This window comes from Lontra canadensis, unplaced genomic scaffold (genome assembly GCF_010015895.1).
Source record: "Lontra canadensis isolate GAN:19392208 unplaced genomic scaffold, GSC_riverotter_1.0 scaffold87, whole genome shotgun sequence".
In the NCBI taxonomy this organism is placed as follows: Eukaryota; Metazoa; Chordata; class Mammalia; order Carnivora; family Mustelidae; genus Lontra; species Lontra canadensis.
Window position 1 is genome coordinate 6,752,982 of NW_022631081.1, and position 72,089 is coordinate 6,825,070.

A 72,089-nucleotide genomic window follows, 5' to 3' on the forward strand; every position below is an offset into this window, starting at 1 on the left:
GGAGAAGGGAGAGGGCCCTCTGTCAGACAGAACCCCAATCTGCTCTCAATGTGACATCACACCTCTCTGGGAACCTCCATGAAGGGACAGCCCTTGAAACTCAGGGGCTGCGTCTTACCTAAAAAGGGTAAAACATTGATCCACATGGCTTTCTGTGTCCTGAGAGGGAGCTGTGACCAGGAAGTCAGGATGACGTGAGTGCCAGGCCACTGCTGGGGCCCATGAGGATCAGTGAGCGACTGAGCACAATCTCCCCGATAGAGGCCAAGGTCCCAATATGTCTGGATTCCTGAGGAGCCAGCAGCCTCTCTCCAGGAGCAGACCCTGGGATGCAGGAAGCCGCCTCAGGGTGTGAAATAATCCCTCAGGTTTGAGTGCAAGAGTGGATTGGTCTCTCCATCTTCTGGGTCTGTCCAGCTTCCCAGCAGTGACCTGGAACCCTCTGGTGGTGCACCAGAACCGGGCTCTTTGATGCCAACATGCTGCAGGGCCTGAGATCTGCAGGTCAAGCCTCCCAGAGGGCTGGGGCACCTGAAGTTTTCTAGACTCACTGACAAACACCTCCACATGCACCCTGGCCAGGCTTTGGCTGATGTTATAAGCCATCAGGATGACCCCATAGCACCAGTATTTCTTCTTGACCTATAGGCCAGGTGGCCTGGGACCACTTCCTTGCCTTGGAACCACACCAAGTGGCCATGGGGCAGGCCAGGGGCATCCCAGAGGTTCTCTGCAGTGGCCTCCTCCTCCTTCACTGGCCCCAGACTAACAGCCACCGAGCGTGACAGCAGACCCATCTCCTCTGTGTTCAGGGTCAAGGTGGCAGCAGGCTCTCTTCCAGAGGGAAGAGCAGAAGCGCCAGAACAAAACGTCATGGGGGCTTGCCTTTGCTCTAGAATCTCTGTGAGAATAGATGGGAAAAGACCCCAGAATTTCAGGAAGAAGTGGACTGTTTTTACTCTTGAGTATTTTTTATTAATTTTTTAATTTTAATCATTTTTTAAATTTATTTTCAGCATAACAGTATTCATTGTTTTTGTACCACACCCAGTGCTCCATGCAATCCGTGCCCTCTCTAATACCCACCACCTGGTTCCCCCAACCTCCCACCCCCCCACCTCTTCAAACCCTTCAGATTGTTTTTCAGATTCCATAGTCTCTCATTGTTCACCTCCCCTTCCAATTTCCCCCAACTCCCTTCTCCTACCTCCCCATGTCCTCCATGCTATTTGTTATGCTCCACAAATAAGTGAAACCATATGATAATTGACTCTCTCTGCTTGACTTATTTCACTCAGCATAATCTCTTCCAGTCCCATCCATGTTGCTACAAAAGTTGGGTATTCATCCTTTCTGATGGAGGCATAATACTCCATAGTGTATATGGACCACATCTTCCTTATCCATTCATCCGTTGAAGGGTATCTTGGTTCTTTCCACAGTTTGGCAACCGTGGCCACTGCTGCTATAAACCTTGGGGTACAGATGGCCCTTCTTTTCACTACATCTATATCTTTGGGGCAAATACCCAGTAGTGCAATGGCAGGGTCATAGGGAAGTTCTATTTTAATTTCTTGAGGAATCTCCACACTGTTCTCCAAAGAGGCTGCACCAACTTACATTCCCACCAACAGTGGAAGAGGGTTCCCCTTTCTCTACATCCCCACCAACACATGTTTCCTGTCTTGCTAATTTTGGCCATTCTAACTGGTGTAAGGTGATATCTCAATGTGGTTTTAATTTGAATCTCCCTGATGGCTAGTGATGATGAACATCTTTTCATGTGTCTGATAGCCATTTGTATGTCTTCATTGGAGAAGTGTCTGTTCATATCTTCTGCCCATTTTTTGATATGATTATCTGTTTTGTGTGTGTTGAGTTTGAGGAGTTCTTTATAAATCCTGGATATCAATCTTTTGTCTGTACTGTCATTTGCAAATATCTTCTCTCATTCCATAGGTTGCCTCTTTGTTTTCTTGACTATTTCCTTTGCTGTGCAGAAGCTTTTGATTTTGATGAAGTCCCAAAAGTTTATTTTCGCTTTTGTTTCCTTTGCCTTTGGAGATATATCTTGAAAGAAGTTGCTGTGGCTGATATCAATGAGATTACTGCCTATGTTCTCCTCTAGGATTCTGATGGATTCCTGTCTCACGTTGAGGTCTTTTATCCATTTTGAGTTTATCTTTGTTTACAGTGTAAGAGAATAATTGAGTTTCATTCTTCTACATATTATTTTTTTAATATATTTTCAGCGTAACAGTATTCATTGTTTTTGCACCACACCCAGTGAGTATTTTAATTTTGTAATTTTCCAATTGCTTATACTTTGGATTTTTCCTTGGAGTACTACTGAAAATAACAAAATAATTGTTGCTCAAAGAATAGAATTCAGCCATCAGATCTACTCAGAAATGAGACCCTAAGTAACATCTAGACATGATGTCTTCAAATCTTCTTCTTACTGAGATGCAGTCCTAAGTCTCACTTAGCATGGATTATCCAAGAACTAGGAAACTGCCACCTTCCAGGGGCATGAGGGACCTGAAGTAGTTTGCCAACCACCCAGCCAATGAAATGTGATGTAGGAAAATACAACTGGATCATTGATGTTTTCCTGTTAGAAATATGTCAGAAAAGAGATGGACCAGAATTGTGAAAAAAAGGTTCATAAAAATTAAGCTTTAAAAAAAAGAATATTTATTTAACAGAGAGAAAGAGAGATCACAAGTAGGCAGAGAGGAAGGCAAAGAGAGAGGGGGAAGCAGGCTCCCTGCCAATCAGAGAGTCCGATGCTGGACTTGATCCCAGGACCCTGAGATCTCACAACCTGAACTGAAGGCAAAAACTTAACCCACTGAGCACCCAGGCTTCCCTTTAAAAAAACTTAAGGTGTTGCTGGGTGGCTCTGTCAGTTAAGCCACTGCCTTTGGCTTAGATCATGATCTTAGGGTCCTGGGATTGAGTCCCTCATTGGGCTCTCTGCCCAGTGGGGCGCCTGCTTCCCCACCTCTCTCTGCCTGCCTCTCTGTCTACTTGTGATCTCTCTCTCTCTCTGTGTCAAATAAATAAACAAGTAAATCTTTAAAAAAGAGTAAGCTTTGCTAAAAAAGTAAACTTTGGGAAGAGAGCCACTCTAAAACTAGACTGCAAAGGACAAAACAGAAGGAAACCATAGGCACATCTCCTGTTTCAATTTTCCGAGCACCATGAACTTTTGACTTCTGGCACATGGAACTGCTCAGTGCTAAATCCACCACCGCCTAATACACACCCTTCTACTATGGACTGAAAAAGAGACAATGTAACACCTGTTAGCTGCCATTACTCATTATCATTCTTCCGAAGCAAGTGCCTGTGTTTTTCCCTCATAAACATATACCCCCTGCTCAAAATCAGGACCATACCTGATTTCTCTCCACTCTAAGTCTCCCAGATGACTGTCCCTAATTCCCCAAATAGAAGTGTCAGTTGTTTTCCAGCACCTACTTCTTGACTGACACCATGATGTACCAATGCAAAGGCCATGTTGGGCTATTTATACATCATCATGTTATGGCAAACATCAGAGGAAACATTAAAATGCCAAAGTGCACTTCACATTAAATTCAGATTCCTGAAATTGATTTGTTTACAGTTAAATCTTTTTGGAAAATTTGGTGCAAAAGAACTAGCTCTGGGTGTCATAAGTAAAATTTATATTTTGACAGAACACCAGAAATCCATCCAAGTCATCCATAATAACCTAGAAGGTACTCTAAATAAGTATACTTGTATTCACTCCACCACCTACAAAAAACAAAAACAGTAAGAAAAACAAAACAAAACAAAACAAAACAAAAAATCCTGGCAAAGTCATAAACTCAAATTAGTTGTTATCCAACATTGGCCAAACTGAGAGATTACTTGATATTAAATAAAAATATAGTTCTTAAAACTATATATTTTTATAACTAATAAAATTTTCTAAAACTGTGCCAGAAAACCACTGGATAAAATGCTATGACTGCATTACCTAAGGAAGCAAAAATATTGATTTGTATTGTTTAAATTTATGCTGTTACTCATTTTTTCCCAATCCTATTTTAAGTCATAAAATATTTTTATTTTTCTTATTTTCTTAAATATTTTATTTAATTACTTGATAGAGGGATAGAGAGCACAAGTAGGCAGAGTGGCAGGCAGAGGGAGAGGAGAAGCAGGCTCTCCACTGAGCAGGGAACCAGATGCAGAGCTCAATCCCAGGACCCTGGTCCTGAGCTACAGGCAGCTGCTTAACCAACAGAGCCAACCAGGCATCTCAGGAGAGACTTTTTGAAACATGGTATTAATAACAAAAGTTTTATATAAAATGTAAATGCAAAATGAAAATTTAAGTCTCCTATGTACCTACCTTTTTTAAATTTTAGTTTGTTAACATGGAGTGCAGTATTAGTTTCTGGTAGAATTCAGTGATTCATCACTTACATACACCACTCAGTGCTGATCACAACAAGTCTTCAATGCGCACCATTGTCTTCCCATCCCCGACCCACTTCCCTCCATCAACCCACAGTTTGCAGAGCTGCCTTAACTCTGCAAGCTCTAAGAGCATAACCCATCACCATGGTGACTTGATGACACACACCCTTCCTTGGGTATCTCTCTGTCAGCCAAGGCTTTGCAGTTTGGTAACAGGTGTGAAGGTCCCCAAGATGGGAAATCTGCACTACTGTTCTATGGGTATGTTCATATTAATATTCTGAATTCTATTCTCACAAGCTGACTGCCTTACTCTTAGGGAAATTCGATTCTGTGTTTTTGTTTTGTTTTGTTTTGTTTTTTAAGATTTTATTTATTCACTTGACAGACAGAGATCACAAGTAGGCAGAGAGAGGCAGGCAGAGAGAGAGAGAGGAGGAAGCAGGCTCCCCGCGGAGCAGAGAGCCCGATGTGGGGCTCGATCCCAGGACATTGGGATCATGACCTGAGCCGAAGGCAGAGGCTTTAACCCACTGAGCCACCCAGGCGCCCCTGTTTTTGTTTTTTTTTCCTGTTCATATACTCCTTCCAATTTGTTGATACTAGTTAATTTGATTTTTCAATGAAGCTGGCTTCCTTAAATATTTTCTAAATTAAGAAAGCTGTATTTTTTAAAAGATTTTATTTATTTATTTGACAGAGAGAGATCACAAGTAGGCAGAGAGGCAGGTAGAGTGAGGTGAGAGGGGGGAAGCAGGGTCGCCATTGAGCAGAGAGCGCAATGTGGGGCTCAATCCCAGGACCCTGGGATCATGACCTGAGCTGAAGGCAGAGGCTTTAATCCACTGAGCCACCCAGGTGCCCAAGAAAACTGTATTACTTCCAAGGGCCAATTTTTTACATAGTCTTACAGTCAACAGACATGGTAAGACAACACACTTCTCTCATTGGATCAGGAGAATATTGGTGCGACACCAGCAACACATTCGAGTGAAAGGAGTAACCAGTCAACTCTTCTCAGTGGGAAATGACAAAATCGGAAAGGGACTGTCAGCAGTCGGAATGCAATCATTTTTAGAAGGAGACACACTGGAAGACCTTGGGGTGTTTTCATGGGTTGATGTGGAGGGTTTCACTGGCTGTCTGCATGATGCCCAAGAGTGGATGGGAATGGGCTTGGCCACCGGGTGGGTGGAATGAACAGTTGGCAGCTGCTCAGTCGACTGTTGGTCTCAAAGATACTGCTGGGGTGGGTTCTCAATGCCGGGCCTATGGAGGGGGAGAGGAGACTGTCCCCTAACCCTACAGTCTCCAGAGGGGATCAAAAGACCTGAGAGGATGTTGGAAAGGAATGAAAGAGTAGGGAGGAGCTCACTCCAGCCAGGGTAGCCATCACTTCTACCTAGATTCCTCAGACCAGTCCACAGATCAAGAGTAGGACATTCAGGGGTACCTGAGTGGCTCAGGGTGTTAAGCCTCTGCCATCAGCTCAGGTCATGATCTCAGGGTCCTGGGATGGGGCCCCACATCAGGTTCTCTGTTTAGCACAGCGCCTGCTTCCACCTCTCTCTCTGCCTGCTTATCTGCCTTCTTGTGATCTCTCTCTGTCAAATAAATAAATAAAATCTTAAAAGAGTAGGACATTCAGCATCATTGATTTCCTTCCTGAAACCAACCATCCCCAGCCCAGATGGCCACTTCCATGTTAATTCTTACCATGAACTGCTCCTCAGGATTGGCCAGCTGAAGGCAAGTGAATTCTCAGCGGGGTCATACTGTGAGAGTTGGGAGTGGAATGGTCTGGAGTGTGAATCAGCTTGGGAGCCAAGCAGAACACCAGTAGCACTGAGGTTCAACCAGCCTTTGGGAAGGTCCTGGATGATGGTGCTGACCTTGTAAAGAGGTGGGGGAAGGTGCCCAAAGCTATTCTTTCCTGGTCCTTCACTAGAGCTCCATTTGGAAGAAACTGCCTCATATGTTCTGTCAGGGCCCCAAACACAGAGGTGAGTGAGGACTGAGTCTGGTCTTGTGGCACAGACACCTCCTGCAGGGCACTCACTCTCCCCTACAGAAACACTGGTACAGGGGGATTGGAGATCGTGAGGGCAGCTCTTCAGGGGTTCAGGACATTCTTTCAGGGGCCCTGGGCTGGTGTCAGGGGCTCGGGGATCTCAATCCACAGGGAAACAATGACATTCCTGTCCCAGATCCATCATTCATCAGCGTGGCAACTCTGGACAGTCCCTTCGGCTCCCTATGTTTCAGCGCCCTCCACTGTCAAATGTGGCCTCCAGCCCATTTCCACTCCCATCTGTGCTGCTGTGTGGAGGACAGGAGAAAGGAACACAGATTCTCTGTTGGCTGTAAAGCATCATTCCCATGTGAAGGATAAAGAGGGGCCTTCCATCCTCCTGTGCAGTGGAGCCATCCCAAATCTCATGTCTGGATTTACCCACAGCCAGCCGTCTAGCTGATACCATAGGCATTCTGTTCTACACCTACAGAGCAACTGGGAAGCATCCGTCCTTTCCTATGTCTGGGGCGCTCCTTGTAGTCAATCACTTGGGACACCATGATGGCACACTAACGTCTAGGCCACAGGGCAGGGAAATGGGGCACAGAGGGCTCTCGGGAACGCTCTCGGGTAGGTGTGCCTGATAAATGAGATGGGAATCCAGGCCATCAGGCATGCGCACTGCACTTTGTAGTGTTTCTGTAACGTCTCTGCTAAATATAAGCAGTTGTCCACAAAACCCGTGTGTGTGGGAGGTGGGCAGGGGGCAGAATTCAGAGCATGGCACACAGCGACATCTTCCTAAGTCTGATCTGGAGGAAGAAATGCCTGCTGGGCAGCTGGTGAGTAGGGGGAGGAGAAGAGTGGACTAGAAGTAAAGAATATCGAATCCCCCTATGGTCTTCTTACTACAGGATGCCAACACTGTTCTCTATTTCTATGCATCTCCCAGGACTTTTTTTTTTTTTTAAGATTTCATTTATTTGACAAAGAGAGATATAGTGAGAGAGGGAACAAAAGCAGTGGGAGTGGGGCAGGGAGAAGCAGGCTTCCTGCAGAGCAGGGCGCCCAATGTGGGGCTGGATCTTAGGGCCCTGGGATTATGATCTGAGCTATAGGCAGATGCTTAATGACTGAGCCATCCAGGTGCCCCTTCCCAGGATTTTGTGAAGAGGAGCAGACAGAAGTGATGGAGCTTCCCAAAACCACATCTGCCCCTTCCACAATGAGACAGAAAAGAGTCCATTTCTGTCTCCAGACCCGGGCGTACCCAATTGGAGACACAGAATCAGGTACTGTGGAAATTTACTCATTATGTTGATTTAAGAATAATTCTTTCATTTGGTAACATTGAAAGAACAACAACAAAAAACACTGAAACAGATATTTCTATTATTTCATATGTATATATTTAAATTTACTGAGTCCATCACCATTAAGTACAGAAGGCGAGATGAATTTCTCTCTGAAAGTAGATCCATGTGTCATAGGAAAAAACTGTCTATGGGCTAAATATATGGTCCTTAGCTATTTTTGGAACATAGGTCAATATAGATCTCCCCATTAAAATGATTCTAGATTTGTAGTAAGAGGGAGACACTGTTTTGAGCAGTTTCAATTAAAATAATATTGTAACAGATAATTAAAGGGGGACTCCATAACCCATCCCTCCACGTTCATCCATTAACCACATCTTACAAGTGTGTACTACACACCTTACAATTAACAAAACAATCTCAAAAATTTATGAAAAGCCCACACTTTACATTAAAATACATTCTTTGTCTTTACCATTCTACAAGTTACACAAATGTGTAATGTCAAGTATTCACATTCCAGTAACGGACAGAAATCTGTGCAACAATGTCCTGATGGCAGTATTCTCAATAGCCATAGACAGACACATTCCAAAAATCCATCACGTGAAGAAAAACCACATTAAATGTGTTACGTACACATAATGGAATGTTATTCAGTCATAAGAAGAAACAAAAATTGTCAATATTCTGTAAAGTGGGTGCACCTTGAAAAACGAATACTCTTTTTGAAAGAAGGCAACACAGAAAGATGTACATTACAAGATCCAATCTTTGAGGAAACTAGAGCAGGGAAATTCACAGAACCAGGAAGTACGATGGACAGAGGAAGGGGAGAGGGGTGGTTACGTCTTTATGGGTACAGAGGTTACATGAGATGGGATGGAAATGTTTTCGATGTAGATGGTAATGTTGTCTACAAAACATTAGGAATGTATAGAGTGTCACTGAGAATATATGTACTAATTAATAAAAGCATAAATACTACATAGATTCCATCACATAAAAACCTAATACTCCAAGGCAATAGAGGAGAGATAGGGTCACAGCAGAGGTGGAGGGAAGACGGCTGAACAGGTCCCATGACCAGGTGAAGCAGTGGCAAGCTGGCTTGGCTTCACAGTGGGCAGGAGGGCTTAGGGGTTTGCATGCTGAAACCCAGTGTGCTTTGAGTGTTTTTCCCAGATTGATGCTGATGAGTTACCACTGATGACATCCCCTCCATTTGAAAGCCAAGGCCCCGTTTCCCTTTTTCCATCCTGCTCCCCTCCTCTGTGTTTCTATGTACACCAAGTACTTTGGCCCAGCAGCAGGTCAGGCCTTGCTTGGTCACTTTTCACATCCATTCACTCTGGCCCCGCATCCACATCAAGCAGTACTCCCTGAGTCATTCCTGACTAGTGCAGCCAATGTCCTGACAGATCCTCTGTGTTCTAGACCCTGTGGAGGGCCAGCCCAATGACCTTCCTAGGGACAGGACAGAGGAAGGCGCCCCAACTAGCCCTGAGGTAACCTCGCCTCTCTTTTTCAGAGACAGAAATGTTCCTTCTTTGATTTCTTCCATCAATGGAGGATAAAAATCTGGCACTTTACCTCCTAGGGGAGGGGGTAAGCAGTCTCCCCTCATGGAGCAATGCTGGGTCAAACCTCTTACAGACAGAGAGTGGACTCAAAATGGGTGATGACATGGGACAGCCTCAGTTACAAATCCGATGGGATCAAACACCTTCTTCAGCAGAAAAAGGTTTCTCCTTGAAAAAGATGTTCTATCTGTTGATCAGAATGGACTTTAGAGATCTGCCATGAAAAACTACAGCATCATTCAAAGTGTCCTCTTTATCTTGGGTGGGGTGGACAAAGACTCAACCATGATACCTCATCCAATTAATTGCCTGAAGTCCTCCCCAGACAAAAGAGCTGGCCCAACAGTGTACAGGATGCTGGGATCCTCACTGTTTCCTTTTCCCCAATCACAGGTAGATGCTGGGAGGAAGGATAACTGTACGTATTTAAGATTATCGGGCTTTGGGAGGAAATCTAGAGTACAAAGAAGTCTGCCCCCAGATTCTGGGTTCCAACAAGGAATGGGGGTTGGGGGATACTGACTGAGACGGTCTAGTAAGGCACGGTGACCACATTGTACAGGGCCTGGAAGAACTAGTACATATGGAAGGGGTGATTTTTGTGCATGTGGGATGAATTCCCTGTGTGTGTGTGTGTGTGTGTGTGTGTGTATGCGTTATGCTTGTGAACACGAATGTGTGCCTTTCTCAGGAGATCTTTCTCAAACTTTCATCACAATCAAAGTGTCACCCTTCCAAAATACTCTCATCACCTTGGCACACTACATACTCATTCCCCTGCTCACCACAGCTGTATCTGGAGGATGTTTCCATTTGCTTTTATGAGTTGGGCATGGTGTGGAGATGAATGATCCAAACCCTTGACCTCCTACATGGAGAGCCAAGATTTGAACCCAGGTTTCAATCTGAAAGTTGCTCTGGCCTACACACCTGTTAGTCCCTCAGTTAGGGGGTCGTGATGTACCATAGGTGTTAGCTAGCAAAGGGGCACCACCATCTGTGCACACAGCCAAAAACCTAGATCCTATGAAGGTCCCCTACAGGACCCAACATGACACAGTGGCCTCCGAGGTCACAGAAGCCAGGGCAAGGATAGAAGCCCATGTTAAAGATTACAGCCTGGTCCCTGGAATCAAGTGCACAGAGAAAAGCCACATCCTTGTGGACAAGCCCATAATGCTGGAAAGGGTGTGGGCCCATGGAGGACAGAACAGGGCAACATCTGTCATAGCTGGGCTCAAGGTGTACACATGACCAAGGGCAGAAAAGCATCACGGAGGGAATTTAGTGTACTTGGTAAGATTTCCACAAGCCTTAGAAAGGTTCAAATTCTCTAAGCACACACTCAGCACCACTGGCAAATAGAAACTTAAGGTCAAGCTTGGTTGGAAGCAACACCCCTGGGGCAAATCTCCTGAAAAGCTGGCTTAGTGAATGTTAGCACACACTTCAAGACTCCTCTGTGTAAGGAATTTCCCACTGGTCAGAACATCTGGGCCGGTTTGGACAGCTGCTGTCTTCATGGGAAACACACACACACACACACACACACACACACACGCATGCATGCATACACACATGGTACAGCCCAAGAAAAGTGGAAGGAATACATCAAACTCATTGACTGGTGGCTTTTTATACAAGCTACAATTTCAGTGTTTTCAAGTGTTGTACATAGGATTTTCTGAAGACAAATGATAAGTGAAGAAAACTACTGGGATCTTTTTCTGAGGCTTGAATTCAGCCTCACAAGGAAGGTTGCTTATCATCCAGTGCAAAATCTTACAAAGACATGATGCATACAGTCACAGCATATGGGGATCCTGGGCCCAGAATGGATTTCCAAAGAAGAGTGTGACAGCAAAGTGGCACTTCAGTCAGGAAAGGTTATGGGACTCGGTCCTCACAAAGAAGCCATGTTAGGGTTCACATGTATTTGACTATTTTGCTTTGATCGGGCTCGCCTTAGCTAGAAAGACAAACAACCTCTTCTCATTTCCTTCCTGCTCCTCCCCCATCCCTACCTCTGTGCACCAAGGAGAAGGCCTGACAGCAGTGCAGTCCGTACCTCCTAACTGCACACACTCACCTCCTGTCCTCATCCATCCAAACTCCCTGCCTACTTCCTGAGCAGCCACACTGGTGTCCTCACAGTGGCTCTGGATCCTCCTAGCTCCGCCCAAGGACCTGATGGAAGATCTACCCAGTTTGACAGCAGAGGAAGAAACTCCAACTCTCCCTCAGGTAAACTCATTTTTTAAAGATTTTATTTATCTGAGAGAGAGGGAAAGAGAGTGCAAGCAGGGAGAGTAGCAGAGGGAGAGGAAGAAGCAGGCTCCCCGTTTGAGCAGGGAGCCAAATGTGGGCCTCCATCCCAGGACCCTAGGATCCTGTCCTAAGCTGAAGGCAGAAGCTTGAGTGTGGAGCCACTCGGTCACCCCGGTAAAGTCATTTTGTGCATCTCAGGGACAACCGGTGTTTGCTTTCTATTTCCATGAACATATGAGCATGTATATGCCAGAGGGTAGAGAAAATTTCCTTGGTGCTGAGAGTTTGCAGTGAGTTTATACCATTAACCCACACTGTATTTAGAGGCACGCTGAGAAAACACCACCACCCATTCATTAGGCAATGGCTAGTCATGAGCGTTTTCCAGGAGATAATTTTGTCTATGGAAACTAGCTCTGTAGTTGCTGTAGAAATTGAACTTGGGAGATCTGACATTCCAAACTAGAGCCTTTTCTGGAGGTGATTTTCTCCTTCTTTGGGTCATAAACTCAATGACTGCATCCCATCTAGCTTGCTTTCATCACCAAAGGCACAGAGATGTGTGCACATGTTGTGCACAGGGTGATGTGATCCTCACAGGGTTTCCCTTTATTCACCTGCAGGAGGCAGCAACTGGAAATGGCCCATGTAATTATTCTCAGATCAGTCACATCTTGGGGACAAATCTAGCTGAAGAACAAGGTAGGGCTTTCTGTCCTCCTTTGGTCTGGAGACCTTCCCTGATTCTGAGTTCCTGCTAGGAATGGAGGCTGGGGTAGACTGAAAAAAATGGTGTCCTGTATTAACCTAGGATACTGTGCTACACAGGTCCTGCAAACAAGTAAGTCATTTAGGTGGTGTGCTTGGTGCGTCTGAGGGTTGGGGCTTGTTTCTGTGTAGGTCAATGAGATGGGACTGAGCATGTGGGTGTGTTGAGTGTGTGTTTCATCAGAAGACATTTCCCAGTTAATGGAGTTCAGTGCATGGGTCAAAGTTTCAAAGCCAAACCTCCTACATCCCCACTGTGCACACCCCCTAGGACACCACATTCTTTGCGCTACACCTGGAGGGCTGCTTAGGATTCCCTTTTCTCAGACAGGGATGGGGAGAAAGGAAGGGACCAACATCTGCCCTAGTTGGGGACATTTTTCAGACATGGTCAAAGCACAAAAGAATCAGGAAGCTAGTTTAGTCTATCAACACATAATCAGCAGCCTTAAAAAAAAATGCTCACATCTTGAATGCACAGAGTGTAGGTTCTTGGCAAATGGCAACTGCCAAGAAAGCTGCAGCATTAGCTTTTGCCTGATCAAACTTCCTAACAATCTGCTACATGGCCAGATTAAATAGTCTCGTGCACTCACCTGAACTCTGCTCTCTAATCAAAGTGGCCGCTTGCTGGGTGGGGTGGGCTCCTGGGACATTGGGTCCCACTGACTCAAAGGACACACCCACATGGCACAGGAAAGGAAGACTGGGAAGAACCCGTACTTTGTGGAAGGGGACTCTTTTGAAATGCAGAGATGTCAGTATATTGAATTCCGGTGTCTTTGGTTTTCCTTATCATAAATGATTCACGAAGAAAAAACAAACAAACAAACAAAAAACAAAAAACCTCTAGGATAGTTGTGCTAGGATTGAATGCAACCTTGTAACACAGTGTTCTTCTGATGAAATACAATCTTCTAGAAGAGATGAGAGATAGGTAGGAACAGCATAGGTTTATCCTGGCAAAGAAATGGTCTTGAAGGGACTCCTGGGTAGTTCAGTGGGTTAAAGCCTCTGGCTTTGGCTCAGGTCATGATCCCAGGGTCCTGGGATTGAGACCCGCATTGGGCTCCCTGCTCGGCGGGGTGGGGGATCTGCCCACACCCCTACCTTTCTGCCTACTTGTGATCTCTGTCTTTCAAATAAATAAATAAAATCTTAAAAAAAAAAAACAAAGAAGAAGAAGTGGTCTTGAGAACGTCCACGACACAGTCGCCAGTTTGACAAACTTGTCTGTCAGTAAAACCTAGTGTGCATATTAGTATTTGTCCTCTTTCAGATTGAAGATGTCACCCTGATTCATCCCCTGTAGCTAAACTTTAGAGTCAATGTTTCTCTTTCCGTTCCTGCTCCTTCCTGACCATTCTTCATGCAGCAGCAGCTTGCTCAGTCCATACCCATTTAATCCAAAGTCTCCATACACTTGAGTGCATGCCCATACCAAGCAAAACTCTCTTACCTATTGTGCTGAGCCCCACCAGTGTCCTGAACGTTTCTGTATATTATCTACCTAGCTTCCCTGGATGGCCTGACGGGTGAAAGTTCCACAGAAAGTACAGATGAAGATGCCCCATTTTTCACCAGCAGGTGTGTTGGCCTTTCTTTGCGTGAGATACAACATTCTTCTGACTCTTTTAATAAAAGTCAGATACAAAAATATCGGCATATAGAATTTACATGGTGGGGAGAAGGTTTAGTGAGAATCTGTTACCAAATTCTACCTAATCCCAAAGACATTGTGTGTGGGTGGGTAGGTGGACAACCACAGCAGGATTGCAGACAATCTGTAGGGCAGTGAGCTTCGGTACAGGTAACAGCTATTCCTCCTTGCCACCTATTTTGTCCAGTGGGACCCAGGGCGTGGAACCTGTAGGAAGATTGGGCACCTTTCTGCATGACTCATTTTGCTCTCTTCATACTTTGTGGTCACTGGCCTCTATCACCCTTTCCCATTTGGTTTTCTCCCATCACCAAGAGAAAAAAAGAGCTGTGCATGCAGGACAAGGCATAATTTGATGTTCATAATGTTTCCTTTTCTGAAATCGCAGGTGGCCCTGCCAGAAAGGGAGATGGTAAGTATGCTGTAATCTGGAATCTCTCACTGGTTTGGAACAACCTGGACAATGGGCAAGGTGGGGCTTCCTTGCAGGCTCCATCTTGAGAGCCACCCAGAATGCAGATCCTGCTGCAGTGAGATTAAGGGTCATGTTCCGGACAAAGACCTGGGGCCTCATGACCTTGTCCTCGGAAGCTCCTTTGCTGTCCTTAGGTGCTGTAGGTTTGGGTGCCGGGCCGGAAGTGTGTTTCCATGGGAAGTGAGCTGTGATTCTCAGGGTTGGTGTGTGTTAGTTTCATGAATAGTGTGTAACCATATGGGTTTATTCCCTTCAACATGGTGATTAATGGTGTCCACTTTCTCGTGGGTTTCCCATCACCATCACGTCATGAATGTCTATGCATGTGAAAACTTTTCAACACGTACAATTTAAATAGGTGTTCACTCCTTGCAAATACACATCAATTCACCTAGAAAACAAATTCCATCGCTAACTAGGAAGGGGATAACTGTGCCCCAAAGACACAAGTTTGTCTTTTCCAATCCCTGTTACTGAGTCAGTGTCCATGGCACTCTCACCTCATGGTAGGTCTTGGGCAGGAATGGTCACGGTACCTCTCTCTTACCACTTCACTCACACACACGTCTCTGCATCAGAGGCCCCACAATGCATTTTCCCAATCTCATCAGAAGCACTGAGTGCTGGGACAGACTCCATCCTTCTGCAGGAGGCTTCTGGGGCAGCCTCGTGCAACATCCCATTCTAGGAGGACCCTGACAAAGAAGCAGTGGCCAAGAATAGCTGGGGCCAATTCACTCCATATTTCTTCGTAGAGATCTACCATTTCCTTTCAGATACTGTGTCTAAGAATTAGGGGCACCTGGGTGGCTCAGTGGGTTAAAGCCTCTGCCTTCAACTCAGGTCATGATTCCAGGGTCCTGGAATCGAGCCCCACATCAGACTCTGCTCAGCAGGGAGCCTGCTTCCTTTTCTCTGCCTGCCTCTCTGCCTACTTGTGATCTCTGTCTGTCAAATAAATAAATAAAATCTTTAAAAAAGTAATTAAATCATCCTTCTCCCATGGGAAATCACACACCTACCACTGGTCCTAGCTGGGGCTCTCTGAGGTGCACCCAAAAGTTGTCCTATCAAAGGAGAAATTAGGTCTTCCTCAGGGACTAAGCACCACTGTGGGGACCTGGGCCTTCTCCATGCAGAAACAAAGGGTGTTTTGTGCATTGCAAGGTGGTGAAAAAGAAGCTCAGACCTCAACAAGTGTGACAGGACAATCACCACTTCCCTGTCTGCCTGTCAGTGCAAGAGGGGCTTGTTTTACTTGGAAGGCTTGGGCCAATAAACAAGTCAAGGTGGTTCAGTGCCTGGGAATGGAAATAGAGCCAAATTAAGATTTCACGTTTCTTTTGCAGCAAACAAATGTTTCTCTTGTGAGAAACATGTATTTTAATAGAATCTGATTTTCATATGCCCATTTTCCTTGCTCACATGTGCTGGATCTACAGGAATTCCTTTCGCAACTCTGAGGACACTCAACATGCTTTTGCAGGGTAGTTGAACTATTCTGCATTCTACTAATACCATACAAAGTCTCAAATTTTCTGCATCCTTCCAACATGGGTTTTGGGTTTGAATTCCTGGTTTGGGCCCTCGCTACCCTAACAGACAATGCCACAGCTCATGGTCCTTTGGATTTACATTGCCCTCATGATGCCTTATGTTGAGCATCATTTCATATGTCTGGCCAGTGATTCGTTTCCTTTGCAGCACAGTCTGTTCAAGCCTTTTTCTCGATTCTCTAATTTGGTGAAATGCCGTTCTTTTTTTTTGTTCTTTCATTTTGTAAATGAACACATTTTGTGAAGTAAGGATTGAAAACGGTGTCTCCAATATGTAGGCTACCTTTTCATGTTCATAGTTGTTTCAGAAGAGGATGCTTATTCTGGTCTGTAGTCTTGTCAAGCATCGTGATGCCATCATGAGCCCATTTATTTGGGGGGGTCTCTATTTCACTCCCATGTGCCCCTGCCTATTTTTATGCCAGCACCATCCTGCTTGCTCAGGGAAGTGATATAATGTATTTTAAAGTCAGCATATATGGAGTCAACACCTACTTCTTCATACTCAAGAATGTTTTGGCTCATTGTGTTCCTTTGTGGTCCCATATATATGTTAGCAATTTCTCTGTTTTGAGAACATCACATTGTGATTTTGGCCAATGTTGCATTGAATCTGTTCTGCATTTATTCTAGGAACTGGGGATTCACCTTACTCTCTTAGGGTCCAAAGGCCTCCAAAAGTGTCTGTGGGTGTGCATGAGCCTGGGAACTTCTTACATATCAATGGCCCTGTCAAGCCAGTCACTAATGCTAGAGACATAAGCAGGAGAACAGGGCTTGTGTCTCGCTCATGGTTGGCTTCCAGTGTTGTGCTATCCAGGAAAGAGTCTGTCTACAACCCATTTTACACAGTTATTATCTCAATGAACTATACTAAAATCATAAAAGAAAAGGAAATGACCAATTGCTCACTCCCGAGGGGAGAATGGTCATGGACATGTAGAACTGACACTGAGGTGACTGCTGCAGCATCCTGGTCTCATCAGAAGGGATGAAACTCCGATCCCTGTCTCTTTGAAGGGATCTGACTGCACCAGCCCCATGAACATCTGACAGCATAGCAAAAAGATCAGGCAAATGCTGCATGGCCCATAGACATCTCAATGGAACTGGAATGAATGGGTGAGTCAGTCTGTCTAATAACAGCATTATTCCTGTTTCAGTTCCTACAGATTTGTGTGTAGAGAACATTCACAACTCCAGCAGTAAGGACAAAGTCCCTTCAGGTAGAGAATGGCACAGAGGAAGGGAACAGTGGAACAGGACTCCAGGGAACATGGGGTTTCCCCTGCCACTCTGTAGAATGAAGAAGGTGGGTTAAAAATCAGAAAGCAAAGGGACGACTTGACGGTAGACATCATTTGTTCATTTCATTCTTTCTGAATGAAAAGAACAGAAATTGTGTCCACGGGCCTTTAGGGTAGGCTGGGTTTGTCACCACCACTCTACTCTTGGCAGCTATTTTAAGGCACTTTCCCATCAAACCTGCACTTGCCTCCCTTTGCTGCTGCCACATGTCAAAACTTGGTCTCTTTGCTCGTGGCCTCTCGGGAATGGTGCACAAGAGATTCTGTATCTTTCTTGGCATGGACCTACAACCGTCATGACTTGGCAGCCACAACAACCTCCTCCTGTGAGAGTACCAGGACACTAAGTTCTGGGGTGAGCCAGGAGGTGGAAGACGGGTAAACTCTCTCCCTCATGACATCCAGTACCAAACCTTCTTTATCCTGTCCAAGCTGCTGTACCTTCAAGGGGACTCCAAGAGCTGGAGAAGGTAAAGTGCACTTCCCCTGGCTCCACTACATTGTCTCTCATGTCCCTTAGCTTCTGCCAGCTTTCACACCCCAGACAAATCTAACATTTGAATGTATTTCCAGGAGAGAGACCCCCATGCAGCTGCCTTGGAAAACCCCTGTCACGGGCCTGGGTCCTCCAGGCTTGTGTGAAGGGGCTGATGGACCTGCTTCACACACTTGCAGTCCCAGCTCCACCCTACCTCTCACCAGATGTTTTCTAAGCATAGGATAGAGCCTCTTGGGAGCAGGGCCAGGGAGTCACTTCTCCTTTCACAAACCCAACCCTCCAGCACACAACAAAAGCCATGTTCGCTACTCCCATGTCAGGCCCATCCTGTGAACGTTCCTCAGGCCTGCCAATGGCTCTACGAACACCCCTGCCCCATCCATTTACTGCAAGCCTCAACAGGAGCACTGGCAGGAACCCTGTGTTTCAGTGACCACAATGTTGGTCATTGTCCAGGGCTGCACTCAACAGTTGAGGGAAACTGGAGAACTTCCTATGCTCTCATTTCCATTCTCTGGAAGTGTTAGCTCTGTAACACTTCTGGAAACAGAGGACGTTGTGTCAGCCTGAAACATGTCCCTAGGAAGGTCATCTCAGTCACTGGGCAGACATAGGCTATGGGGAGGTGGCTGGCCATCTCTCCCTGCAGTTCCCCAGCAATCCCAGACCCATGACAGCTGCTCCCAACATAGAGGGATAAGGGGGTTGATTCTGAGGGAGCCAGGATCTATACTCTCTTTCCTTGGTTGCCCCCTCTTTGACAACAGTATGATTGGTGAAGCATGACAGGGGGAAGGACATGGAGCATCATTAGGAGAGGAGGAGGATGAGGGGAGCAGGGAGGTAGAGGATCAAAGACAGAGGAAGGCAAAGTCCTGCATAAACAGTCATGGGGACAGTGATTGCCTCCAGGTGGGAAAGGATAAAAAATACATCCTTCCTGGTCTTGGAGAGAATATGAGGTGGGAAAAGCAGGTGGGCAACTGGAGACCCACTTCCACCCTGTGGGAATAAGCGACCAAGGCCAGGGAAGACTTAGAGCTGGGACCCCATCCAACTGAGGTCAGAGCCCATCATCCCCAGAGCAGTAGGCCATAGGTCCTCACCTCCACTAACTCCCCTTTGTTCTCTCCCACGGCCGCCCCAGCATCATCGGAGCTCTATGCACTGGAAGTTGATTCCAAAGGAAGGAGCCACACTGTGCCTCTAATTAATTTCTGCCTCCATCGCCTGCACTTTTTCTTTTTTCTGTCCATAAGCAACTCTTCTTAGCTCTTCCCTATTCCCTGTTTTATGAGGCCCACCCTGGAGAACCTTGTCCCCTGCAGGCACTGAGGCATTGCATCTGAACTGTTTCATGAAATCCCTCTGCAGCCCTCCTCTCCCCTTTCCTAGCATCACCTTGACCCCTCACCACTGAGACTGGTAACCAGCCCTGGACAGCAGAGAAGGGAGCAGGATTGGGAGTCACAGGGCACTGCTCACCCTCCCAGAGGGGACTCGGGAAGGGAGGCCGGGCCTGGGTGTCCCCACATGGTTGTCTCCTGCCTGGGAGTCTGTGCTCATGCCCCATTCTGCTCTTGCTTCCAGCTCTCAAGAAGCCTCCCTTCCCTGGACTTGAGAGAAAAAAAAAAAACAAAACAAAACAAGGGAAGCAGAAGAAGAGAAGGAGTTGGGAATGGGTTGAGTTGGGCAGGAAAGGGGGTAGACAAGCATGGACACATTTCTCCCTCATTTCCCTGACTTAGTTGTGGGCACCTCCGGAAACCACACAAAACCCGGGGTGCTGCCCCAGCCTCTGACCACAAAGAGGAGATGAGAGGAAGGTCACAGGCCCTGCAGGCACAGGAAGCCCTGAGAATATCCCACAGGGAACCTCCACCAGATCCGTGCAACTCCCTGTGGTGGTTGGGCGGTGTCCTCCAGGAGCTGCTGACCTTGGAGGGAGGGCAGTGGCTGCCTGGAGGGACTTGACCACAGACAGCCAATGCATTGTGTTCTTCTGGAAAAGGGCGCCACGACCTATTGATTCCCTCACTYTACACGACCCAAGTCTTGCCCTCCCACCCTGGAAAAGTAAYGAGAGGGCTTCCTCCAGAACATCAGTAGTCAGGGAGAGGGAGTAGTGGGGTGGCCTCATCTCACACTTTAGGCATCTGAGAAATGGGCAAACAAGACAGACCCCTGGCCACATGTGAGCAGGCCAGCTCAGCCCTCCCAGCACTATATCCTTGTAGGCATGCAGTAGGCCCTGGTCTTAAGCTGAGTCATGTATGCCTGCCACCCCCTTAGGACCTGCCCAACTCCTTGAGTCCCCTGAGCCTCCAAGACACCTTGTGGGAGGTAGCAGGTCCCCTCGTGGCAGCATTTTGCCATGTGAGTTTGGCATTCTATCAACTTTCCTCAATTCTTCAATCTGCAGGGATGACATTCAGGAAAAGGCCACTCTACCTGCTCCCAACTCACCCACTGCCTGCGCTTAATGTGTGGACCGTGTAAACTCATGGAGCATATTTATGTCTTTGACACAACACCTGCAACATTAGCATGGGAAAAGGCTCCCCGCACAGAGAAGGGCATGTTGAGGGCTCTCAGAGAGGCTGGGGAAGAGACCATCCAGCAGCAGGAGGACTTGGCAGTCCTTGAGGAGGATGGTCAGGGAAGGGGCCTGAGTGACACTGGGAGTGTAGCTTCCATTCTGCCCAGGGGGCCCAAGGGAAACTTCCCTTTCTTCATGACACACATGGTCTTGCAGGGAAAACTGCACGTCGATACCTCAGAAGACAGGTCCCCCAATACCCCCACGCCTCTGGTAAGACCTTCTGAAGGCCACATGCCACTTGCTATCCCCACAGATAGCCAGAGCCACTGTTGTCTCCACAACTCTGCAGCAGGACAGTCTGCCCTTGACCCTGAGGCACCAGAGTCTCCAGAGGTGCTCAGACAAAAGGGAGCCAGGAGGGCCCTGGGTCCCCACCTGTGGCTTCGATTTTGGCCTGGAGGAAGACTCAGCATGAAAACAATGAAGAAACATGCCTGGAGGAATGGCTCTCTTGCACCTGACCTCTGCAGGCCAAACAAAGAGAAGACTTCTGTTCTTCCCACCAAAAGACGGCACTGGAACCCCAAGGACAAGTCAAGAGGACCCTGTGAGTCAGCCACCACACCCAGAGTTGGCTGCCCAGGCCCTGCTGATGACTGACACTTGGAGCAGGAGGCAACGACCTGGGCCTACAACAATCCATTGTCTGGTAAGACTGGGCCGCTAAGGTCTGGAGGGGTCAGCAGCCTTCCAGTCTTTTCCCGTGTCTGCTGCTCCTCCCGCCATCCCTCCAGTCCCCAGCAAGCATCCAGAGAATGACAGATGCAGGAAGAAGTGGGACTGCCAGGGCCCCGTGACCACCCTGGCATCTAACTGATGCACAGCAGCCATCTGGAGCACCGAGATGTGACAGCAAAGGACAGGAGCCTCAAGCACCATGTTATACCTTGGGGAAAACTTGGGCCTGAAGGAATGGAAAGCTAGAGATCTAGGACTTACAGAAATAGTATACAGTGTTCCTTTGGAAGCATGTTAAAGCATTTTACCTTTTGCTCTACCTGAACTCTCCAAGTCAAAAGGTCTCAGGGACTATTCCTTCTATCGTGGCAATTTTCATCATTTGTCTACATTCATTAAGAATCTCTTCTTCTTAGAGCATCATTGGAAACATGGGTGATTTTACCAAGGCTTGGATGGGACTGTCCTATTGGAGAGAGAGGTACAGAGACCGAGATGGGACCAAATGGCTTTAAGGAATGAAGGTTGACTTTCAGAAAACCTGTAGCCATCAAGCCCTTTGGGAATGGTGGTCTGACCCCTTGCTTCCAGAATTCCCCACCACCTCACCAGGGGTATAAAAAATGTCACTTCCTGGCAGGTGTAAGGACCTCAGGATATATTCAGCACCTCAGGAAAAGGAACCTGCCCAAATCTACAGGTATCACAGGCAAGTCTGAAAGCAAGCCCTTCCCTTGGCTTCTGGCCTAGAGAGACAATGATTCATTCCACCTAGAGATTCCTTAGAAAAGTTCCAGCGATGCAGATTCTAACCAATCGACGTGATCAATCACTAGGCTCCCTGAGCTTAAATCAATAATGGGCCAAGTGTGTTAAACCTGGACTTGCTTTTCAACAAAATCTGCCCTGATTCAGCTATCTATGGAAATAAACATTTTTTGAAGAGGGAAAGTAGGTTTCAAGAACCTACCTCTGTGGACGTTCAAGTCTAACTCTGGTTGTCTTTCAATATGTGTTGCTTACCTAAGCTAGACAACTTGAGGTCATCTTCAGAAACATTTCCACATTAGCTCATGGATAGGCAATCCCCTTGCTTGTTATTCTGTGGGGATAATACCAGGACCCCATGGGCACAAGGTTAATTCAACAACTGGAAAATGGGATTGATTCCCCCATGACTGTAGAACTCAACTAGCACCTTAACTAATTGGATGTGGTTGGGATGAGGAACTCATTCCCTCAAACGCAGAGAACGTACAACACTCCACAGGGTTCTCTAGGGACTTATGGAGTTAATGAAGGATCCCACTCTATGACTGGAGTGGAGGATGCACTTAGGGATGCCTTTATATATTTGACAAGTTTTCTCCCCCTTGCCAGTGACTCCTTGTGATGAGAATATTCAGGCAAAACCTCAAATAAAAAGGCCTTCTTAACGGTTTCTTCCCTCACAGTCATATTGATCTGAGAAGCCACCCCTATTGGGGTACAATGGCAAACAATTTATTTAGTTAAGTATAAAACTGCCCTTGTGGTTAAAGGAACCTCAACATTCACTATGAGATGGTCCCTGACTTTGAGGACTTCACATCAGGTCCAGAGTGTTCAAGAGAACCAAGGCCACCAATAGATGATAAGAGGCTGATTTATCAAGTACCAGGTTATGCTTGGAGATATGCCGGAACTAACACCTGAAAACCTGTCCAATGTTAAACCCAGCTACCCTTAGGCCTGGACCTGACCACTCTACATCTATGGCTCATAACTCTACAAAGGTTATTGAGTCTACCAGATTTAAGTTGCCCCTATGAAAATGTAAAGACAGTTGGTTTATCAATGGCAACACTTTCATGGAACGGGTTAAGAAAAACCAGGTATGCTGTCAGCAGTCTAACTCAGATGGTTGAGACCAAAGCCTGTCAGCAAACATATCTGCCCCCAAAGCAGAGTTCCTAGTGCCCAGCTGTTGGTTGTAATTGACAAAAACCTTACAAGTGTTTATCCTGACTCCAACAGGCCTTCCTCATCCTCTATGTCCATGAAGCAATTTACAGAAAAGGCGCTTCTTCTCAAGCCATAATCCCCCAATCCAATATGGGCCTGAAATGATTGCATGTTCAAAGAATGTCCCTCCAAACCCGAGTAGCCCTTGGAAGCCTAACTGCAGTTCAAGGAGACTCAGGATTAGATAGGGGTCCCAGGCTGTGACCCAATGGCTATGCAGCTCTAACCTGTGTCCATGGCTTCCCCAAGCTTGAGAGGTCACCGGACTCTTGGGTTGGGCTTAGATGCATGGGTGCATTATTAAAACCATCAGTGACCCAACTGGCCTTCCACATTTCAAGCAACGGTACACGCGTTCTGTGTTTCATTGGAATAGCCACCTGGCATCCATCTTTGTCCCTCTTTGGGACTGGAGGATGTCGTGTGGCATGGGGAAGTCCTTACTGAATACACAGTCAAGGCCCTACATGTCACCCTGAACAGAATTTCTCAATGAAATACGGGAATGATCCCAATGCATAAAGCAGTTCTACAAAACAAAAAGTCTTCAGATGTTGTAACTGCTGCACAAGGTGGAGCTTGTGCTAATCTATGGACAGAATGCTATGGGTACACTCCCCACTATCACAAAGAGATTTCTGGGTTACTAACAGACACCACTACTCAAATCTGCACTTTCAAGGATCCCTCTCTTTATGGATTTGCTCAACTCTTGTCCTGGGGGAGGATTCTCACCGACTATCAACGGACTCTTCATGGGACTTCTCCTTTTTTTTCCTTCTTCTAACCCTGTTGTGTTGTTTTCCCTGTGTCTCTGCAGGTGGTGCCAGGAACCCTTCACTGTGGTAACTTCCAAAGGACAGATGGTCCTTTCCACTCAGGAAGATCCAAACAGAAGTTCTCCCCTATACTCGGCGACATCTTTATTTCACAACTCTTACACAGAGAGGCCCCCAGCTGACCAGGAATGACCCACAGGTAGGGACAGCTCTACACCCCTATTTAGCAGGAAGAAGTTACAGAAGATGAGACCATCCTCCTTCAACAACCTTAACGATTGAAGGGTCTAAACTGTTCAGGGTCACGTGAGGAGGGAGGAGAAGGCTAGCTGAGCACAAAGCAGGGGCTGGCACGCCACACCACCCCCTACATGTGATATGAGTGACATTCTTCAGGCACTCCTGGCTGCCCTAAAGCTATGGAAAGGAAAAAAAAAAATTCTCCAAAAAGAGAGATCAAAACCCTGCAAGACCTGAGTCTCCCTCAGTTTATAAATGTTCTAGTGATTGTCAAGGAAGAGGCTGGCTTAACAATAGGCTAGTTAACTTCCAGAGACCCATAACTCAATTTCCTGAAGTCCTAACATCTCCGTCCCCTCTATAACACTGAAGGAGGCTGAGGCAGAAGGAAATGTCAATAAAACAATTTATTTTCAAACCTGCAGTCCCTTGGGAAGGATCTATGAAAGGAAGAAGGTAACATTCCTCCAGGAAGCTCCCGACAGTCTTCCTATTAATGCTATCCTAGAAGGAAAATCCACCTTCACTGGACAAAAGCAAAGCCTCTGGTATCCTGTGTGTCTTCTCTTCTACTGGCATGTTCTTGAAAAACCTCCCTTTTTCCTGACCTCCCCCAACGCCATTGTAGAGAGTCAGCCTCCCATCACAAGCTTAACATAGCAACTGTTTCTACCCATGGTCATGTCCCCGTGCTTTAATAAAATCATCTTTTGCCAACAAAGGTGTCTCAAGACTTCTTTCTTGATCATCGGCCTTGAACCCCAATGTCTTTCTTACATTAGTCCTGTCTCTTGTAAGGCTCCTGTGGAAACACCCCTGTGACACTGTCCCATTTCTGTCAACTCTTTCATCTCCATCCACCTAACCCACTGCACATTCTGTGTCCTCTGAGCACAGGACACTTCTCGGACTGACACTGTCACATGTCACCTCTTTCAGTCCTCGCCTTTGTTGAGTTTGCCCATCTTAATCTCCCCAGCATCCTATTCTCACTGTCTTTTTCTGACATGTTTATCTGGTCAATAGGTTCTAATCACCAATACCCTATAACATGTTTCTTCTCCTTAATAGATGACTCCATTTCTTTCCTTTGTTATCAACCTCAAATCTTAACTCTCAGATGTTTGTCTCACAACTTTCAAAAATTTTCTTTCCCATAATGCCTCTCTACCAGTTTCTCTTCTCTTTCTCAAACCCACCCACCCTTCCTTCCTTCCTTTCTTCCCTATCTTTTTGTTTATTGTATTCCTTTCTCCCTCCCCTTCTTTATTTCTTCTGATCTGTTATGTTAGTCACCATACAGTACTTCAGTAGTTTTTCATGTAGTGTTCCATGACTCGTTCTTTGCGTAGGAAACTCTATGTATTGCTCATTGAAATACGTTCCCTATTATAAAGGATGAAATTATACCCACATGGTTGCATCTCAAAGGATCTGCTTCTCTGCAAGTCAACGGTAAGCTTCACAGTAGTGAACCCTGGCCTTCCACACTATAACTGGGTATGGGGTATGCTAAGCATTCACCACAATCTCCTGTCTTCCAAGTCACTGAGCATATAGGTTGTCCCACCAAAAATCTGAATAGTTTCATTTCTCAGCTGAAATGGGCCTCAAGTCTAGCCATCACCTGAGTATCTGTAAAAATCACTGGCTTCAACACAACTCACCAATATAGTCTTTGAAACATAAACAATAGTCTTTGAAACAAAGACATCTACAATTTAATCAGAATTTAATGTGGGTGTGAGGCTACCATGTAGAAAGATCTATCTGAATTCATGAAAGTAACACTGCACCCGACTTCAAGTGACATGCAGAGTTTGAGGCAGAGACTATTCCTCAAGGAAGGGGCTGGAATTTGTACATTGAGTCAGGAAGGGAGGAACATGAGTGAACAATCCTTCCACAGCCTCTCCTGTCCTGGCCATCAGCAGAGGGTTCACACTGCATAGGAACCCAACCAATCCTGGGGCGCAGGAAGATTTCACATGTACCTCACCTCACTCCATGTGTGTTAACTCACAGGGAAGGGAAAACTTGTATTTATAGCCAATGTGGAAGAGCCTTCATCCATGTGTCCCCATTCAAGTGACATCAGAGCTCGTTCATCCTGGATTGTACCACGCACATCTCCCCAGTGTGGGAGAGCCTTTAGTTGGGGCTCTAACCTCGGGAGACATGAGAGAACTCACCCTTATGAGGAAAGTAGACATGATATGTATGGGGGAAACAATTCTAGGGTAGTGCTCACCTCTGTACACAGCAAAACCACCAGAGAGGCTCCTTAGAGACATAGCGAAGGTGGGAGACCCTTCATTCAGAGAGTTCTGCTCTTATTCATGCCAGTGACCGCACATGGTGTATAAGCCATGTGGTGGGATTGCTGTACAAGAGCTCTCAGCAACATGCATCCCTTCGAGGCCATGGGCACATTCCCACAGACAGAACTTGGTTGAATGCCATCTTGAAGGGAAAGCATTTAGCCCAGCCACACCCTTAGCCAGCATCTGTGGATCCACACTGGTGGGAACCCTGACAAATGCACTCAATGTGGAAGAGCTGTTAGATACAGCTCTCACACTTGGAGATACCACACAACTCAGAGCAGAGAAACCTGTGTCTGTTATCATTGGGGTCCTGCCTTTACCCAGAGCACCCACCTTTATCACCACCACAGAAATCACACAGTACAAACCTTGTGTCTCTGATCATTGAGGCAGAGGCTTCTGCCAGAAGTGGTCCCTTTCCCAATAACAGAGAACTCACACAGGGAGAACCACTAGCGCTGTATCTTGGTGGGAGAAGCTTCAACTGGGGCTCTGGCCTGAGCTCCCACTACAAACTCAGAGTGCGCATCATCCCTCACACAGGAGCTAAGGTTCAGGGACCTCCGGGGACACCCTGCATTATCGCTGCTGCTGAATGCCAGTGGAATCCATGTGGGAATCCCATTCCTCATGGAGACAACACATGAAGGGCCTGGGAGGATTCACACAGAAGAAAATCCTCCCGGTGTGATGAGGAAAGCGATGTCCTCAGGTATCCCTTATTCCTCATCCAGCAATGACACCCTCACCCTGAGGAAACACTGATCCCAATGCAATGGCGGGAAATTCTTCCCCTGACACTCACATCAGAAAATCACTGGGCAAATACCTTCCAAGGAATTTCTTAGTGTGAAATTGACATACAAACTCAGACACTGACAATTTTTCACTGCAAAGACATACAATTGGGTAATGTTCTGAGGGATGCTGAATGCAGCATTTAGTAACCAATAGCTAGAAATAAAGCAAATCTGCTTCCATCCATTAGTACTTGCATAAAGGCCAGTATTACCGAAAGGGCGGGGTTTCACAACCATGACCACTGTGCAAAGAAGAATGGGTGACTTTTCCTTTACTAGCTCTTACAACTGACACTGGTGCTCTCTCTTTGTAGGAAGATTTACACATAAATACACTGCCTGTGATCCATGAGAACATAACTTGGAGTATTACCTCAGAAATGTAGATCACAAGGTGACGTATGTTCACAAAAATATTAATCTTTTGATGTATGTAGATTGCAAAGATGAATGGCAACAAGTTTCAACAAACATATGATTCGGGATCTACCTCTCATATATCCTTAATTCTACTAATATTGTCCTCATAAATTAGAAATGACTTACAAATTAATTTCATACATAGAAATATTTGTATTTTCCTTACTTATTTGAGAGTGAGAGAGCTAGAGAGAGATAGCAAGAATGGTCAGGGTGGAGGGGGAGAGGGAGAAGAAGCAGGCTTCCCATTGAGCAAGGGCCCAATGCAGGGCTTGATACCCCAGGATCCAGGGATCCTGACCTCAACCAAAGGCAGATGTGTAACCAACTGTACCACCCAGGGGTTTGCAAATTAATTTCATCTTTTACAAAGCTGCTTTTCTGGGAGAACTGTGTGTACCAGGACAGGAAAACCTATACAGCTCAGATTCAGGCATAGAGGGCTTCATCCCCCTCTATGAGAACTTGGTAGCCATGTGGTTTTCTTCCCAACCAAAAACAGATAGGTATCTCTGGCCCTGAGAAGGTGTAAGACCACTGTAGACATGGAAATAGTCCCTTATTCAGATTTTAGAACATGAGGAGGGTACATATACTCCTTTCCATAAAGAGAAAGCACATCTACGATGCTGTGTGGTTCTATAAGTTAAGGGACTAGCTCTTGATTTTGTCTCAGGTCATGATCTCAGGGATGTGAGATCGAGCCCCGTGTCATGCTCTGGAAAGTGTGTGGAGCCTGCTTAAGGGTCTCTCTCTCCCTCTGCACCTACCCCTCCAAACAAACAAACAAACAAACAAACAAAAAACAAAAAACAGACAGAGCATGTCCACTCAGAGATCCATTTGTAAAGATGTCTGATATTCATGGCTCTAGATGAATGTCCCTAAAAAGAAAGTGTGGGCAGAGACACTATCATAGAGAGAATGTCTATTTATAAGGTAAACCTACAATAACTCAGGATTCTGCTAACAGAGGCAACCTGTAGTTCGGATGTTTTTTGTGGAGCAGGGACTTGCATAACTTTCTCCATATGTACTACTAAGTAATTTTCCCCAAGCAAAAAACTCAAGATATTCTGCTTATGAGCTCATCTCCACTTTAATCAACAAGAAGAGGGCATCATTTCCTCTGGAAGAAAGACAAAAGCCAGCAAAAGAAGACACCCAAATCAAGGCCTGAAACTCAACCCAGGCAGGAGGTTCAGAACCAAGACAACTTACCACTGTGATGCACAACTGCCAGGGAGACGGCAGGGGTCACACTCCTGTATGTGTTGCACTTGAATCTGCACTGAAGAGACAGAAGCCAGATGCTTTGGATGCTGCCAATGAGGCCATGCCATCTGAGCCTCGAAACACCATCTGTAAAAACAAGGAGAATATTTAGTTGTGGTCTCAGGACTTGCACTCGGGGAGACACAGAGTCACCCATAACTGAAAGCATGCTCCTCCCTCCCAGCAGGGAGTGCAAGCTTAAAGAGGCCAAAATTATAGGGTCCTGGGATTTGTGAAAGTCTTAGCACTGCTGCTGGCAGATCTTCACCTAAGACATGCTTGGCAATTTGGCTACCAGGAGCTCTAAGTTATCTATGCCAGGCCTAAGCAGGAGTAAGTGGGCCAGGAGGTGACCCAGACATCAATCACCACTTGTAACTAGGGAGAGTCTAAATAAAGTTCCTGCTGCTCCCAGAACCAAAACAGAAGACCTGTAGAAACCCTATTTCAACTGCGTTTTGCAAGACCATCCTAGCAATGCTTACTTCTTGAATCTTCTTTCATATTTTTTTTATTTTTAACTTATTTTCAGCATAACAGTATTCATTGTTTTTGCACCACACCTAGTGTTCCATGCAATCCATGCCCTCTCCAATACCCACCACCTTGTTCCCCCAACCTCCGACCCCCCGCCCCTTCAAAACCCTCAGATTGTTTTTCAGAGTCCATAGTCTCTCATGGTTCACCTCCCCTTCCAATTTCCCTCAAGTCCCTTCTACTCTCTAACTCCCCTTGTCCTCCATGCTATTTGTTATGCTCCACAAATAAGTGAAACCATATGATAATTGACTCTCTCTGCTTGACTTATTTCACTCAGCATAATCTCTTCCAGTCCTGTCCACATTGCTACAAAAGTTGGGTATTCATCCTTTCTGATGGAGGCATAATATTCCATACTGTATATGGACCACATCTTCCTTACCCATTCGTCCATGGAAAACCCAAAAGACTCCACCCCAAAACTACTAGAACTCATACAACAATTCAGAAACATGGCAGGATACAAAGTTAATGTACAGAAATCAGTGGCTTCCTTATACACTAACAATGAAAATAAAGAAAGGGAAATTAGAGAATCGATTCCATTTACTATAGCACCAAGAACCATAAGATACCTGGGAATAAACCTAACCAAAGAGGTAAAGGATCTGTACTCGAGGAATTACAGAACACTCATGAAAGAAATTGAAGAAGACACAAAAAGATGGAAGACCATTCCATGCTCTTGGATCAGAAGAATAAACATTGTTAAAATGTCTATACTGCCTAGAGCAATCTACACTTTTAATGCCATTCCAATAAAAATACCACTGGTATTTTTCAAAGAGCTGGAGCAAATAATCCAAAAATTTGTATGGAATCAGAAGAGACCCCAAATCACTAAGGAAATGTTGAAAAACAAAAATAAAACTGAGGGCATCACGTTACCCGATTTCAAGCTTTACTACAAAGCTGTGATCACCAAAACAGCATGGTACTGGCATAAAAACAGACACATAGACCAGTGGAACAGAATAGAGAGCCCAGATATGGACCCTCAACTCTATGGTCAAATAATCTTTGACAAAACAGGAAAAAATATAAACTGGAAAAAAGACAGTCTCTTCAATAAATGGTGCTGGGAAAACTGGACAGCTATATGTAGAAGAATCTTCTTTCATATTTGAAATGTGTTCTTATGCATCTAATCCACAACTTCAATGATAGGGAACTCTTACAGGAGATGTGCATATGATCTACCTCCTCAATGTCCTTTCTGCTCTATGTGAGTGATCCTCTTAGTCTTGCTTCCTCTCTTCTTTCACAACTCTCTATTCAAAAGCATTTTAGTAATCATTAATCACTTTTCTTAATGTTTAGCTTATATTTTAGTCAGAGGATGAGTAAGCAATTCTAAAGAAGTGAACAATGATATTTTGAGATAAATAACACAGTAAAGTAGTATCACATTCTTAAATGGAATTCTGTGAGATTCAGCCGACAAGCTGCATTAACACACACTGAAAGGAAGCTCTGATCTTTGCCATTTCCAAAAGCTCTATTTGGCTGAAATGGGCCTCTGGTCTTTCCTTGATAAGACATGCCTCTCACAGACAGAGGAACTCAAAAAAAAAATGGAAAAGAAAAGAAAAAGCCAAAGCCAAAGGCCAAAGCCAGGTACAGTACTCACATCAGACTTGTCTGCAATACCTGTCAATTTGGGTGGATTCCTCTTCTCGAGGTCCCCAAAATATCCTGAGGTTCCTATTCCTCCCACTGAGTAACATTCCCTACTCATCTGGCAAGGCTCCTGGGCACTGTGTCATTGAGGTGTCAAGCTGCTATTGCCAAGGGGCTCCACAAAGACACCCTTAATTCCTCAAAATTCTCTGATCATATCTGAGTCTATGCATGTCTCTCCCAAATTGGACATTTCACTCAATCCCTTGATAAAATAACCAATGTTTCAAACTTTTTCTGTTACAAGAAAAAGGCACTTGTGCTGAACTTATGCCAATAATCCTAAGTACCTTGGAAGAAAGAATACTCACTGAGAGTTTCTGAATTCTGGAAGGGTCAGGGAGGGAGAAAAGTTAAATGTTCCTGCTTATTCACACAGAAATATTTTATCATATTTCTATAGATCCTGGATATTTTATGATACAGTTTCCCTAAATCTGGAAGAAAAACATTAAAGAGCCAGCAATGTTTCAAGCAAGAGTACAAAAGGTAGACTCATCTTCCTCAGCTCATTCAGTCCACATTATTAATTCTTATTCTACTTGAATGCAGCTTTTCCATGAATTCTGCAAATCCATATCCAGTTTTGATTTAGGATTTTCAAGATCAGACACTAAGACCCCATGTACCAACCCATGTGACCACCGTGTACAGTCACAGGCATTTAATGGCAGAGTAGGGATGAAAGTCCTGTGGACACATGCTTAATGAGATATATTTTCACTGAACATAGAAGGCAAGATGTCAACATGGAAGCACAGAGGTCACAAGACCTGCATCCTGGTCCCCAGGACTTGGTGTGTCTATGAGCTTCCATTTCTCCAAGCCAGAAACACTCATATCTTTTTAGCCAAGGATTCTGCTTCTAGCATTTTCTCCCAAGGAGAGAATCATAGAGATTGTAAAGGATTTGTAATCATAGAGATTGTAAAGGATTTGTAACCTCCTCATGGAGGCTTCATGGATGACAGCAAGACCCTGCAGCCCACGGCCTTGCCCAAGGCCCACAGACCTGTTCAGTGCCCCTTTGCATCCACCATGGTCAGGCAGGTCTTGACCTTTCTCCCTTGGGTGCACAGCATACCCTCTCCTGGTGTCCACCAGGGTGTTCAGCCTCTGTGTTCCACATCCTTGACGGATCTCTTTGTAGGGCTGTAATCCACATAGGGGTGGAAGGAGCAAACATACACCTTCCTACACTTTCTTCCTCTTTGCACCCATCCAAGGTTTTTTGAGAGGAGCAGAGTTGCAGGGACACACACATGTGGTTCTTCCTGTGTGGTGCTTCCCAAGAATCCCCTTGCAAAGAGCCTGGCCCTTAGCACTTAGCAGGCACCTTTGATCACCACCCCGCCACCTGCCCACCCCAGCCACGAGGCAGCATTCCAGATGCCAGCCTTCCCAGAATGTACTCCTGCACCCTAGCTAGCTGCCCTCTGTCTACTGTCCAGGTGCTGTCCTAGGCATCAGAAAGGAGACCTGATGGGGAGATACGCCCACTGCACCCATGTGCCTGAGTGTACTCCATGCCACACACTCTGCTTCAGGGTTATGGGGATGGCAGACTTCACACTGTTCACATTTTGCCCTGAGACACACCAACCCTCCAATGCAGCACAGAGCATGGAGCCCGGCTTCACCACCACCATCCCCCCCAGTAACATGGCTGGCTGACGTGGCTGCCTGAGCCTGCTGCCACCCTCTCTGTCTCTAGTCCTTTCCTATGATCATCTGCCCTGGGCCCTGCAACTCCAGCTCTGCCTCTAGTTCCCCTGGGTGCAGGCTGCCAACAGGCAGTTGAGGAGCCACAGAATCCAGCTGGCTGGTTCTGTGCTCCCCTCAACCCAACCACCGTGGTGACCAATGTGAGCCCACGTGCCAGATAGGACTGGGACCCCTGCCTTCTTGCTCAGCCAGGGGGCACCTCTAAGCAAGGCACTTCTGCCTCAAATAACCTGCCCGCCAGCCTCCACTCCACCAGCCCGAATAACCCCTGGGGACAGAAGTACAGAGAGGCCAACACAACCTACATGCCAGGCATCACATTTCGCTCAGCCTCTTGTGGTACGCAGGTGGGTCAGAGGAGGATCTGGAACAACAGCACAAATAACACTTGAGTAGTGAGCAAATGTGTTTCTCCCAGGGTGGCAACTTTTCCCAGATACCCTGTAGCAGGCACGGTTGTCAGTCTACCTGTGCTCAGGTAAGAGCCCTGCTCTGACAGGGATGAGCAAACCACAGACCAAGAACACATGTGCAGGCAAATGGGCCAAATGTATCCTGTATCCTTTCATTTTGTTGTTTTGATTTTGCTCTAAAGTCTAGGGAGATACCTCTGGGGCATGAATGGGGTTATCTATTCAAGAGGAGAGGAGGTAAATGAGCCATATGTTCCTCTCAAAACCACTCCTGGGATAGGGCAGGTCAAGCTACTACCCATCTTCTACCCGGTGTCCTCAGCAGGGCCACGCCACAGCCTGCTCCCTGGAGGTGGAGAGAGAGGGGATGCAGTCCCTGAGCCACACACTGTGAAGGCAGAACTCTAAGGTAACTGTGCATGTGGGCTGGTGGTTGCACAGAAACTGGCAGGCATCATGCTGTCCCTGAAAGCCATTCAGGCTCATGGCAGCCTCAGAGGCGGGATCCAGGGATCTGCATGCCAGATCACACCTACTCTGTCCTGATTCAGACCTGAGCTGGAATCCCCATGGTCCCTCCGAGGTTAGGTGGCATACAAAGTGCCTCGGGTAGGGTAGGCACTCATTCAATGTTTAGAGACCCTATGGACCATGAATGGTGGTAGGCGGGCCCTGAGACTCCAAATTTAACCTACCCCGGATCACCCTGGGATGCCCAGGCCCCATTTTCTCTCCCATCAATGTCTGTTGGTCAATGAGTCTGGGGAGGGCTGCAACAGCCAGAGTGATGGCCTGGGAGCCAGGGGCTCTGGGTCTCAGGTCTCCTCTGGAATATTTAATAATAAGGACACTAACTTCTCAAGCTGCAACCTGACAGATGGACAAAGAGCATTCCCTGGACCCCCAGCTGCAGCAGAGTTGTGAAACTTGTCCAGGGACGGGGATACATGCTCAATTCCCCATGACGCCCACATAGCCACTGTCTATAGGGTGCCACCAGCACATTAGTAAACACTGTCCTGGTCCCACAGTAGGGGCCACAGCTTTGCTGTAGGAAAATCCTTTCTTGTGGGTTGAACTGTGTTCTCCATAAAGATACCTCTGTGTCCTAACCCTCAGCACCTGTGGATGCCACCTTCCATGGACACAGGGTTTGCAGAACATGCCATTAAGAGGAAGTCAAACCATGGTACAGAGGGCCTAATCCAATGACTGGTTTCTTTTTTGGAGAGCAATTTGCTTTTATTTATCAAGGTTTTCAATGCACTTGCCTTTTAATCCAGCAATTATACTTCTAGAAATCTACCCGACATAAATGATTACATATGCTGTTTCCTGAGTTATGCAAATACAAGCACAAACTAACAATCCTCCCAAAACAAAGTATCTACATGTCTTTTCCGTGACGCCCAATGCCAAGAGGACTGCCTTCAAGTTTGCAGGTCACTAACAGCAAAGTTGCTTCCAGATATAATGACAAATGTTAGACAGAGCAATGGATTATAACAGCTAATAACAGCTATAACAACATATTATAATAGCTAAACCATGAGCAAGGTATTATAATAGCTAATTCACATGGGGAGCCCAAGTGTTCTGCATTATCAGTTGTTGAAGATGAAGACAAAGCATATTTGGAGAAGCAAATTTAGTATCCAGCAATCCTTTGACAGATACTAAGGAAATAAAAAGAGCCAAAGTTCCTTAGAGGAGGAAAATAATTTGGCCACACTCCTGGGAGAGCTTCATGGAAGCATGGAATCAGAGACTGGAGTGATGTGTTGCAATACTGGGACTTATAAGAACATCTATTCAGTCATTCAGATGAGAATGATGTGTTGCTGTTATATGCATCTTTGTGCAGAGTGTAATTGTGTCTCTTGTCATGTTAATGAGGATGTGGGCAGCTCACCAGGAGAACCAACCTTGTGCTCAGAGGTTTGGAACATTCCATCCCATTCCTGACTTCTGGGGAGGGGGAGGGGCTACAGGCTCAATCAATGGCCAATGGCCAATGGCCAATGCTTTCATCAGTCTACCCTGTGGAATGAAGCCTCCACAAAAGCCCTAGCAGACAGGGTTCAGTCTGCTTGTGTGGGAAGCAGAGAGAGCAGTGGGCTGTAATGCCTGGAACGTGGCCAGAATGTGCCAAGGGCACAGTGCATGCCAGCCTCCTTTATCTTCTACCTTTTGCAGGTTTTCTGATTGTCCTTTTGGATGGTTTTCAAGCACTCTGTGTTCAACTCATGCCTCCCCTAGGCTGTCTGCTCCAGATCTTGTCCTAGAGGTATCCTACAGGCTGCAGGAACACAGGCCCACACTCAGAGCATAGCCAGGGCACCAGCTCTGCCCCTAAAGATCTACAGAACATGATGTCCTCAGGTGCTTCCCAAGAAGACACCAGATGGGAGCCAGGGCAAGGAGACATGAAGGGCCTTGTCCAAGGTACCACTGCTCCAGAGCCTGGTACTTGGGGACTCCCAGATGGGAGGTAGGACAGGTCATCTCTGAGCATACCCATTGGCTCTGCATGCAAGCAACTTCCGGTCCTCTGCTTCCCAGAGACCTCTAGGCCTGTCCGTGACCTTCCCATCTGGAGTTGGGGTGGCCCTATGGAAGGAGCCCACTGAGGCAGATCCCAGGATGAGGCTGGAGAGCATATCAGGTGTTCACTGAGATGGGAACTCACAGCAGATTGCTGTGAGAACAGGGGGCCTGGAGTCTGTGGAAGGTGTCCACATCACTGCCCCAATATCTGTATCCCTGGCAAATGACTGAATCTGTCTGGGCCACATGTTTTCTGTAGAACTAGGCCTCACAGCACTTTGTCCCCCAGGATTTGGTAACGATAAGCCAAGACAATGAATAATAAGTACCTCACTAGTGCTTGGAACAGAAGCAGCATCCATGAAGACACATCCCCTTAGGACTGCTTGGTAGGAAACATGTTTTGGAGCACCTGGCTCAGCTTGTCACGTGATTTTGAACATCAGTGACCAACCACCTGGCTTCAGGGAGCCTCCCTCCAACATGGTGACTCAGAGCTACCTTGATTCAGTTATACAACCTCCTCTCCAGGGATATTCCTGCCTGTCTGGTAAATATTGGGCTGTGTAGACACACTAAACTGCAAGGCCTGCCCCAGGAAGCTGTGGACCCAACAAGTTTATGGCTCCCATTTGGGTCCTGCTGTCCTCTTTGTGGCACCAGGACAGTGGACTTGGGCCTCAGGTCTTACCTCTCTTCTCAGTGGTGATGACAGTGGCCTCTAGGGGCTCCCCCAGCCCTGCCTCACTTTGGCCAATAGCCTGAAGATGTATGCAGAATCTGGGGCCAGCTCGGTACCCAGGAATTGCCTCACCATGGCACCCATTTCCACCATGGTGAACATGTTGGTGTTGCTGCTGGCCAGGCAGTAGGCGATCTGGTACCCTGTGTGTGGAACAGAAGGGCCATGCATCAGTCACGTCACCCCCCACTCAGACCCTGCATTACCACCAGCCCAGCACCACCACTCTTCCATGTTTCCACAATGTCCTCCCTTCTCTTCCAGCATCTGAGAGGAATGGCACAGCCACAGTGACAGATAGAGCCTCTGAGGGCTGGACCCCCATGTCTCTCATTCCCCTTCATCAACCCTACCACCAAGGTGTGGAAACAGTTTCATCTTAGTGATTCAATACTTATATAAAACACCCAGTACTCATCATATCAGCAATTTAAAACCTCCCCAAAAAACATGTTCTAGAACCAGATGCCTTTCGTGGTACATTCTACCATTCAAGGAAAGATCCATACCAGTCCTTTGCCCACTTTTCCAAAAAACAGAACAGAAAGCTTCTAAACTCATTTGATGAGTCCAACATTACCCTGATACAAAAATCAAACAAGGACACCCCAAGAAAAGAATCTTACAATTCAATGTCCCTGATGACCATAGATGAAAAACTGTTCAACAAATTACTAGCAACCCAAGTTCAGAAATATGTTGAGAGGATCATATACTATGATCAAGTGGGATTTATTCCAGGAATGCAATGATGGTTCTCACATGTACATCAATCAAAGTGATACAGCACATTAACAAAATGAAGAATAAAAATGATGTGATCATCTTGGGATGCAGAGAAAGCATTTGACAAACTTTAATATTCATTTGCAGTCAAAATTTTACACAGCGTGCATAGACCAGGAACATACCTCAAAATCAAAAAGGTCACATATGACAAGCCCACAGAAACCATCACATCCCATAGTGAAAAGTTATAGCAATTACTATTTCTTCTAAGATTAACTAAGTTAGGAACATTCCTGATCTTTCCTTGCCACTTTTACTAAACTTAGTATTGGAAATCCTAGGCAGAGCAATTATGCAAGAAGATAAACAGAAGGTAGCAAAACTGGGAAGAAAGAAGTAAGATGGTCACTATTTGCAGAAGGCATAGTATATAAGGAAAACCTCAAAGAAGCAACTGAAAAACTGTTCAAACTAATGACTAAATTCAGTAAAGGGACAGGTTACAATATCACTACCTCAAAACCTGTTGCATTTCTACATGTTAATACAAATCATCAGAAAATAAATTAGGAAGATCATCCCACCTGAAGGTGCATCAAAAAGAATAAAATACTCAGGAATCAAATTCACCAGGAGGTTAAATCTCATATAATGAAAACTACAAGATAGTAAGGAAAGAAACTGAAGACATCACACATAAATGGAAAGACATTCCATGTTCATGAATGAGAAGAATTAATAGTGGTAAAATGGCCTTACTTCCCTAAATCATCTACAGTTCCACTACAATTCCTATCAAACTTCTAATGGCATTTTTTCACAGAAAGAGAACAAAGGATCCAAAAATTTGTATGATGCCACAAAAGACTCTGAATACCAGAGCAATCTAGAGAAAGAAGAACCACACTAAAGGCATCAAACTTGCTGATTTCAGACTATGACAAAGCTTGAGTAATCAAAACCATCTAGTATTGTCATAAAAACAGGCACACATGTCATCAGAAGATAGGAGAGAGCCAGAAATAAGTACACACATCTATGGTCTGGTACCTTATGACAAAGGAGCCAAGAATAAAGGGGGAAAAAACAGTCTCTTTCATCAGTGGTGCTGGGGAAACTGGACAGCCACATGCAAAAAAATGAAACTGCACCACTCTCTTACATCATACACAAAAATTAACTCAAAATGGATCAAACATTTGAATATAAGACCTAGAACTATGAAACTTGTAGCAGAAAACACAGGGTATGGAAATCTCCTTGACACAGGTCTTGGTACTGATCCTTTTAAGCTGATACCAAAGTAAAAACAAAGAAGAAAAGTGTGGGCCTACATCAAAGTATAAAACGTCCAAACAACAATGGAAACCATCAACGAAATAGAAAGACAACCTAAGTATGGGAAAACATTTGTAAATTGTATATCTGATAATGAGTTAATATTCAAAATATAAAGAACTCATGCATCTCAACAGCAAAACAAAACAAAGCACACAAAAGCACCAAAAAAGACAAAAACTCTATAAGCAATCTAATTTAAAAAGGAGTGGCTCCAAATACACAGTTTCTTAAAGAAGACATACAGATGGCCAACATGAACATGGAAAGATGCTCAGCATCACTAATCATCAGGGAAATGCAAATCAAGCCAGAATGGGGCACCACTTCACACCTGCCAAAAGTGCCATTATCAAAAAGACAAGAAATAACAAGTATTGGTGAAGAGGTGGAGTAGAGGCAAAGTCTTGTGCACTGTGACCTAGAGTATAAATGGGTGTGCCTACTATGGAAAACAATACAGAAGTTCCTCAAAAAATTAGAAATAGAACTACCATAGTATCCAGCAATTCCCTTTCTGGTTATTCATCTGAAGGGAATGAAAACATGAAATCAAAAAGGTATAATCACCCATGTATACTGCAGGATTATTTACAACAGTGAAAATAAAAAGAGTGGATAATGGATATCCATATATCCATAAATGGATATCCATTTATCAGCAGATAAATGGATAAAGAAATTGTGGTCCATAAACAAAGTGGAATCCTACTCAGACATAATAAAAGATGAAATCTTTCCATTTACAACATGGTGGCCCTTGAAGGCATTATGATAAGTAAAACAGGCCAAACAGAAAGACAAATACTAGAAATCACTTACTTGTAGAACCTTAAAATAAACAAAACAAAAACAAAAATCTGAGCTCAAAGATAGAACAGATGGGTGGTGGCAGAAGTAGGGGTTTGGAGGTGGGATAAATGGGTAAAGGGGTCAAAAGGAAAAAGAAAACAAACCCAATTATAGCATCTTCTTTGTTTTCAATTAAGTAATATGTACCCCAACATGGCTCAAACTCGTAACTCTGAGATCAAGAGTCACGCACACACACTGAGTAGAATTGTAGCATCTTCCGACACTCAATGTATTGAGAAAGGGGAAACTAATTTAATCTACGATATTTTGAGGGCAAGGTATGTATTTGGTAAACGGAAAAATGAAAGAACACAAACTTCAGAGTCACACACATACATCTGTATCTGGTTCTAATATTTATTGTGACACTGAGCAAGTAACTTAACTTTTTAATTTTACTTATTCATTTGAGAGAGAGAGAGAGAGGATATAAGTGGGAGAGGGACAAAAGAAGAGGGAGAAGAAGACTCCCCACTGAGCAGGGAATCTGACATGGGGTTACATCGCAGGAATTTGGGATTATGTCCAGAGACAAAGGCAGAACCTTCTCTGACTGAACCACCCTGGTGCCCCTACTTAACTTCTTTTCTGAAACCTCTTTCCCCACCTCTGAGAATTTTATGAATATTTTCTTTCAGAATAGCTTCTATTTGTAATTTAAGAATAGTTTCTAGAATTGAATGAAATAGAGGTCACTTAGAATAACACCTATCAGTAAGCCCTCAAAATTTATTTTTAAAAATCTTATTCTGGGGGCACCTCGGTATCACAGTCAGTTAAGTGACTGACTCTTGATTTTGGCTCAAAATATTATCCCAAGCTCCTGGGAGAGAGCCCCGCACCAGGCTCCACACTTAGCAGGAGTGGCTGGAGGATTTGCTCTCTCCCTCTTCCCCTCCCCTCTTTAGCATACGCATGTGCATCCACTCTCTTTCTGTCTCTACAATAAAAACAACAACAACAACAACAACAACAACAACAACAACAACAACAAATGTCTTAAAAAAATCTTATCCTGAACATTTGGTGGTTGCATAGTCATGAGCATTGTAACTTCATACTTGGGCAGTATCTCCTAGTTTATAAAGCACTTTTATACACATTCTCTTATTGGAGTCAGGATATGGTCCTGGGAGAAGAATTTATTGTTTCTATTTTGTAGAAGAAAAAAAAAAGGAAAAGAAAAACAGACTGAGAGCAGGGGTGTGTTTTGTTCATGGCTACAGAGCTAAAAAATGATCTTCTGACTCTCAGTCCAATGGAGGAGAAAAAGAAAAAAAATCCAAACACTGTACCAAGAACCAAAGAAGGGCACTGCAAACTGAAAATAGAATCATGCAGTAAGACGATGCAACATTTATAAATATCTACCCACCCAACAGAGGAACAACTAAAATTTAGAGCATATATGAATAAACCAAAGAGGAGAAATCAGCACCAATACCATAGGGAATTTTTTTTTAATTTTTTAGATTTATTTTCAGCGTAACAGTATTCATTGTTTTTGCTCCACACCCAGTGCTCCATGCAATCTGTGCCCTCTCCAATACCCACCACCTGGTTCCCCCAACCTCCCAACCCCCGCCCCTTCAAAACCCTCAGATTGTTTTTCAGAGTCCATAGTCTCTTATGATTCACCTCCCCTTCCAATCTCCCTCAACTCCCAACTCCTTGTCCTCCATGCTATTTGTTATGCTCCACAAATAAGTGAAACCATATGATAATTGACTCTCTCTGCTTGACTTATTTCACTCAGCATAATCTCCTCCAGTCCTGTCCACATTGCTACAAAAGTTGGGTATTCATCCTTTCTGATGGAGGCATAATACTCCATAGTGTATATGGACCGCAGCTTCCTTATCCTTTCTTCAGTTGAAGGGCTTCTTGGTTCTTTCCACAGTTTGGCGACCGTGGCCATTGTTGCTATAAACATTGGGGTAAAGATGGCCCTTCTTTTCACTACATCTGTATCTTTGGCGTAAATACCCAGTAGTGCCATTGCAGGGTCATAGGGAAGCTCTATTTTTTAATTTCTTGAGGAATCTCCACACTGTTCTCCAAAGTGGCTGCACCAACTTGCATTCCCACCAACAGTGGAAGAGGGGTCCCCTTTCTCCACATCCCCTCCAACACATGCTGTTCCCTGTCTTGCTAATTTTGGCCATTCTAACTGGTGTAAGGTGGTATCTCAGTGTGGTTTTCATTTGAATCTATCTGATGGCTAGTGATGAACATTTTTTCATGTGTCTGATAGCCATTTGTATGTCTTCATTGGAGAAGTGTCTGTTCATATCTTCTGCCCATTTTTTTTATATGATTGTCTGTTTTGTGTGTGTTGAGTTTGAGGAGTTCTTTATAGATCCTGGATATCAACCTTTTGTCTGTACTGTCATTTGCAAATATCTTCTCCCATTCCGTGGGTTGCCTCTTTGTTTTCTTGACTGTTTCCTTTGCTGTGCAGAAGCTTTTGATTTTGATGAAGTCCCAAAAGTTCATTTTTGCTTTTGTTTCCTTTGCCTTTGGAGACATATCTTGAAAGAAGTTGCTGTGGCTGATATCGAAGAGGTTACTGCCCATATTCTCCTCTAGGATTCTCATGGATACCTGTCTCACGTTGAGGTCTTTTATCCATTTTGAGTTTATCTTTGTGTACGGTGTAAGAGAATGGTCGAGTTTCATTCTTCTACATACTGCTGTCCAGTTTTCCCAGCACCATTTATTGAAGAAACTGTCTTTTTTCCACTGTATATTTTTTCCTGTTTTGTCAAAGATTATTTGACCATAGGGAATTTTAATACCTCACACTCTCTCAATGGATACACCACCCAGAGAGAAGATCACAAAGGAAACATCAGCCTCAGACAACCCGTTACTTAGATGGACTTGACAGATACACACAGAGCCCTCCATCCAAAAGTAGCACATGGAATACACTCCTCTCAAGTGCACATGGAACATTCTCCACCATAGGTAATCTGTGAGGCCACAAGACAAGTCAATAAACTCCAGAAGCCTAGAATTTTCCAAAATGATGACTGAAATAAAATCAAGCACCTTTTCCAACCACCATGGTATAGAATTAGAAATCAATTACAAGAAGAAAACTGGAAATTCATAAACACAGAGATTAAACAACATGCTGCTGAACAACCAACTGGGTCCATGGGCAAACCAAAAGAGAAACCAAGAAATATTTTGAGGCAAATGAAAATATAATACAATGAAACAAAATTTATGGAATGCAGTAAAACAGGTTCTAAAATGGGGCACCGGATTAGTAGGTGGAGCACTGATCTTGTGGGTTTTTGTTTCAGCCCCACACTGGGCACAGAGCTCATTTTATTTTTTTAAAAGATGTCATTTATTTATTTGACAGAGAGAGAAAGGTTGAACAAAACCTGGGGTGAGACAGGCAGAATGAAAGGGAGAAGTTTGCTCCCCATGCTGAGCAGGGAGCCGATGCAGGGCTCAATCCCAGGACCCTAAGTTTATGACATGAGCCAAAGGCAGACACCTAACAGACAGAGCCATCCAGGTACCCCTTAGAGCTAACTTAAAAAAAAAAAGTGGTTCTGAGAGGGAAGTTTGTAGTGATACAGGCCTAAGTCAAGAAACAATAAACACCTTGAATAAGCAACTTAACTTGACATCTCAAGGGAGCAGAAAAAGAACAAATGAAGTCCAAAGTTAGCAGAAGAAAGGAAGGGACATATAAGAAGTGAAATAAATGAAATACAGACTAAAAAGGCAATAGAAAGTTTTAAAAGAATAGATCCACAAAAGAGCTGGCTCTTTGAAAAGAACAAAGTTGATAGATTTCCAGCCAGACTCCAGCTAAAAAAAAAAAAAAAAAAAAAAAAGAGGACTCATGATCAAAAATGGAAGAGATGTTCCCAGTGATACCATAGGTATGCAAAGGCTCATATGAAAGCACTAAGAACAATTACTCCCCAACAAGTTGGAGAATCCATAAGAATTGGATACATTTCCAGAACCATACAGCCTGCCAAGAGTGAATCCTAAAGAAACGGAAATTCTGAACAGACCAATGACCAGTAGGGAGATTAAATGAATAAACAAAAACTTCTCAAAAGGCAAAAGACCAGGACCCCATGGTTTCACTGGTGAATTAATTCTAAGAAACATCCAAAGAAAAAAAAAATGAATACCAATCCTTCTGAAACTTTGCCAGAAAGACAAAAGGAAGAACTGCTTCCCACCTCATTTTATGAGGCCAGCATGGCCCTTATCAAAACCTCCCAAGATGCCACAAGAAAATTACAGATTACTACCTGTGATGAACATAGACATATAAATCCTCACCCAAATATCAGCAAACCAAATTCAACAATACAAGAAGAGGTATGATCGAATAAGTTTTATCTCAGGGATGCAAGGGTGGTTCAACATCCACAAATCAATCAAAGTAATGTGCTGCATTACCAAAACAAAAGATCAAAATCATAGGACCATCTCAACAGATGCAGAAAAAAACAGATGCAGAAAAAGCATTTGACAAAATTCAACACCCATTTTGATGAAAGCTCTCAACAAAGCAGGTATACAGAGAACATAACTCAACATAATAAAGGCCTTACATGATAAGCCACATCATCTGCCCTGCTGAATGTCAAAAACCTTTCCTCTAAAACCAGGGAAAGCCAAGGATGCCAACTCTTGCCATTTTTATTCAGTGCCCAGTTGGCCCTTGAACAATGCAGGGATTAAGGGTGCCCAACCCCTGTTCAGTTGAAAATCTCAGTATATTTTTGACTCCCCCAAAACTGAACAGCTAATAGCCTACTGGTGACCAGAAGTTTACCAATAACACAAAGTTGACGAACACATATTTTGTACATTGTAGGTATCATGGACTGTATTCTTACAACAAAGTAAGCTATGGAAACAGTGTGATTAAGAACAGCCTGATGGAGCTAGAGTGTGTTATTCCCAGCAAAATAAGTCAGACAGATAAAGACAAATGCCCTATGATTCCACTCCTGTGGAATGTAAGAAACAAAACAGATCAACCAATGGGAGGGGATGACAAAGAACAGAGAGGGAAACAACCTATCAGAGACTCTTGAGGACAGAAAACAAACTGAGTGTTGACAGAGGGGAGGTAGGCAGGGGATGGACCAAATGGGTGATGAGGGTTAAGGAGCACACGTTATGAAAAGCAGTGGGCATTGTATGCCAGTGATGAATCCCCAAAATCTCCTGAAACCAATATTGCACTGTGTGTCAACTAACTAGAATTTAAATAAAAATTTGAAAAGGAAAAACTAAAAGAGAGAAATATGAAAGGAAAACACATTTACAGCAATGTTTGCATTTCCTGAAAAAAAATCCGTCTTAGTTGGACCGCACAGTTCAAAGCCATTATGGCCAAGGGTCGACCGTAGTACTGGAAATCCTAGGCAGAGAAATGACACAAGCAAAATAAATAAATAAAAGTCATCCAAGTTGAAAAGGAAAAAGTAAGTTCACTCTTTTCAGATGGCATGATATTATATGTAGAAAACCCTGAAGACAACAGAAAAAAACTCAAATTCAGTAAAGTTGCAAGATAAAATCATGTAACATTCTGTTGCATTTTAAACACTAATAATGGACTAGCACAAAAATAAATTTTAAAAAATATCATATTCACAAAAAAAATCATATTCACAACTGCGTTAAAGAAAAAGCAAAGATAAACTTCACCAACGAGGTGAAAGTCTATAAACGGAAATCTATAAGACATTAAGGAAAGAAACAATGCAAGTAAATGGACATTCCATGCTCATGGATTAAAAGAAAGAATAGTGTTAAAACATCTACACTACCTAAAGCCATCTACAGATTCAATACAATTCCTATCAAAATTCCAATCATAATTTTCAATGGGCATAAGACAAAGAATCTTTAAGATTTGTATGGAACCACAAAAGACTCTAAAATAGCCAAAGCAATTCTTAAGAAAGAACAAAGCTGGAGGTATCATGTCGTTTGGTTTTAAACTCTATTAAAAAGCTCAAGTGGTTGCTGGTACACTGGCTTAAGAACAGACACGCACCATAGCAGAACATAAGAGAGAGCCCAGAAGTAAACGCACACGTCCATGGTCCAGCACCTTGTGACAACTGGACAGCCACATGAAAAAGAATGAAACTGCACTACTATCTTATATCATACATAAAAATTAAGTCAAAATGGATTTAAAACTTCAATATAAAACCTGAAACCATAGAATTCTTAACCGAAAACACACGGGCAAAGCCACTTGACATCGATCCTGGCAGTGATTTTTTGGGATCACCCTACAAAATCCATGGCAACAAAAGCAAAAATAAACAAGTGAAATGACATCAAACTAAAAAGCCCCTGCCTAGCAAAGAAATTCACCAACAAAATAAATAGGCAACCTACCGCCTGGGAGAAAAGATTTGCCAATCACATGATAAAAGGTTCATATCCTATATATACGTATATATAAAAACTCATACAACTCAGTAACAACAATAACAACAACAAGAAACAATGTGATTAAAAAGTGTAAGGACTATCCAAATGGACATTATCCAGAGAAGACCTACAGAGAACCAACACGTAGGTGAAAAGGGGCTGAACATCATAAATCATCAAGGAAACGCAAATCCAAACAACAATGAGGTATCACCTCACACTGGTGAGAAGGCTTAGTATCAAAAAGAGAAGAAATCACAATCGTGAGTGAGGATGTAGAAGGTAGGGAACCCCGGTGCATGGCTGGTGGGAAAATAAGCAGGTGCAAATACTAAGGAAATAATATGCAGGCTCCTCAAAAAATTAAAAATGCAACTACCCTACAATCCAGCAATTTCTCTTCTGGCCCTTTATTCAAAAACAAAAAAAATTTATTTGAAAAGACATATGAACCCCATATTCACTGCAACACTATTTAGAAAGCCTAAGAGAGGAGGACAACCTACATGTCCATGGAGGGATGAATCGGTAAAGAAGACGTGGTGTATGTCTATAAAGTACAATACTCTTCGGTCATCCTAAAACAAAACAAAACAAAACAAAACAACAAAATCTTTCCATCTGCAACCACATGGATGGACCCCGAGGGCAGAATGCTAAGTGAAATGAGTCAAGGACAGATGCTATATGATGACGTCACTTTTACATGGTATCTAAAAGAACATTTAAAACTGAGCTTAAAGAGACAGTGAACAGATGGGTGGTTGACGGGCAGGGGGATGGGTGTGAGATGGATGACAACGGTCCAAAGGTACAAACATACAGGGATAAAATAAGTAAGTCACTGGGTGTAATGGGCAACATGGTGACCACAGTTAATAACACTGTACTGCAAACTTAGAAGTTGCTAAGAGTATTCTTACAAGTTATCCTAAGTAAGAATAAGGTTTTGTAAGACAAGACAAGACAAAACTGGATTTAAACAGATAAGCCATATAGCACTGCTCAGAGGACTCAGAACATACACAGAACTGCAAACATCTACACGGGAGGCTGCCCTCATGATCCTCGCAGAGCCTAAAGGAGAGCTTTCGAAACTGGTGAGTGCATGCACAGAACAGCATGTAAGGTGCTGGGCTCCACTCTGCTCAGCACGGTCTGCCCTACATCACACTTCAGGGTGCAGGAAGAAGCAGGGGGATACTGAAGAAGTTGAGGAAGGGTGGCAATGCTGGGTGTATAGAAAGTGCCTTACTGGTTTCCAAATCCCTGGGCATGGTCCATCTCCTAGGTGTCTTGAGATCCTACAAAAAGTTGTTGCTGCTGTCTACTCAGGCTCATTCAGCTGGGCAGCCAACGTCTTTACTTCACTGGTAACCTATGAACTTCAATCCCTGTCTTGTGACCCTAATAAAGGGGGAGAAGAGCACATAAAATTGGTCTCATTTCTCTCTGTTGGGGTGGTCCTTCAGCTGTTGATCTCAGTCACTAACAAAGGCTGTTCCTGACTGTGCCCTTAATTGACTGCAAGTGAGTCAAGAATATAATACTAACAAAAATAGGTAAAATTTATTCCTATGCCTTAGGAAGCATTCTAAGCCATAAGGTCCAGAGCAAAGCATGGAGGCATAAGGGACTGGGATAAGCCCCAATAATGGAGAGCTTAAAAGCATGGGTTTTGGAGCCACAGAGACAAGGGTTTGAAATCTGGTTCCAAACATCATCTGTGTCTCTAAGACCCAGGGCCCTCTCAGGATCCTAGCTGACTGAGATAATCAAGCTGGTGAAGTGTGTAGAATGCTGAAACCAGGGGCCTTCTCCTCAGCTACCTAATGATGATACTCCTGAGGGTGACCATCACGTTGGCGTTCCCTTACCCTGCACCAGGCACCAGGGTTCACATTTACCTTGGATGTGCCTTCCATTTACTAATTCACTAAATCCTTAAAACAAGCCTGCATAGGTACTATTTTCAGGTCCATCTGTCAAGATGAGAAATCTGAGGCATGGAGATGACATCCTCTGCCAAAGGTCAGGCAGCTAGAAGTACAATGAGAGGAATGACAACCTGTACTATGAACCTGTCTGTAATAAGCTCATTAACTCTGTTAAATCCTACAAAAACCCCAAGGTTTTGAGGTTCTGCCCAATTTACAGATGGAGAGCCTGAGGCACAGTCCCAGGGTAGAGTCCCCACCCACCTGGCCTCCCCAGTGCAAAGAAGCACCCCTTGGCAATCTACCTTGGCCAAGTCCTCCCCTCCAGGCCACTTCACTCCCTCCACCCCCTTACTGCTGCCCAGCATCTCTGCTCTGCCCCTCTGTCATGCATCTGCTGCCCGCTGGCCACTGCACACCATTGCTGCCCCACTGCCATACACCGTTGCCACTGCTGCTCTGCTGTGCACCAACCCCCGAGCCACTACCACTGCCCAAGCTACTGCCCAACTACTGGCCCCCCCACCTGTTGCCCATTGTGTTTCCAACACCACTGCTACCTTGGTCACCCAGCTATTGCTACCCATCTCCACTGCCCTGCTCAGCTCCCCGAGCCAGGCCACACCATTGTCATGCAGCTACAGTGGCACTGCTCTGTCCTACCCCTCCCTGGTGCCGATGCAGTCCTGCTTCGCCTCCCCGCACCCTTCTGCTGCCACCCCACTGTTCTTCCCCAAGCCACTGCTTCCCTGCTGCCCCACCTATTTGCTGCTGTGGCCTCGCAGCACCAACCCCATTACCCAGGGGCCACTGCTGCCCTTTGCCCTGTCCTGCAGCTGCCTTTGGCTGCCTTGCCTACCAAGCTGTTGATCTGCCACTGCCGTGGGGCTTACACCCCCGCGGTGTAAGCCCCGAGTGTGCTCTACCACCTCACTGCCCATCTGTGCCCAGACCCTGATGAAGCTGTGCTGCCCCACACTGCTCCCAACCACTGCCAATACTGCCTCACTTGCCCCACCCTGTTGTCATGGCCATGAGATGAGCCAAGCCCACTTGCTGCAGCCCCACTACACCCTACCCCCACTGCCACCCTGCCAGGCTGCAGCTCTCCCACCCTGCTGTCACTGCCCCACCACTCCCGAATTGCTGCTACTGCCCTATATCCCGGTACAGCTCTATGTCTTCTGCTGAACTTCACAGCCCCTTCTCTGCCTCACCCCGTTGACAGGCACCACCTCCCGCCCACCACACCGCCTCATTGCCATGCCACTGTGTCCCCCACGCCATGCTGGTCCCGCCTCCCCTTCTGGTAAAACACTACCACCTAGCCTCCCCAACTCCCTGCCCAGTCGCCATGCTGCTGCCTCCTTTCTGCTCCAGGCCACACTCCCCATGCTGAAACCTTCTGGCGGCCCCACCCCAACATGGGCCTCTGGATCCCTCACACCAACCCCTTACCACCACGGCTGCTGCTCCACTGCTGCCCTGTGCCCCCAGCTGTTGTCACTGTCAGCTGACCCGCCCCATATTAATGAGCACTCGGGCCCAGCCCTGCCTGCCATGCTGCTGCTATACTGTTGCCACAGAGCTGGTCCCAGTCCACCTCACCATGGGCTATCGCCTAGATTTCACTCCCCACCTCCAGTGCTGCCCTGCTGACCCACCTGGTTGTCATACCGCTCCCGCCCCCCTCAACCCATCACCCCTCCCTGCAAGCTACTGCTTGGCTGCCCACTCTCCCCTACTCCGGTGCCTCCCTACTGCCCTGTACTTTAGCTGTCCCGCCACATGTGCTGCTCCTGCCCTGGTGGTCCCCACATCTTCACCACTGCCACCCCACTGTGCCAACCCCCCACTGCTACCCTGCTGCACCCCACACACCCACTACTGCTGTCCCTCCCAACGCACATTCCTGACAGGACGTTGCCACCCCCCACCCTGCTACTGCTGTCAAGCTCCACAGCAGTGCCCCTTTCTCCTGCAACTGCTCACCTTCAACATTGCTGCCCTGCTGCCCCGCCCCATTGCCACTGATGCCCTCTTGTGCCACCCCCAGCACCCGTACAGCTCTGTTGTGCACCTCCCAGGACTCTGCCGCCCTGATGCACCATCCTCCAGCACTTCTACCACCCTCACCTGCTGCCATGGTGGCTGTTTTTTGAAAGCCACTGCCACCCTACCTTGGTGCCCTGCTGATTCTGCCCATCTCCACTGCTCCGGCCTGCCCCCACGCCATCCTGCACCATTGCCTTGCAGCTGTTGCCCCACTGGTCCCTCCCAACCACATCCTTGTCAATGCCTCCCCATTTTGCCTCCCTGCTTTGTGTCCCTGTCTGTTGCCATCCCACTGCCCCTCCCCACCATTTCTTTACTACTTACCGTCCCCTTGCTCCAGAGGCTGCACAGCGCCCTGCCCCGCCTCAGTGCCACTGCCACTGCAGATCATTTGCTGCCCTCTGTCCTGCTGCTGCTGCTGTGTTTCTCTGCCCAGCCCACCCAGCTGTTGACCTGATGCTGCTGCCCTGCAGGTCCCACTAACCCCTCCCGCACCACACCACTACCACCTGGCTGACCCCTACACCTGCTCCAGTGCCTCCCGATTCCCTCCCCGTTGATGTGCTGCTGCCGTCCCACTCAGCCTCCCCCATGCTGCTACTGCACAACTGCCCTCCCTTGTGACCCTGCCACCCAGCTGCACAACACCCACACTGTCCACCTTACCACCGCTGCCACTGCTTGGCTTCTGCCCTGTGCCCCAGGCCACTGCTGAGCTTCACTGCCCCTCCCCCATTGACATGCTTTAAGGCCCCACCCAGCCCACCATGCCCTTGCTGTGCAGTTGCTGTACAGCTGCCTCCCAGGTAGTCCTACACCCCCTTCTCCAGGGTGCTACTGCCTGCCTGCCACCCCACATGTTCCAGGGCACCCCTCCTGTCCCACCCTGCCCACCACCAAGCACCATTATATCCCTGCTGCCCCACAGCATTGCTGCTACCATCCTGCCATGCCCTCCCCACACTGCTACCCTTCAGGGCTGTGCCCCAACCCCGCTACCAGCCACCTGCCTATTGCTGTCACTGCCTCCCCTTACCACCATGCTGCTGCTGATCTGCTGCCTCCCTGTGTCCCACTGCCGCCCTGTGTCCCACTGCTGCCCTGTGTCCTGCAGCTGCTGCTCTTCCCAGACAGGCCCTTTGCAGCCCTGCCCCATTGACTTGCACTGCTGCCCCTCCTGCCATGCTGCTGTCCTGCTGGTCCCGACCACCCACCTCCCAGCACTCTGTCACCTAGCTGCTACCCTTGCCCCCCACTGCAGAGCCTTCTTGCTTCCCTACCCCTGTTGCCACACTGCTACTTCCCCGCTGGTCCTGCTCCACCTTCCCTGTGCTGCTACTGCCAAGATGCTCCCACAACATGAGAGGCTCTCACTGCACTGCACCCCTGTACACACTGCCCCACGTACAACCACCTTTACTGCTCTGCTGCTGCCCTGTGCCCCGCCCTTCCCCCCCACCTGCTGCTGCTGTTGCTGCTATTAGTGGTACTGCCCTGTTGATACACACCAGTCCCAGCCAACAAAGCCAGGCCCTTGCTTTGCTGCCCCACCCACCACGCCAGGACATCCAAGGCTTGCTGCAGCCTGGCTGGTCCCACCCCACCCACATGCCAACTAAGACCTAGCTGCTTCCCCCTCCTCCCCTCCATTACCTCCCTGACGCCCTGCACATTGCCATGCTGATGCCACCCCAGAGGTCCGCCCCCTCCCCCACGCTGCTACCACCTTGCTGCCTCCCCACATGCACCCCTGCCACCCTGCTGTCCCCCCCAAACCACCGCAATTAGCACCGCTGCTGCAGATCCACTGTGGCCCTGTGCCCCTGGGCTCTGCTGTGCTTTGCTGTCCCGCCCCTTGGACTTGCACTGTGGCCCGCCCACCACGCCCACCATGCCACGGCTGCGCTGTGGCCTGGGGGCTGGTCCCACCCCCTATTCCCCCCAGCACTGCTGCCTAAATTCCACCCAGCCCCCACAGGTGCCACACTGCTGCCCCTCAGGTGTGGCATGCAGCTCCCGCCCCTCAGACCCTGCCACCCCACCCTGTGCCAGTATCTGGTTGTCCCCTCCCCAGGCTCTGGGGACCTCTGCTCCCACCACCACTGGTCCCGCCCCCCCCATTTGCCACTTCCCGCTAGCTAGCTAGTTTCCCCTCCGCCCTACCCAGTCGCCTCCCCCCTGCCCTAGCATTGCTAAGCTTCTGCCCCACTAAAGGCCTGCCCACCACCCCTCCCCATGCTGCTATGACCTGGTTGCCTCCCCATATGCACTCCTGCCACCCTGCTGTGACCCCCACACATCCCCTTTACCTCTGCTGCCACTGCTCCACTGCTGCCCTGTGCCCCCATCCCTACTGTGCTTCACTGCCCTGCCCCCTGGACTTGCACTATGGGCCTGTCCACCATACCCTATAAGCCACTGCCTGGGGGCTGGTCACATGCTTTCTCACCCCTGCAGCCCCCCAGTGTCCCCTAAATTCCATCCACCACTACAGGTGCCACACTGCTGCCACACAGGGGTGTCATGCAGCTCCTGGCCCTTGGTCCCTGCCACCCCTCCCTGTGCCTGTACTTCTTTTTGCCCCCTTCCCTGGCTTTGGTGACCCCTGCTCCATCCCCCGCTGGTCCCACCTCCCTAACTGGATGCCACCTCCTGGGGCCCTGCAGCCCCTCTGCCCAACCCATCACCCTAAACCATTATTGCCCCATTGCCTCACTGCAGTGCCCTTGATTCCCCACTCCCCTCACCCTGCTGCATCCTGCCCACCATTGCTGTGGGCCTCCAGGGCTCTGTTGTCCCGCTGCATATCGTAGCGCCAATGCTACCCTCCCCAAGCTAATGCCTGCCTTGCCCTCTTTCGGTACACTGCCCACCCCCCAAAATCCCCACCCTCAAAAAACCCCCACCCCCGCCCCACCACCCGCTGGACAGGCACTACTTCCTATGTTTCCAAGGCCACCACCACTTCCTCGGTTGCCTGCTACCATTGCCTTGCCCCATTAGCTTGAGACTGCCACCCCACTGGTCCTTCCCACACCCCACAATTAGCCTCTACTCCACTACCATCCTGCTTCGTGCCCTCCCCCCCTCCACTGCTGATCTCACTCCTGGCTCCTGAGCTCTTTCTCTCCTGAGTCACTTACCTATTTCTGGAAGGTTTTCAGACCTATGTAATCTTCTCTTAAGTCTTCCATAGGAACGCCTGTTACTTTGCTCATTGGGATAATTTCTTCTGGCGCTGCTGCACCAGCCTGGGAGTATCTATGGCTGAATTACATATTTTGGTGTTTTGAAATGACTTTATGTCCATTCCCATCAACCAATGCTGAGATCTAACCAGTATTTTTTTCTTGTTCACTTGCATTGTCTAATATTTGCAAAAAGATGTTGAATAATAATACTTAGGTCACATTTCCCTGTTTCTGAATTTGCAGAAATGTCCTCCCTCCAGCCACCCCATTAGCTATTTTCCTGACTGTGGGAATGAGTTCTATGTGTGTGGGAGATAGTATGTTATCACAGCATGAGTGTCTCTGTTTCTATTTTATGAGATTTTTATTATGGCTTTGATTTCAGTTTAGTCAAAGGATCTTTTAAGGTCTAGTGAGATCATGCTATTTTCATTGGTGATTTATTAATATGATATCTTATCTTAGAGCATTCATCAATATGGAATCCCACTCTGTATCTGCAATAAATCACTATGGTCATAGTGTATGAATATATTAATCTGATATTGGAATATCAATGCTGACATTTTATTTAGAACATTTGTATCGATATTTCATAATATTCTGCAATCTCCCTTTTTCTGTAATTTATGTATCAAGTGTATGTAACAATATTATATTTATTCCTATAACAATTCAAATTTTCCATATTTTTCATTGTTTTCTATATATAGCATTTCCATATGTGAAGAAAACATATGAAACTATGGTCTCTGAAAACTTGTTAGTGATGTTTGTGAAGCTAATGCATCTTATGCTTGAGGAATATTTCCTAATAATATTGTCTATTGTTTACCTAAGGTTTTAGTCTGTTTATTCATTTTTAATGGAAATATTATTCTTCCTAATAAAGTAAGATTTTTATTTAATAGTAATACAGGTTAATTATGCTTTTCTCCTCTTTTTTATTCACATGTCACTTCTCATTTGCATATTTGTGTATTATCCATTTTCATTCAAAGGTCAGTAAAGGGTTTCTACATTCTGTCATTCAAAAACCGGATTTTCAGGCACCAATTAGATTGGTTGATTGATCGTAAAGATTTTATTCATTTATTTGACACAGAGAGAGAGAGAGATCACAAGTAGGCAGAAAGGTAGGCAGAGAGGGGGAGAAAGCAGGCTCCCTGCTGAGCAGAAAGCCAGTTGCTGGGCTTGATCCCAGGACCCTGACATCATGACCTGAGCCAAAGGCAGAGGAATAACCCACTGATCCACCCAGGCACCCCTGAAATACACTAATTCTTGCACACTTGGCAGGCAGTGTCCTCACTGAAGTGTGAGTGTGCTGCACAGGGGCTGCTGGAGACACTTGACAGATCGGCTCTGACTCACTTTCTCCTGTCACTTTCATCCTCCATCCCATGAAGCTAGTGTTTAGCCTAGGGATTAAAAAGGAGGAGAGAAAATCCTACCCTTGGACTAATTTGCATATTGAAAAAAAATCCTCTGCAATGCTACTTGCATCTAGGACAAGAGACCTCTTGGAGGGGCAGACGGGAATGCCAACAATTGATCCTGAAGGATCAGATCCTTGGGCTTCTCTGTCCTGTCCTGATTCCTCCCTTCACCTACTCATAGACGGGGAGTTCCCTTCAGGGCTCAGAGAAGAAAAATGCAGAACCGAGTCATTTGCATTGTTTTATCCCATCATCTGCCAGGGTGATCACCACCCCATTATTTCTGTCACCATGTTACTTCAAGCTCTCCTTCAGAGGTCTAAATCAGACTGTGTGGTATTCCATCACCTATGATAACTGAGTCTATGTCAGAGAAAAAATAAAACTTACAGTTATACTTATATATAAGTAAAATCTATTAATAAATATTATATATTATAAAATTTTATTACATAAATCTTATATATAATATATAAACATATATAGTAAAATATCAAATACGTACTTACAGAATATAGAAACTAATAATATGTAGGTGTCAATATAATACATAATACATTATATGTAAATATATGTTTTTATTAGGTATGCTTATGTATATGTTTATGTATGTTATATATAGTATGTTGAAATTTATATACTATATGTTATAAATTATATACTATGTCTGTTATATATGTATGTGTGTGTGTGTGTGTGTGTGCATTATTTAAAAAACTGGGAGAGAGAAAGAGTAGCAGAGATTCATTTTATTTTTTTCTAAATATTTTATTTATTTTTTTGACAGAGAGATCACACAAGAGAGAGCTGCAGAGGCAGAGAGAAAAGCATACTCCCCACTGAGCAGGGAGCCCATGCATAGCTCCATCATAGGACCCGAAGATCATGACCTGAGCTGGAGGTATATGTTTAACTGACTGAGCCACTCAGGCATGCTGCAAGTTCATTTTCTGATTCTAGGAAAACAGTAAAGGGAAAACCAGCAGACACAGTTGCTGTGAATGCAGCTGATTCATATAAGTAGAACCCATGTTGAACAGGGACATTTACCTTGATTCAGAGAGGAATGGGGCTGAGAAGATGTGAACGAAATCGCCCAGTGGTGTGAACACAGACCTTGGGGAAAGAAGAAAACACACTGAGCCATATGTCAGGTACCTGGAGCAGAGAGAGAGCATGCGAAATTCCAGAGGTGTTGCCCTAACATACTGTGGGAGAGGAACATGAAGTCATGGACCCAGTGGAATGAAATTCACTGATTTTCTAGCCCCGGTGGACAGTGTACTCAGAGATGAAAAGCGCAGCTCAGAGAAAGCTCTTCTGTGGGTCTAGCAGTCCCATACTAAGGCCACCAGTGGGCGATCCTCTCTAGAGCTGGCTCAGGGCTCCCTTCAGAGGTCAGGGATCCTGGATGATTAGTGTGATAACTCAATTTATTCGTGATGAAATATGTAATAAATGCCATAGCTCTCATACTCAGGATTTTAGTTACTGTTTCTAAATGATATGTTATTGGTCATTTATTTCTATATTTTATACTGACTTATGGAAGGTGATATTCTGTTATTCAGATATTTCAGTTCTTTTTAATTCTTACTTTTTCTCTTAACTTTTAGATTCTCCTTATTTTCAAATTTGATGCACAGAACACAACAAAAATTTCTCCACTGTATCCAAGAATCCTTTGTTTGATAGGCATAAAATAATTGATGAGGAATCTTTCTGTGTTATGAATGAGCTCTCAAATACAATTAGAAGTGTAAATAGTAACCACATGGATTACAGGAAACACAACATGCCAGCAATTCTTAAATTAATATAAAATCATATTTTATTTCCCACTTTGAAGAACACTGACTTTGTGGCTGAACTTCAAAGATAACTGGAGAATGTTATCTTCCTGCTCCTTCTCTTCTTCGACCTCCTCGGTCCTAATCTTCTCACCTACTCTTCCAGTTCCTTCTTTTCTATAGGACACTGCTCAGAAAAGGGGAACAAATGATTCATAATATTCCCACCAACTGATTCAGACACTCTATCATTTTTATTTCTAATTATGAGTCTTATGTTTCCTTATTTTATCATCTGGTTTTGGGAGGAATGTCCTAATTTACTGGTAATATTATTACTTTTATTCTAAAACACTGCAGGTACTTGGAAGTGACCCCAGTTTATTGATGGCTTCTTAGAGCAGAAGACAGCTGGCATTCTGAGTCTGACAGTGCAGCTTTGCATGCGGACCCCAATTTTGGTCTCCCCACAGCTGCTGCTGGAGACAGTTTCAAAGACCATGTCAGTAGGAGGCCCTGTCCCTTCACACACCCACATATGACTCTTATTTCCCACTTGGTTTATGACTGGAGAGAAGAGGGCCACTAATCGCCTACAAAGGGTGCAATCAGGGATTTCACTAAGAAAGGAAAAAATCCACTCATGGTGACATATCAGGTATAAACTAGAAGCAGGCCAGGAGGTGGAGAACACATGCATCTCTTCATTCAACTCTCGGGATTTCCAGAAAATCCTGAGTTCTGGGGGAGCTCATTTGGTAAAGGAGCACACCCCGTCACTCAGTGTCCCAGTATGCTATAGGTATTGTTCTCTGTGAGATCCCAGCACCTGCCTCTGTCATGATTTCTCCCAGGGCACATCATGGTGACACTGGGACAGGGAGAGAGGAAGCGGATTTCCATGAAATACCTTATCTTTCTAATGGTTTTGTAGCATGAAAAGTTAACATGGATACCCAACACCAGCTCAGGAAACTGAGGTTGCACTGTCCTGAAAGGATCACCATCATGGCCTAGACTGTTACTCTTCTCAGGTTCCTCACTAAAGGCTCTGCTCAGATGAAGGGACTCTGCTACTGTGGTGGGCACATAAAAGCAGTGTCTCAGGGTGACTCTTGTCTACCATAATAGCACTTGTCTTTCCTTTGGTTTTAGGAAAAGATTGTCAGATTGTTGTAACCCAGGAGCCATCCCTGGCAGGATCTCTAGGAGGAATGGTCATACTCACTTTTGGTCTTAGTTTTGGGTAACTACTAATTACTAACAACTGCCCTACTACCAGTAACTACTAGTTACTACTAGTAACTGCCCTGGCTAGTACTAGCAAACCCCAGGATGGGTTCCCCACCTCCTAATGTACCCAATAAAGATCTACTCCTCTGAGGTCCCTGATCACTTTTCTGGATCCATCTCTGGGAACAAAGCCATCCTTACCATCAGTGAGGCTTAGCCTGAGGATGAAATCAACAACCAGTGTGCTCTATGTGGGTAGTGGTGTTTACAGTGTGATTCAAATGTGTGGGAGAGGGTGTCCAGATTTTCTCATGGGCTCAGAATAGCTCAGCCCTTAGAGGCAGGAGAGAACATGACAGGGGGGATAATCAATACCACCATGGAAAGCAAGACTCCCTGGCTCCATTTTCCTGTCTGGTGTTTCATCACCATGTGCCCCATTCCATCTCTCCCAGGTGTGTCCATCTCTCCAATGTGATCCTCCAAGACTGGGATTCCTCTCTGCTTAGATTGATTGAGAAGGGGCTTAGATCCAAAAACACATCCCCAAAGAGTGAGACTCAGTGACCTCACTGCTGCTTGTGAACTGTTTTTTATTCAGGTGCATCAACAAACATGCCTCCAGAAGTATACTGCACTATGGGCCTCAAGGAGCAAGAAACATCTCATATACACAACATGAAATTATACCTAAAGAACCTTGAAAAAGACAAGGAAAAAAAGCCTACATTGAAGAGGAATAGGGTGGTAAAGTTTAGAACAGAAATCAAGATATCTTCTAAATCAAGATATAGAAATTAAAAAAAATACGAATCACGGGAATTACAGGAATCACAGACCTGGTTCTTTGTGTGTGTGTGTGTGTGTGTGTGTGTGTGTGTGTATCTATATCTATATCTATATCTATATCTAATCTATATCTATCTATATCATCTATATCTATATCTATATAGATAGATAGATAGATTTTATCATCAAAAGAAAGGCAGACGTCCATGGGAAGCATCTCATTTGGATGTATCTGGAGTTTTGGAAGCTTGACTACCCTACATTCTCCTACAAATGGATCTTGAGAGCTTGTTTGGAGGTTCCAACAAGGGAGCACTCATATACATTTGACCAAAGAAAGGTCCTTGCCTCTCTAGGGGAAGATTGTCCTCTTTGACCAAGAGCACAGCTTTGGGAGGTACGCACATGAAGACATGGAGTAGTGAGGAAGGAAGGGGACACCCGCCTAACCAGCCAGATCAGCAGAATCAACGTTGGTGTTCAATCTGGTGACAGATGTTGCAGCCAGATCACCCTCACAATCAACAAGGACCTGGTTCTATGAAAGAATTAGCAGAATTTATGAAACCCCTGGCCGGACTTACCAAAAAAAAAAAAAAAAAAAAGAGAGAGAGAGAGAGAGAAAGAAAGGGCCCAAATCATGAATGAAAGAGGAGAGATCACAGCCAGCACCTCAGAAAAACAAACCATCATAAAAGAAAATTATGAGAAATTATATACTAACACATTAGGCAATCTGGAAGAAAGGGATAAATTTCTAGGAGCATATAAACTAAAAAATAAAGTGAAACAGGAAGTAATAGAAAATATGAACAGTCCTATAAGCAAAAAAGAAATTGAATCCCTAATCAAAACTTCCCAACAAACAAAAGTCCAAGGCTGGAATTCTTCAAAGAAAAATTCTATAAGCATTTAAAGAACAATTAATACCTGTTCTTCTGAAACTGTTCCAAAAAATAGAAACAAAAGGGAATCTTCCAAAGTCGTTCTATGAGGCCAGCATTACCTATATCCCAAAACCAGACAAAAACCCCACTAAAAAGGAGAATTATTTACCAATATCCCTGAAGAACTTGGATGCATAAATTCTCAACAAGATACTGGCTAATCGGATCCAACAGTACAGTAAAATGATTATTCACCATGGACGAGTGGTATTTATTTCTGGGCTGCAGAGATGGTTCAGTACCTGTGAGTCAATCAAGTGATACACCACATTAATAAAAGAAAGGACAAGAACCATATTATCCTAACAATTGATGCAGAAAAAAGCATTTGTCAAAACAGCACCATTCTTGATAAAAACACTTGACAAAGTAAGGATAGAAGGAACACTAAGGCCAGATCACTTCTATTATTTGTCTCAAAAATCCACAGCCTTAGTATAATCATGAGTAGACATCAGACAACACAGATTTTGAGACACTCTACAAAATCTCAGTCCAGTAGTCTTCAAAATACCCAAAGCCAAGAAGAACAAAGGAAGACCGACAAAAATGCACACTATAGAATATTGGTAATCATGATGAATAAATGCAATATATTATTTCACCTGAATCCCAGAATGAAAGAAATATATTAGTGGCAAAAACCTGTGAAATCTGCCTAAAGTCTGCAGTTTCATTACTATCAGTCGACCTCTTCTCAGCTCTTGATTTTAAAACCGACTGTAGTTATGCAAGGTGTTAGCATTAGAATAATCTAAGACACAGGGATAAGAGTGATCTTTGTACTACATTTGCATTTTTCTGTACATATACAATTGTTACAGTTTTAGCACAGAAGAACATAAAAATACAAGAATAAAAATATAAATAAAAATATGTCCTGTTCCCTTCTCTGTGTTTATAAACCTCAAAGTTAATATATATGTTATATTAGGCACCAGGCCTCACTCTAAAAATTTTCACAGTGAGTCCTTAGTCAATTACTATATTTTCTTTTCATTTTTCTGTAAAGAAAAGTATTAACAGAGTAATCTCAGTTCCTCTCTTTTATTTAAGTAGCTTGGGGATCATGATGCATCACCTCCATAGCATGAGCTAAGCAGGATCTCCAACGCCCTGGCAGTAGAGGAAACAATTCAGAGCAGGCACCACGATGTTTTGGCAAGTAGAAAGCATTCCCATTTATCCCAGTCCTCTATCTTACCAATGAAACACCATAGACACAGTACAACAAACAAGTAAAGGAAGAATCTAGAAGGGAGAAAGAATAAGGAAGATTTCCCACAAACCTCAACAGTCAAGTAAAACACAGCAGTGAATTCCTTGGTTCCTTCCTTTCTGTTACCTTCCCAACATGAAACACAAGATGCTGCAGGGGACTCGAACCAACAATCACTCAGATGCCCAGATCCAGGGAAATGAAAGAAAGAACACCAAAATTGCAAAAATGCTAATACTTGTGATTGGAGGATATGGAGAAAAGTTGACCTGAGCTTGAAAATATTTTTGACAAACCTGCCCATCACTTACCTTCACTTACTAATGAATTCCCAAACTGTTCCCTAATGCAGAACTCTAAGCAGTGCTAAACAAAGACCTGTTGTCCATCCTCTCCTGGCAAAATAAGTTATTATCCAATTGTCCCCGTGGAGTGGTGTCCCTGGTTTCAGTGTAGAATTGAGCCTCCATCCCATGGGAGCATCAACAGGCCTGGGAAAGGAGGGGCCATTGGGCTAGTTAGTACTCCAGCTCTTCCCACCCATGAGTTTAGCTGGCTTGAGGGAGCCTACTTCAACCCATCCCTTCAGCAGGTAGATGCAATGGCAGAGCTGGTCTGTACTCCTATACTCCTGATGGTGACCATGGGGTCTGTGAGGAGCTAAGCTTGTGCTCTCACCTAACATTAACACATTGAATAAGGGGGTTGAACCCAGAGGAGCAGACCTTACACTTGACTCACCGACCTCTGGTGTCAGGGATTAGAGAGCCTAGTGGGAACCCAAATGACCATTCCCTGCAGTGAAGCAACTCCCCAGGTCTGTGTGTCCCATTCTGGGGTCAGCAGAGCCCAGCAGGAAGCTGCTCAACTCCCCCACCAGCTGGGAACTAGTAAGTCACAAATTTGCCCTGTTTTGCCCAACAAGGAGTCAGCAGCACGGACAAGTGGGAGAAAGAATTTCACTTTCCCTGGGGCCATGAGGAATCTGACATACGACCCCTGACATCCTGCTCACCTCAATGGGAGGAATGAATGATTGAAGGAAGGTAACTGGGGAGCCAGCAGTTCACATTCTATTGCCCCAGATATCCAGGATCCAGAAAAAAGGTTATTTGTCATGTCAAGAAGCAGGAAAATCTAACCTTGAATGAGAAAGAAGAATTTCCTGCCACTAACATTAGGGTGACTTGGTTGCTGAAATTACTGGACAGATATTTTTAGGCAATAATCATAAAATCCATCTGATGAGCAACTAGAAACACTCGTAGAACAAATGGAAAAGATAGAATGCAGAACTGAAATATAAGTCATCAGAACACACCAAGTGGAAATTATAGAACTGAAAATACAATAGATGAATTTGATAAAGAAACCTCACTGATCAAGCTCAACAATAGGTAACAATTATTTGTTAATTCTTTGTTTGTTAAAAAGGACAAAGGACCTATATCCCCTCTGCATAATTCCCACCACCATGAAGAGTCTCCTTTGGGTGTCATCAGGGGGTTCTGTGCACCAGCTCAGAGAGGGCTAGGCTGAAGCCAACTGCAATGGTTCCAGCTGACTGGGCCCTGCACATGGTCTAGTTGACCCCAAAGAAGTGACAGCAGCTTTTTTTTCAGAAGGGACAAACTCAGAGCTCTTGGCCTTCTCAGACCTCCTCTTGAGAGGGAAGCTACAAGCTGGGTTGAGGACCCAGTATCAAGTGGCATTGTGGGCTCATATTTATACAATGCACCACAAAACACAGCTTCACCAAGGGAGATGATGTGGAGACAAGAAACACATTCCAGATACAGCACCAGCTGTAAGGGCAGGGGAACCTTGGGAGGTCCACACCGTGACCTGGACTCCTTACCTCTTCCTCCCCCTCCTCAACCATTGACCAGGTTCATGGAGATTTCTAAAGGGAGCCATTGGAGGAGTCCCTCTGCTTTTACTCTTCATTCCTAAAATGTGTCTTGTTTTCATTTTAAAGACCAATTTAATTCTCATACTTTGGTGAATCAGGGACCCTCACTCACTGTGTCCCCAGGAGAGACAGTCACTCTCACCTGTGCCTCCAGCACTGGAGTAGTCACCAATGCTCACCATCCATACTGGTTCCAGCAGAAGCCTGGCCATGTCTTGAGGACATTGATTTATGACGCAAGCAATAAACACCTCTGGACCCCCATCTCAGGTTAACTCCTTGGGGGCAAAACTCTCCCGACCCTCTCTGGTGCCCCGCTTCAGGACAAGGCTGATTACCACTGGGAGCTAACCTTAGAGTGGCGCTTGGTACAGTGTGAGACCCAGTTGTGGAAGGAAGACAAAACCGGGTTTTCACCAAGTGTGGGTGCAACTATGGTCATGTCATACGGGCATTCCATGAGCAGACACTTGATGTCCAGGATAAACTAAATATTAACCATCCATGCAGATATGGGGATTGGATGGGTCAGAATGTTTACAGATTGTTGAATCAGTTTTGGAACATAATTTTTTTGATATTTTATCAAAACATTAACTATGCATATAGGGTAACTTAATATTATATTTTTAAAAAGCAATTTTTAAAGAAATTTACTTGCCTAAGACACTTAAGAATGAATATACAAGTATGTCAAGTTCAGAGTTGTTGACAAAGAAAAATAATTCAAACCAACAGGAATGTTTCTTCTTGGAAAAATGGCTGAATTATACCAAATCATTTATGGAAAAAGATGATATATGAATCCAAATGAGACAGATTTACATGTACTATTAAACAATGATCCCAATTACATTTATGTGGAAATACTGGTCATGAAACAATAGAATAAAAAAGCAAGATCTCATTATGTAATTATATACATATATACATATGTATATGTATACACACTAATATATATAATTTATAAGTATTATTTATATAATACATTAAATTACATATATTAAAGTATATACAAATTCTATTACTACAGCACATTCATTAACATATTAACAGTTATTCATTCATTCAGGAAGTGGCAGTGAAACAGAAAAGTGCATTTTCAGTAGATGATAATATATTAATGTCAATATATTACAGAACCCTTAGAGAAATGTTATTAAATAGCAATCCTTATACTGAGACAATTTACAAAATTAGAGAAAATGTCTTAAATATAACAGTGAATTAATACAAAATAATTATCAAGAGAATAATATAATTATTAAGTATAAATGAGAAACTACAGAAGTAATCAAGGACAAAAAAATATGTAGCTCCTGACAGCATGATATTTTTGTGGCAAAGACAGATATAAAGACATGTACCATGTGGGCTTGTGACCCTAACAGGAGATCCTGACAACAACAACAATAACCAGAAAAGTCAACCTGTAAGGTAACCAAGGTCGAATTATTACCAGGGTTGGGCCAATGGACTTTTCTGGGGAAATTTAAGCATTGAATTTTTTTCAAGTACATTATGTCCCAGTAATGAAACCAGGGACAAGGAAGCAGCAAAGTCAGATAATCAGGTGATTCTGAAATATCTTTAAATGTAAATATTTCCCTTAGATGTCTACCTGAGGTCATTGATGCCCTGGAAAAAAATGAGTAGCTCAATCCCAGATTTGACCTGCTCATTCTACTGCCCTGGGTGGTGACCTAAGAGAGGTCCACCTGAAAGGTCAGAAAGCCCAACCAGGAATGCTGTACAGTATGATTTGTTTGGGGGAGCATGGTGTCTGAGGGCAGCATGGGGTGTTAGTGGTCTGCTCGCCAGTATGACTCACCCTTGCACACTTAGGAAGCAGGGTCCTCCCTGTGTGTGACTATCTTGCACCTGGGTACCCAGAAGCAATATGGCCCTTAGTTCTGAATCACACAGGCCTCATATTTTGTCCTCCACTGCATCCTGGAGTAAACTGATTTTCATGGAAAGATAGATGGGCAGGATAATCCTACAATGAAAATAAATTTGCTTCCTGAACTCCAGCTGCAATGCTCCCTGGGCAAAGGATAGGACACACGAGGGGAGGGACTGTCTTTGTGCCCATAATTGGGCCTCAGCAAGCAGAGCTCTGGGGCTTCTCCACCATCACTGTATTCTTTTCTTCAGTTCCTCACTGATTGAAAAGAGAGTTTCCTTTAGGAGAAAGCAGAAGGGTTGGGGGTAGTCAGGGGGTAAAATGGATCTGACTTTTCTCTTATGAGATCTGGGCACAAGTGGTCGGCATACCATTCTTCCTGTCACCTTCTGACCTGCCTTCTGGGGTTGTAAGAAAGAAGGGGCTGGTTCTGCCATGCACAGTGTCTAGGTCTTTGTTTTAAAAAATGGTTAAAATATATATTAAAGTAAGAGACATATATCTGAAGCTCATTTTCTCACTGTAGCAAATCAGTGGAAGGAGCATAATCCAAAAAAAGAGTATCAGAAGTGAAAATGACAGGATGTTCTCATTTATGAACACAGCTGATAGTTGCACAAATGACTCAGTGACTGTGCCACTTAGGTCATACTATCTCAAAAAAAATCTGCTTGATCAACAGGGAGGATTGGGGCTGAGACCAGTTGTGAGCAGTATCTCAGTGATGAGGAAGGTGGAATGTGGGGGGCCAGATGTGAAGAGCCACTGAAGCATGTGTCAGGTGTCTGAACCAGGGAAAAGTTCCTGAGCTCCCAGTGTCAGTTTCCTGACATTGAGAAAGGACAGTGAAGTCAGCAGACACACTTAATGGGACACAGTGATCTCTAGAGCACATGGTCAGATTGCATCTACATGTCCTCCCAGATGTAAGCACGGCCCAGAGGGAGCTCCTGCTAGATTCACGCAGGAATACTCAGGACCCACAGGGGCTGCTGCTCTACCACCTCCATATGTGTGAGGGTGTCCTAGCATCCTGGGTGCTTCTCCCATCTCCAGCCAGCCCATCAATCTAGTCATTCTGCTTGAGCTTCCCAGATTTGCACCATGGAAAAATGAATGGGACCCTGGTGTCTGGGGAATGCTCAGGTGACAGGATGGCCACACCCAGAGATGCTAACTATGATTTCCAAATGAGCCCATGATGAAATCTGCAATAAGTGTGCGAGCCCTTTATTTGCCAACATTTCAGTTGTTATTTTTGTATACATCTTCATTTTTTCCAGTACTTTAAAGTGATTTGTGGAAACATGTATCAATCATGTTTTCAGCTTTCAAAGTCTTTCTTTTTTCTTGAGTTTAAATATTGATGCTTACCTCAACAGTTGATAAAGATAGGAAAGTACCCATTGGTCTCTAAGGTATCTTGAGTATTAGTTTAATAACAACATCCTATAGTATGATTTTTTTTTTCCTGACATCAGTTGTGGCTCTCAAACACATTGGGAGACAGGAAAAGTATCCTGTAAGAATTATCAAACCAACTATTTACTACTGATTCCACAATGAACATCAATCATAATTATAACTCATCTTGGTGTTAGCACCAGCCCTGAAATTCATCCCTCTTAACCCCTCTTAACCCCCTGGCATTCCTCCTAGCTACCAGACCTTTCTTTAAATTTCTAGGTCCTTCTACTCCTCTGCAGAGCACAAAGGGAAAGGGACTTGAAAATGCAACTTGACTGTCACACCCACTTGCTCACACAGTGTCCTTTTTTTAATTCTTTTTAATTTCATTAATTTATTTTTAAAATGTGCTTTATGCCCATTGTGGGGGTTGAAGTCAGAACCCCTCGATCAAGCATCACATACTATATCCACTGAGTCAGTCAGGCACACCGTATCCTTTTCATTTCTGATCATGAGTCACACTTGTCTCTAATTGTTACACCCAATGTGGCCACCAGTTGTTTCCAAATTTCATGGTGAAACTCTGACCTTTCCTCCTCAAAGGCTACAGTTACATTGATGGACTTCATGGAATAGACAGCTACTTAGAACATTTGAGTCTAGCCTCTTTAGCCTGGTGGGTCACTGAATATAGGGACACCAAGCCCTGATAGGCTTCCTCATTATAGGACTGAGTCAGAGGAGACCCTGTCTCTTCACTCCCAAGATGGGGTCTCTGAGATTTCCAGGGGACTCACTACTGGAGGAGTGACCACTAAGATCCACCAAGGAGACAATCAGGGTTGTCGCTTGGGAAGACAGAAAATGTCCCCAGTGCTGGGATGGATGGGATGAACTAGAAGCAGGGCCAGGATATGGAGAACACACCCATGTCCTCAGTCTCAGCCTTTCCAGAGAGGATAGCTGGGTTGAAGTTACCAGACATGTGAGGGAGCTGATTTGGTTAAAGGTGCCATTACTGTCTCTCAGTGTCCCAGTCGCCCTGCAGTCATTGGTCTATGTGAGGTCCCAGCTTATGGCTCTTTCACATTCTCCTGCAGGGGATAACAGGGCGACACTGGGGCAGGGGCAGAGAGGAAGGTGATTTGCAGGAAGCACCTTCTCTTCTTAATATGTCTTGGAGGCAAGAAAAGGCCAGGGACACCCAACTCCAGAACAGGCAACTGAGGTGGCCACATTCTGTGAGGTTCCCCAGCATGGCCTGGATTGTGCTTCTTCTTGGGCTCCTTGTTTATGGCTCACATCAGGGGAGTAGGCTCTGCATCCTTGAAAGGCATAAAGTCTCAGGGTGACTTGTCTTCCATAAAAACAACACCTGTCTCTCCTCTTGGTTTTAGGAGGAGGATCTCAGGCTGTGGTAATCCAGGAACCATCACTGTCAGGGTCTCCAGGAGGAACAATCACATTCACCTGTGCCTTTAGTACTGGTTCAGTACTTAATACTGGTTCAGTCTCTATGGGTAACTCTCCTGGATGGTACCAGCAGACCCAAGGTCAACCTCCTCACATTATTATCTATAGCACAAACATGCTGACCCTCAGAGGTCCCTAGACACTTCTCTGGATCCATATTTGGGAACAAAGCTGTCCTCATCATCTCAGGGGCTCAGCCTGAGGATGAGGCTGACTATTTCTGTCTGCTTTATGGGAGCAGTTATAATTATACAGTAATTTAAATAAATGTGGAAATGTAACAAAACAAAAACCTCCTCATGGACTCAGAATGGCTCAGCCTTGGAGGCAGGACAGAAAGCGAGGGGGTGGATAGTTAACATCAATATAGGAAGGGAAACTCCTGGCCCCATTCTCCTCTCCAGTGGTCTCTAGTCATATGCCTCAATCTTGACTTTTCCAGGGTGTGTCCATCTCTCCAGTGTGACTCCCCTCATCCTCAAACCTGGACTTCCTCTCTTTCTTTGTTTATGATGGGGAGGGCACTCAGGTCCATAATATACTCACAAACAGTGAGATTCAGTGAGCTCACTGTTCCCTGTGACATGCTTCTTATTCAAATGACATTAACAAACATGTCCTCATTCAGTAATTTGATGATGGAGACCAAAGCCTATTGAACATTTCTTAATCTGGATCCATAGACCATCTGCTGTTCTGCTCCACATGCCAGATGCTTCTAGTCAGTGTGCAGTAAAGATCATGAAGGAAAAGAAGTGTTTGGAAAAGAGCAACTGTGGATTCTGTATGAGATAGTTAATTCCTGCCTAATATTCATATCCCACACTTTTAATTTTTTCTAATTTGGGTCATCACTTCATTAACTATGGCAGTGTTTATCTTATTAATAGTATAATTTAAAAACTTCTTGTAAAGTTTATAATAAATATGTGGTATAATTGTATTTTTTTTAATTTTGGAAATCATGTGACTTTTAAGGAATTAGAAGATTAATTTGTATTAGGAACTTGGGTCACAGCATGGGCATAGCCCATGGGTTTTTGTAAACTGACAGTGAGCAGAATCTTTGTCCTGCCCCCAAAGTAATTTCCATCCAGAGCTGAGGTTTTGCCAATGGACAGTACAGGGCAATAAGTGCCTTCTCCAGCTTCTGCTCCATGGGGGAACCCTGATCTTTAATCCCCAAATCTCGCCAGGCTGAAGAATTGGCATCCACGTGTACTGGTGGGGAATCAGAAGCTGTGTTCCCTCTGGCTGGGCAGAGTGTCCTGCTCACTAGACTGTGGAAGATCCCAGCAGCTGCTTCTTGCCTGGTTCCTCCCAGGGGACACACTCTGAGCCTCCCCCTAGACTCTAGTCTGTCTTGGATCCAAGCTAGACAGCAGCTCATGCTCAGGTTTGAACAGATTATCCAGTAGGAAAAAGTTCATATGAGCAGACTTCCCCTTTTCACCACTGGAGCTGACAAAAGAAGCCTAGTCACAAAATCCCAGCTTAGCACTCAGGACACCTATGCCCCCAAGGCACTCCTGTCCTCCTCATGCTCTCTTCCATCTGCACATAAAAAAGCACAGACAGGCCTCAGAGAATTGAGTTTGATATGTGCCTCCATCAGATGATAGGAAGGAACTAGAGAGAATGTGGTTGTCCGAGGGGACTGATGGTGATGGATCACTGGGGATGGAGTTGGAGTGGGAAGGACATGCTGTAGCTATAGGCCTAACTCCTGGAAGGAGACATGGAAGGGAGGATCAGGTAACAGAGTCTAGGACTACAGGTCTGTGCATGTCAGCAAGAATGAGGAAGGTCCTGGGGCCCTGGAGGCATTAGAGGAGTCTTCTTGAGTCCATGTGTTCCTGTCACTGACGAAGGGGCAATGGGCTTGTCAGCTACCTTGTGTCCTGCCTGCAGGTTCTTCTTGGGGGGACAATAATGACTGCACTTTCAGGGCCAACACAAATGGCCTTTGCTGCTGTCTGCCATCCTCAGGACAAGGACTGGGCTCTCCTGCCTCTTCCTCCACATGGACCCTAAATTATGTCAAGCTGAGGTGTCTCAGGGCTTTAAAGGCTTTGTTCCTTGCATATCTCTGCAGGAATAGAGGCCACTGCCTCTGCCCCAAGCCACTGGCCTGGGAGGGAAGGAAAGCCACCCCTTTTACCAGTCAGTGCATCTGGGAACACGATGCAATCTTCAGAGTGTGGAGTATCAATCACTGCAGCTCTGTTTGTCTCTGAATTTTTCTAATAGCTCTCCACACATTTGCACCATGATCACCATGTGACACAGGACAACACAGACATGACCAGCTCCCCCCCCAACATACGCTGCCACCTGACCTCACCCATGTCAGTCAGGGTGTCCCTATGTCTTTGGGTATTGATCTTCATCCACCTGACATTCTGGACCATCTTTCCCTCTCCCATGGCCTAAGATCCTGTCAGTCACCTCCATGTGTCCCACCTGGGGTCATGTGACATTTCCCCCTTCCCTTTCCCTGAGACCTGATGTCCCCAGTCGAGTCTGCATCCAGGGACACTTCCACCAATAGAGCAATCCTTCTCATCTCTGGGCTGCAGCCTGAGAACAGGGCTGACTATTACTGTGCTGTAGGTCACTGGACTGGGAGCAGCTATACTCATTCACAGTCTCTCAGAAAATGAGGGAGTGAAAGAAGAATGCCTTTGCACAAAAATCATGGCTCTGAGTATATTTTTACTGAGAAAATTAAGAAGTGGCACATGTGTCTTTTTTCAAGGGTCCTGGGTCCAGTCTATGCTGACTCAGCTGCCTTCAGTGTCTGGGGCCCTGGGTCAGAGGTCACCATTTTCTGCACTAGAAGCAGCACCAACATCAGGGATGGTTATTCTGTGAGTTGATACCAACAGCTCCCAGGAACAACCCCCAAACTCCTCAATTTACTTTCACAGGTCCCACATCCATTCTCTGGCACTAAGCCTGGCAACCTTGTCCACTAAGCATCACTGGCCTCCAGGTTGAGGAAAAGGCTGATTGTGACGACTTGGTGTGGGACAAGGTACTCAGTGCTCACTCAGTTCTTTAGTCTGTGGGAAAGCAAGTCCAATTCTACTTACTCCTCTGCAAAGGGCATAAAGAGCCACACTCCTGGCTGCTTAGTTCAACCTGTGATTCTGCTCATTCTTTTGTGATGCCCTGGGTCTATGTTCATCCATGGACACTGTCTGGGAGTGAAGGTTCTTTTTGTCCCTTCTGTCCCCAGAGTCACCCAGACCAACCATTTCTTCACAAAGAGTCTCACAAAGGAAGTAGAAAGTCCTTGTCATCATGAATTGGGGCAATTTACTTCTCAGCTCATGTGCATTTGGTAATCTTCTTCTGATTTTCCCCAAAACAAAACATTCAGTGTGCTCTCAGCTTCACATTTGCCCTCACCACCACCTCTGCCTGGCTTGATGGATATGCCAGCTCTGTTTGAATCTGGAACCAGGTTAGCTTAGCTTTAACCAGATGACCAGTTTGTTTATTTTCTGATGTTTCAGGAAATACATAAAATGATGCCAAACTAAAAAATGTTAAAAGGACGAATGGATAAGGAAGATGTGGTCCATATACACTATGCAGTATTATGCCTCCATCAGAAAGGATGGATACCCAACATTTGTAGCAACATGGACAGGACTGGAAGAGATTATGCTGAGTGAAATAAGTCAAGCAGAGTCAAGTATCATATGGTTTCACTTATTTGTGGAGCATAACAAATAACATGGAGGACATAGGGAGATGGAGAGAAGAAGGGAGTTGAAGGAAATTGGAAGCGGAGGTGAGCCATGAGAGACTGTGGACTCTGAAAAACAATCTGAGGGTTTTGAAGGGGCGGGGGGTGGGAGGTTGGGGGAGCCAGGTGGTGCGTATTAAGGAGGGCACGTATTGCATGGAACACTGGGTGTGGTGCATAAACAATGAATTCTGTTATGCTGAAAAGAAATTTAAAAAAAAGGTAAACAAATAAATAAACAAAAAAATAAAAGCAAACATCTTTCTAGAGAAACACTTGCATGTGAATGTTTATAGAAACTTTATTCATAACACCAAACATGAAAGCAACCGAAAATCCGCACACTGAATTTTATACCAGCTTTTTGTATAATGACCAAAGCTTAAGGTAACAAAGATTTCCTCTGATATGTGGTACCTTCATAGAGTTGTATATTTGTCAAAATCTAAAAGAAAGTAATTCTTGAATCAAAAATATACATGAAATTTAAATACACATTTCTTAGGGAAGAAAAATGTATAAATGACTCACTCTTATCACAGATTTTATTACATTTTGAAAGAACAGGAATCTAGAAGTGTTAGAAAGGTTAGTGATTGACAGTAGGAGAGAGAATGGGGAGGATGGTGAATGTGTGAAGCACGGGGACTGCATTTTGGGGGTTGTCACTCTCCTACACAAAACAATGATGGCAGCCACGTCATGCTCCTATGTTGTCACAGCTCACTAAATTCTAGGGCCCAGGGACAGCATCCTAGTGCATGCATAGACAGTCATCTAGGAGATTGGGGTCCATGATGTATTGAATAATGTGACATTACCCCATCTGCTTCTACAAATTAGTGAATCTGCCTCACAGCAGAGGTTGGATGGAAAGGTCCTGACCTGAGGGACATTGCAAAGGAAGAGAGCCTGCAGGGCCAGAGAGAAAAGTAATTGCAAGTGAACCCCATACTCCACCTGAGGTGGTTGTGTCCCATGGGATG